Here is a 71,025-nt window from a genome sequence, read left to right on the forward strand (position 1 = left end):
GCTGTCTGCCACGACAGAGGACGCGGCTGCTGCAGTCAAGGCCGTGGCCAAATAACTGGCTCCCAGGGTGGCTGTGGTGGCAGCAGTGATCCTCCAGCCTGCAGAGGCCCCCTCCCCGAGCCTGGCCCAGCTCTGGCCCAGCCCTTGGCTGGACTCCTCCCACACAATTTATTTGACATTTTATTTTGGTTTCCCCTACACCCTCAATCTGCCGGGGAGCCCCTGCCCTTCACCCTGCTCCCTTGGCCAGGAGTGAGTGAACCACGGCCTTGGTGAAGCTGCCCCTCCTCTTCTCCCCTCGCACTACAGCCCTGGTGGGGGAGACCGGGCGGGTGCTGCTTGTGGTTTCGGTTTGTTTTGTTTTGTTTTGTTTTTTAATTCAATCTGGAATCAGAAAGCTGTGGATTCTGTGCCCTTCCCCCACTCATCCCTGGTCTGGTCCCTTATTCCCCAATAGCCCTTCTTCCCAAGCACCACCCCCACAGACTGGGGACCAGCCCCCTCCCCTGCCTATGTCTCTCCCCAAATCCCTTTAGATGGGAAGGGAAGAGGAGGAGAGGGGAGGGGATCTGCCCCCTCCTCAGGCATCTGGGAGGGCCCTGCCCCCATGGGCTTCACCCTTTCCTGTGGGCTCTCTCCCCGACACATTTGTTAAAAATCAAACCTGAATAAAACTACAAGTTTAATATGAAAAAAAAAAAAGAGAGGTCTCACTTTCTCTTCCTGTTTCCCGTCATGGCGCAGGATCAAGGGGAGAAGGAGAACCCCATGCGGGAACTTCGCATCCGCAAGCTCTGCCTCAACATCTGCGTGGGGGAGAGTGGAGACAGGCTGACCCGGGCAGCCAAGGTGCTGGAGCAGCTCACAGGCCAGACCCCTGTGTTCTCCAAAGCTAGATACACCGTCAGATCCTTCGGCATCAGAAGAAATGAAAAAATTGCTGTCCTTTGCACAGTCCGTGGGGCCAAGGCAGAAGAAATCCTGCAGAAAGGTCTGAAGGTGCGAGAGTATGAGTTAAGAAAAAATAACTTCTCAGACACTGGAAACTTTGGCTTTGGGATCCAAGAACACATCGATCTGGGGATCAAATATGACCCAAGCATTGGTATCTACGGCCTGGACTTCTGTGTGGTGCTGGGTAGGCCAGGTTTCAGCATCGTAGACAAGAAGCACAGGACAGGCTGCATTGGGGCCAAACACAGAATCAGCAAAGAGGAGGCCATGTGCTGGTTCCAGCAGAAGTATGATGGGATCATCCTTCTGGCAAATAAATTCCCGTTTCTATCCAAAAGGCTAATAAAAAGTTTTCAGTGAAATGTAAAAAAAAAAAAAAAAAAAAGTTGCAGTGGTTAAGAATCCGCCTGCCAGTGCAGGGGACACGGGTTCGAGCCCCGGCCTGGGAAGATCCCACACGCCGCAGAGCAACTAAGCCCGTGCGCCACAACTACTGAGCCTGCGTTCTAGAGCCCATGAGCCACAACTATAGAGCCCGTGTGCTGCAACTACTGAAGCCCACGTGCCTAGAACCTGTGCTCCGCAACAAAGAGAAGACACCGCAATGAGAAGCCCGCGCACCGCAGGGAAGAGTAGCCCCTGCTCACTGCAACTACAGAAAGCCCGCGCACAGCAACGAAGACCCAGTGCAGCCAAAAAAGAAAAGGCCATAAATATTATAAATAAAAAAAAAAAAAAGACACCTACACAAGCCCCCTGCAGCTCACACCCGGCCTGGTTTATTTGTAAGGCCCCTTCTCCCCTTCTGCCCTGGCAGAAGTCTGACCTGGGAGACGTGGCCTTGGTGCGCTGAGCGCCTGGGGGTGGGGGTGGGTGTGCCAGAACTGGAATCTCAAGAAGGACCCAGGCCAGGAGAAGCGCGAGGACACTGCGGTGAGGCGCCGCCCAGCCAGCGTCCCGAGCCTGGCGCCCCCAGGACGGCCCCCGAGGCAGGGACCGTGGGGGCAAGTCGGCCCCTCCCCGGGATCACCTGCACGGGGCGGGGCGGAGCCGGGGGCGGGATCCCGGACGGCCGGAGCTGGGGCTGCTGTGGTGGCGCCGGCGGGAGGCGGAGCGGGCGGCGGCCGGAGCGCAGGGCTCCCCCGAGCAGGTAGGAGGCGTGGGACGCCGGGGACGCCGGGTCTGCGGGGGGCACGGGCGGCCCGGCTCAGGCGCAGCGGCTCGCTGTCCACCTGCCGCGCTCCGCGGAGGGGTGACAGGAGAGGGAGAGTGAGGAGTTCCCAGTCCCACCCCCACCTGCGTTGGAAGGGGTGCCTGGGGTCTGCGCGCGAGGGCGGTGGGCGGTGGCCGGGGTGGAGGGAGGGATATCGGTCACCTTTTGCGGGTTTTGGAAATGGGGATGGGGCACAAGTACAGGTGCCCGGAGTGCCGAGCAAGCTCGACCCTCGCGGAGAAGTGCCCCGAGCGCCAGCCTGCGTTTGGGGGGTTGATATTACGGGCATCCAGCAGGCAGGTCGTTTCCTTGTCCCACACCTCTCACCAAGCCTCCGGCTGAGGGTCCGAGACTCCCCGGAAGAAAAGGGAGCGGACTCGGCGAGCCAGGAGGTAAAGGGATTTTGAACCACTCAGGACCTGTGTTGGCTTCATCTGTGAAATGCGCGTCTGGATGGGTGAGCCCTGTGCGGAGACCCCTCCAGGAGGAAGATCTGCGATGAAAACCCCAGCAGGGGGAGGAAACCAGTGTTCTAGCTCAGATCAGCAAACTCAGCAGCTCCGGGGTGGCTCACTGGACTAGCTGCTCCAGAGGAAAGAGGTGGGGACATGTTCTGTGGGCTGGATATCTGGCAGGAGGAGGACATGGGTGTGTCAAATACTAGAGCAGGCTTAGCAGGACCAAGGAAGCCATCTAGTCTGGGACGAGGATCTGGAGGGGTGCTTGGAGGAGGTGGGATTGAGTAGGGGTGGGGAAGAAAGCATAGTGCTGGTGCTTTAGAATCAGTCAACCTGGGCATCGGAATCCCTGCCTTGCCCCTTAGGTGCCAATAACTTAGTCTTGGGCAGGACCCTGCATTTCTCTACAGTTCCCTTTGCTCCGTAAGTGAAACAATTTCTTTGACAGAGTGTCAGGTAGTCCATATAAAGTGCTTAGTACAAGGTCTGTATATTATAGGCACTCCGTAAATATAAGCTGTTAATTTCCACTAGACTGTAGCTTCTTTTTTTTAATACGTAAATTTATTTATTCATTCATTTATTTAATTTTTGGCTGTACTGGGTCTTCGTTGCTGCATGCCGGTTTTCTCTAGTTGCTGAGAGTGGGGGCCACTCTTTGTTGCCATGGCTTCTATGTTGCGGAGCACGGGCTCTAGGTGCGTGGGCTTCAGTAGTTGTGGCACGTGGGCTCAGTAGCTGTGGTGCGTGGGCTTAGTTGCTCCGCGGCATGTGGGATCTTCCCGGACCAGGGCCTGAACCTGTGTCCCCTGCATTGGCAGGCAGATTCTTAACCACTGCGCCACCAGGGAAGCCCTAGGCTGTAGCTTCTTGGGGGCAGGGGCCATGTCTATTTGGTTCACCATTATATGGTGCCTGGCATATAGTAGGTCTCACTACATATTGGTTGAATGAATGAGTATGTAGTATAACAGTTGGCATGTGGTAAGTAGTCAATAAATAGCCGTGAATTTAGAGATGATCAGATCCTAACAGATGGGATGATGTAGGAGATGGTTGTTTAGGTGGATGGAGCAGTGTAACAGATTAAGATAAGCCCAGAGTAACAGATTTGGGGCACCCCCTGTTATGGGGGGCAGGGGAGTAATATGATAAGCTCATCCAGAGCACAGAGGTAGGGAGGGCACACAAAATCCTGGAATCCTGAGTCCCAGCAGCCACATGGGCGTAGATGAAGGAGCTGGAACTCTAGGTAGGTCAAATACCTTTCTCACATCCTCTAAGTGTCCACCTCCAAATTACAGGGGTAAGGGGCGGCAGGTGGGCAGGGCAGGGGGGAAGACACAGCAAAGGACTGTGGGTACCTGATGGGAACAGAAGATGAAAAGGGAAAGGGACTCCCATGGCCCCTTCGTGGGGGTGGGACATTCCTCACCTTGTCCTGCTGTCTCCTGGCTGGTGGTGAGGTAGCTGAAGGGGGCAGTGTGGTGCCAGGTGGGCCAACTATGTGTGTGCTGAGCCAGGCTCACAGTGAGTTGGGCTAGGGGAACGTGTTGGGTCTCTGGGGGAATCTGCTGCAGTGGATTCAAAGCTTATCCCCGTGGCCGGTTTGCACACCCGTTATCACCCCTGTGGACAGTGGCCACTGATGCCTCGGGCTGGGAGGGAGCTATGTAACTTGAGGTGGAGCCACTCTTAGCAAAGTTAGCCTGTCAGCCTGTCTGACATCCTGGCAGGCAGCCTCATTGGGTTTCCATCTCCCTGTGGTGACTAGGAGTCCGTGAGAAGCAAAGATCTGAAGTGGAGGTGAGAGATTTGGGGGGACACATCAAGAGGAGACGGGAGGCGCTATATCTCAAAAGAGCCAAGTTCAAAGCTTCTCCTTCTAGCACTTTCCATAACTGCTCATAATCAGTTAATGTCTGTGTTTCCCACCGACTGTAAACTCTATGGGAACAGGGAGCAAGCCTGCCTCCTTCCTTGCTGCATCCCCACCTACAACGGTGTCTGGCACGTGGTAGGCATTCAGTGAATGTCTGTGGAATGCACAAACCTGGGCTGAGGACTGGGACTCTTGGCGTCGAGAGAGGAGAGCACCCCCTGACAGAACTGATGTAAGCATCACAAGTTCTTTTTCCCCTGTCTGATCCCCACCTCACAGCTTGAAGGGTACGTCCCCCTGTCACAAGTTCTGTGCCTCCACCCTCTCTCCTGCCACCATCAGCGTCTTTTCTCAGGGAAGAATCCACTACTAGTAGACATTTACACCTCGGGGGGAGGCCTAGGCACTGTGCTGCTGCTCCCAGCCCTACTGCCCTTGACAGTCAGCCCCCCGGAGACCCCCGGGGCTTTGAGAGGAGGAAAGCGACATCCAGGCTGATCCCCATCCCATTGCTCCTGGGGCTCAGGGTCACAGAAGGTAGGAGCTACAGAGACCCTTAAAGGTAACAGAGGGCTCCCTCCATTTAAAGGTGAGAAGACGGGTCCAGAGAGGATGAGATACACTCGGTCAATGGAGGGTTAGGGGAGACCTCAAGTCTCCTAATCCAAGTGCTTTGTCACTAGAGTGGGCTTTGAGAGTCTCTGGGAATTGTAAATCCTGCAACATTTCTCTTTACTTTCCAATCTTCCAATAACATGGAATGGAAGGTTAAAAAAAGAATGGTAAAGTGGATTTAAGTTGCCCAATAAACCCTTTTAATTAAAAAAACAACAACAAAAAACCTCATATGATGAAAATAGACCCCAAATTATGTATGTTCACTTTACTTTTTAAAAGATGTATGTTTGATATTGGAGAAAAGTAATCTAAAATAGGAACCTCTCTAAACTAGGCTAAGTATTGCTGGCCAGCAGTGCCTGTGTTATGATGCCCCCTGCATGCTGCCATGCGAGAGCCTCTGAAGGCAGCCCAGAAGCAGCGGCGTGTTTGTTTCTCCTGGACAACCTCCAAGCGCTGAGCACACCGCCCTGTTGGGCTCCCCATCTCCATCCATCTGGCCTCCTGATGCAGTCATTGACATCTGGGCTTCTGGCATCCCACTCTTTGCTTTGGGATCTGGTAGGGTGGATCCCTCTTTGCCTTCTTTCAGAGGAATTCCTTATCAGGAGGAAAGATCCTCGGTGGGCAGGAGGGGGCAGGAAGAGGGGAAGGGGACTGTGCCAAGGCCAGAGCCTGCCAGCAGGTCTCTGGATTCCTGAGCAGGGCTGGGTGTAGGTAAGAGTTGAGGGGGTAGGGCCAGTGGCAGCTGGGCTGGAACCTATCATGTGGTTTGTTGAAACTCCTGGGGGTGCTGGCTGCAGTTTGGCCTAAGGAAGGAAAAGAGGGTGTGCCAGCCTCTAAGACAGAGAGGCCTGTTCTTCAGCCAGCTTCCAGGCCTGTTGTGAGGGGCCTCCTGCCTGGGCCAGATACTCCTGAGCTGTTGGGGCCCTCGGTGGGGCTGCCAGATCCTATGGTACGTCCCGGGCAGCTTCAGGAGGTGGAGGGGACGGTCTTAGAAGCTCCTGGCATCTCAAGGAGCCGTGCAGACCCTGGACTGCCAGCACACCTCGCTCCATCCAGGGCAGCCTCAGCCAGCAGTGAGGATGGGGCACAGAGCAGGCACATAGGCCTCTGCTTTTGAGCTGTGGGATCTTGGTCAAGCCACATCGCCTCTCTGAGCCTCAGTTTCCCAATGTATTAAAGAGGATACTATCCGTGGTCCTCCCTTAATAAACATTAGTTTCCCTTCCCCTTCAGAGAAGCTTGTGTCTTGGGACCTGTCGAGCCAACTTTTAGGGCCAACAAGCCTCAGGATTTTTCAGTTCCTCCAGAATCCTTTCACCATTCATTCACTCACTCATTCTCCAAGGCTAACACCTGCCTCGGGCCTGCACTGGGAATTCAGCTCTTTTTCCTGCTGTTTGGTTTCTGGCAGACTCCGGCACACATGGCCTGGCCTTGAAGCTTCCATCTGTTCCTCCACTGGGGATGATCTCTTTCAGTCTGTCGTACAAAATAAAAAGCAATTGTGTAACTTGTTCCCCTGCTGTTGTCCCTAATCCCCTAACCCTCCTCCAAGTTCCCTAAGGTTTTAGCCTGCAGGTCTCAGAGGGAAATAAATGGTTAACGACTGCTTGCTGAGAGCCTGTGTTTGCTGGTGCCCACACAGCGCTAAATGCTCCACATGCCTCAGTCCCTTTAACACCCACGGCAGCCCAGGAAGTGAGTAGTATTATTCTCTCGGTCCCTGCTAAGGTTCACAGACCACTTGCTGGTGGTCACAGAGCTTACCAGGGATGCAATTTTGCCTTCGTGGACCCCTTCCTCCCTAAAACATATTAACAGTTATATTAATGACTGCATTGGTGTATTAAAACATTTTCTCCAACCTAAAATTTCCTGTTTTCTTCTGATTTTGACAGAAATGAGAACATTTTTGTGAGCCCCGGAAAGTATTGTGAGCCCTGGCACTGTCTCCTGGGCCCAGGAGAGATGCAGGCCCTGAGGCTAGGTAGAAACAAGGCTGAGATTCCCGCCCACGCTGCTGTGGAAGTTCTAACCTCCTCCCTGTACTGCCCTTTAGCAATTAAAAAAAAACCAAAAACAAAAAAAAAGCAAGAAACTGTAGAAAAGGGACTAGTTATCTGAAATCTTAATGCCTGTGGTGGTATTAATAGTTGTCTCTGGAAAATGTAACGGGTTTTTTATTTACCTCCCCACCTTCTGCCTCGCTACTTCTTGTTTGTTTTTTTTTTTTTTGCGGTACGCGGGCCTCTCACTGTTGTGGCCTCTCCCGTTGCGGAGCACAGGCTCCAGACGCGCAGGCTCAGCGGCCATGGCTCACGGGCTTAGCTGCTCCGCGGCATGTGGGATCTTCCCGGACTGGGCCACGAACCCGTGTCCCCTGTATCGGCAGGCGGACTCTCAACCACTGTGCCACCAGGGAAGCCCCTCGCTACTTCTTGACCAAAACTTTTCAAAGAGCCAAGACCACTCTATCCTCTTTTGTGGAAATTCTAGACACCCCGTCTTGGCCTTCTATCCAGTCTCAGACCTAAAGGGTGGCTGGTTTGCCCAGAGGACAAAAGGGGATTCATTTATCTTATGGGAGCAGCTCCAAGTTGCTACCTAATCCCTCGAAACATTATCATTGGTCATAGTAATAATAACAACAGTAATTCATATTTTTGAGAGCTCTCAATGTGCTGGGCATTTGCTAATCACTTGGCATGAACTGTCTTATCTCCATTTTACAGATGAAGAAACTGAGACTTAGGAAGACCAAGTGAGGTGCCCAAAAGGAGGTGCCAAGATAGGGACCTTAGTAGGGAACTGAGCTGAGTCTGCTAGACCGTTGTAGTTACTGAGTCCAAGCTCTCTCTGCGCTGCATGACAGGCCAATAAATCGGAGACGTTGAGGTGAGGAATAGTGACTATTCAGAAAGCTGGCAGACCGAGAAGATGGCAGACAAATGTCTCCGAAAAACCAACTTATTGGGTTCGGATGCCATTTTCTTTTATAGAACAGAGAAGGGAAGGAGGTGAGGAAGTAAAGTAAAAAGGCCATAAGATTTGCAGATGCCCCTGGAACGGCCAGCCTCGGTGACCAGACGTGTTAATTTCTTCTTTCTTGCAGCCATCCACAGGTGGACAGCGTCCGGATGTTTCCCTGAACAAAGGCACTTTGGTTTAACATTCAGGAAGAGGGGCAGGGTTCCCCAAGGCAGGCCATTATGTATAGACAATATCCTTTTAATGAACAAAAGCAACTGAAAGCAAAGGTTAAACAGATCCAATCTGTAGTCACATTTAGCTCTTCCCTGTTTCATTGTCAGAGCATGACCTCCCCGAGGGCAGGGTCCATTTCCCACGGTCTCCCGGTCACCCACCACAACTTCCAGTGTGGAAAGACACACTTTCAGTGTGGAATGAATGAATGGTGGACTGACCTCTCCACTGTCCTGCTCTCTAGGACGCTTACCCACTTCCTGTCCCTGCTCCTTGTCTTGGGACAGTCACTACCTCCTGCCTCTGTAGTGCAGAAGTTGACAGCTACAGCCCTGGGGGGAGTCTGGGGCAGCTCAAAGCCCTGCTGGAATAAGGGACTGATCAAAGCAGGACAAGCTTCAGGCATTCACTCCTGCATCAATGCCCATCCAACCCCACCACCCACCCCAGCCTGTGGGATCCCTGCAGTCTACCTCCTGCCAAGTCTGCTTCTCCCTGGAACTCCAAGGTGAAGCCTGACAGACACACAGGCAGAGTGCCAACAGGAAGGAGGTGGCTGAAGGAGTCTGTGTGGCTCTCTGGCTCGGGGCTCATCTTTTTTCCTCTTAATGCCTTTGGCTCTCCCCCAGGGCACATTACCAGACTAAGAGCAAATACCCACAGGGGGACATGAATTCACCCACGAAAATAATCAGATGCCCTAGAAGTACAACTACTATACAAGAAAGACAATAAATCAAGCTGCATATATCATCTAAAGCAGAATGATTGAAGTAGATGGACCAAGATTTTGAAGTAAAGCACGATAATTATGCCTAAAAAGATAAGGGAAGACATTTGTAAAATAACGCAAGGACAAGAAGTCCAGGAGAGAACCAAGGCAAAAGATTAGCTCTGAAAGATATACTCTTTAAAGTAAAGGACACAATAGATGGTATAAATATCAGGTTGGATATAAGTGAACAACTAACTAGTAAAGAGGAAAATCAGATTGAGAACTGTCCCAGGATGCAGGAAAAGACAAAGAGAGAACAAATGAAAAAGAAAACCTAAGAGATGGTGGGTAGAAGTAGGTGTCGCTAAAGGAGAGAAAAAGAAAAATGGAGAACAGGGAAGAATTGAAATAATGGAGATGAAATGTTCCAGAATGAAAGGAAAATGAATGAACTCAGATTGAAAGGACTCATGGAGTAGCCAACGGTAGAAATAAAGAAAAATCCACACAAAGATATCATGGTAAAATCGAGAATATGACGGACAAAGAGGAAGGACAAAGAAATAGCATCCCTTACAAAGGGCCAAGAATCAGATTGACATTATACATCTCAGTAACAGCACTTGATCCAGGAAGTCAGAGTAATGTTATTATAAGAATTGAAAGAAAAGAACCCTTTCAATCCAGAATTTTAAAGCCAGCCAAATTGTCATTCAAACATGAGGTCATACTAAAAATATTCTTAGGCAAATAAAGCCTTAGAAGGTGGAATACACAGAGACCCACATTGAACATACTCATGAAGGAAATACCTAAATAATAAAAGAAACAAGTCCAGGACGTGCTGCAAGAGCTATGGGAAGCCGGGGTGTTTAAGTCAGGGGTCAGTGCAAGAAACAGAAGCAGAACTCGTCATTTTCGGTAGGAAGGGATTTTATGCACCTAATTCTTTCAAAATATTGGAAAGGCTGGAGGCTTCCAAAACAATACAGAACTGGCCAGACTGGAGAGCTATGGCACCTGCCGTAATCAGGAAAGTGAAGGAATCACAAGGGCTGCCCGGAGCTGTTGAATTTAAAGATACACAACCATGGCCATGTGATCCAGGAATCCGGAAGCTGGTATGCTGTAACTACCCAGATTCTGGAACTCAGAGTCTGGCTACAACACTTGCTCATCTTTTTAACAGAGGACCAGCCTTGGGCCCAGACACTTTGGGAGGTAACACTGTCCAGCTAGAGTTTAATGACATTGATCCGTTTCATCTATTTTATTTTGTTACTTTCTGTTGATGGCAAGTGACATTGGTTTTCCATTTTCAGAAATGATAGAACATTTCTGTTTAGAGCATACTTTTAAATGTTTTAAAGGAAAAGTAGGTCCAGGGATCTCACTGCAAAGCCATTGTGATTGGTGCAGACAATTATTATAAGTAGTCAGAGGTGGAAGAGGTGACCTAGGGAGGAGGGGACAGTTGGGTCTCATGACAGAGGAAGGTTTAGATTGGTGTAGTACTGGGAAGATAGCACTGGAGCGAAGGCCAGTGTGCTGATTATCTATCCCTGTGTAACCAACTACTCCAAGACTTAGTGCCTTGATGCTGTCTGTCGCGTGGTCTCGGTCAGATCTTCACATCTGAAGGCTCAGCTGGCCTGGGCGCCCCCAGTGGCTCACTCATGTGGCTGCCTAGTGACACTTGGCTGTCAGTTTTGAGCACAGCTGGGGCACATCTACCTGTGGCCTCTGCACGTGCCTTGGGCTCCTCACAGCATGTCAGCTGGGTTCCAAGAAGGAGGTTTCCAGGAGCAGGCATTCTGAGAGGCAGGAAGCAGAAGCTGCCACTGAAGGGCTATGCCTGGAACTTCCGGTGTCACTTCTACCATATTCTAGTGGTCCCAGCAGTCACAGGGCCCACCTAGATGCAAAGGAGTGGAGAAATAGATTCTACCTCTTCAGCGGTGAGCAGTGGGATGGGAAATACTGTGCAGCTAGCTTCCCAGTGCTGGGAAGCATGGGTGAGTTTAGGAGACAGGAAGTCACTCATTCCCTGCCTAGGGCCGGGGAGAAAAGAAGGAGACGGGTGCTGGTGGATAAAACTGGAAAAGTTTCATGGAATACCTTAGTTGATGAGACGAAGAATTAGGGCTTTATTCTGTAACCAGCCAGAAGCGATTGATGGTATTGGAATGAAGGAGAGACACCGTGCAGAAAGCCAAGGTCTCAGCAATTCTTTCTGCAACGAGTGGGTCCCCAGGGAAGAAGGCTGGTAGCTTCTGTTCCTTTACAGTAGAATATCCCAGCAGCATGATGGAGTGAAAAAACACATTGCCCCCAATCCACTAAGCATTTGTTAGACAGTTACCGTATGCCAGGTGCATGACCAGGCCAGGCATCGTGGAAGTAAGTCTACGATTCATAAACCACTGGACTATCCTGCGAATTCCAGTATTTCTACCTTCATTCTGTAGCTTCTAGATCTCCTCTTGGACTCCTCATGGACCCAAAATCTTTTGCTAGGACAAGTGTCCTGGGTTTGGACTAAAAAATTATGATGCAGGGCCAAGTCCAAGCCCCGTAAGCACCCAGAAGAGGGTGTGGCTTAGCCCTGGAGTCTACAGGGAGCGGAGCGAGGGCCCCTGATGGTCGGCAGCAGGGCTCAGGGAGCCAGAGCCCAGAGCGTTCAGTGTATGTTCAAAGCCAACCCATCCTAGGGCATCTGCGAAAGCCCATCTCTTCCACGCAGCCTCTCTGTGTGCGTGAATTCGCTCCCCATGAAGCTCCTAGAATAGAAGGGAAGACAGACCTGTCTACTAATTACAACACTTTCATATGATCAATGCTGTAAGCAAAGCACCTATGAGATGCTGTGACGTCTCAGAAGACATCGACCTACTTGAGATTGGCGGGGTTGCTTTGGGCAGGTCTTGGAGAAGGAAAGCAGCATTTATCAGTGCCCACTGTGCATCAGGCACTCACTTTTCTAGAGGGTTGACATGCATTGCTAAATGACTTATGCATGCAAAACCTTCACACGTTTATGCGATAAGGCTAAGTAATTGGCGCTTATTAACAATTGTTATCTCATTTGATTGTTGCAACCAGGAAAAAGACAGGAATCACCAAGCCCAGTTTACAGATGAGGAAACAGGCCCAGAGAGGTTAAGTCACAGGCCCAAAGCCACTCAGGCCGGAATTCAAGCCCATGTCTGACTCCAAACCCCACACCTCTGTCCCCCGCACCATACCACCATTTTGAGGGAAAGGGAGGACTTCCCGGGAGAGGAACAAATCCTGTTGGGGGGCGTTGGGGACTCAGTAGTCCCAAAGAGCCAGGGTTCGTAGTGTGTGGGTTCCAAGATGGGATGGGGGAGAAGGCAGGAGAGAGAGCTTTGAATGCCAGGCCAGGGTGCAGGGAGAAGGCTGGATTCTCTCCCCAGGGAGGGTCCCGCCACTCCCTAGCTCACACTATAATCTCTCCTCCCAGATCACTCGTAGCCTGAATTCCACGTCCTTCAAGTCAGGGCTAGGCCTGGAACACGGTCTCCTGAGTCCCAGCCCAGAGCTCACTCTTCACCCACCTTCCTCCTTGTCATGGCCTCCCTTTCAGGCTGCGGTGTTTGCTCAGAACCCAAGCCCGGGGCAGAGAGCAGAGAAATATTTACTTATGTCACCACCAACCCTGCCTCCTGGCGGCCCCAAGGGCTACACAGAGAACTTCACAGAGAAGTTCAGTTATATAACCCTGAGTTGACACAGCAAGAAGGAGAAGGAAATAAATTATAATTATTCTTTTTCCTCAGTCTTGGACACACTTTGGATAGCTTGATATTTGCTTCTCTGCTTCCTCATCTTATTGACCTGGGGTCTCCAGGGACCTTAGTGGTTCTCGATCAGCTGTTGGTTTTAGCCTTGATTCTGGTGAGGCTGGGGATTTGGGGAGGTCGTCCTAGAGGCTGGGGAAGGGAGAGAAATGAGATATCAAAGGGCTGCTTTATGCCAAACTCTGCCGGGGCTTTGTATGCATAAAGTCATTTTACTCAAGCAGGAGCCCAACGAAAGTGGTTCTGTTTATTACCTCCCTTTTGCAGAAAAGGAATGGAGGCACAGAGAGGTTAAGTAACTTCCCAAAGGACACTCAGCAGAGCCAGGTCAGAAGCTCTGAGGCTTCTAGTTTTCAAACATCTCACATGGAATCCATGGCATAGGGATCCTGGAGAGAGCAGAACATGCTAGCATCTCCCTGTGGAGGAAGTTCCTCCATAGCTTAATCCCAAAACATCCCTCACATCTAATCTCCTCTCTGGCCTTCCCTGGACACTCAGCTCCACGGTGCTGGGACCCTCACTGTCCCACCCCCATCACCAATCTCACACTTTCCTTCCTGAAAGTGTTCATACTCACCCCCACCTCCCAGTCTTCACACCCAATGTTCTTCCCAGCTAGAATGTCACTCCTCCCTTCTCCACCTGACAAAATCCCAGCAAAATAATAATAATAATAATGCACCTTCATAGAGCAGAAGCTGTGAAGTGGAGTGGTTAAAAGAATGAACTCTGAGTGTTTTGCATGGTTCCAACTAGTTTCATCACTTTTGCTGGCTGTGTGACCTCAGGCAAGTTAGTTAACCTTTCTGGACTTCAGTTTCTTCACCTGTAAGATGGAGATAATGATACCCAGCTTACTTAAAAGAAAGAGATAAAATTATGGGACGAAATGAGTTATAAAAATAAAAATGATATAAATAAAAACCTACTTGTAAAGTTTTTTGTTTTTTTTTTTTGCGGTACGCGGGCCTCTCACTGCCGTGGCCTCTCCCGTTGTGGAGCACAGGCTCCGGACGCACAGGCCCAGCGGCCATGGCTCACGGGCCCAGCCGCTCCGTGGCATGTGGGATCCTCCCGGACCAGGGCACAAACCCATGTCCCCTGCATCCGCAGGCGGACTCTCAACCACTGCGCCACCAGGGAAGCCCCACTTGTAAAGTTTTTAGAAAAGTGCTTGGCACCTAGTAAGAGCTCATCAAATGCTTATTCTTATCATCAAGCCTTCAAATGTGGAGCAGACTCTGAAGTCGGATTCCTAGAGTTCACATCCCATCCCAGTTGGTGACCTTAGACAAGTTAGTTAACCTCTCTGGGCCTCAGTGTCCTCTATAAAAAATTTAAACTGCAATGTGCTTTCCACTTCGGGAGGATGAGACAATCAAATAGACATAAAGCAGTCAGAGGGCTTGGCACTTAGAGACAGGTAAATATAATCTACTATTATATTACTGGGGTTCAGACCCAGATCACTGACCCCTGAGCACAAGGGTTTAATGACCACATGGTGCCACTCAAATTTTGCCTCTCCAGGCAGCACGCCCTCTTCCCCGGCCCCCTGCTCAGCACCCTCTCCCACTCCGAGCTCCATAGCACTCACGGCCTGTCTTGTCTCTTAATGTCATGTCTGCATTACCAGCGGCCCCATGTGGTGGGAAAGCACAAGACCCATGACCTGTGCTTGGTCCTTGTTCGATGAGGCAGTTCAGTCAGCTGCTATTAACCCCCCACTGCTCATTCACTTAACGGGGGTTCATTTCATTTGACAACTGTGTGTTCATACCTGCAATGTGCCAAGCAGTATTTGAGGAACTAGGGATTCAAAGGGTGAATAAAAACTGACACATTGGGCTTCCCTGGTGGCGCAGTGGTTGAGAGTCCGCCTGCCGATGCAGGGGACACGGGTTCGTGCCCCGGTCTGGGAAGATCCCACATGCCGCGGAGCGGCTGGGCCCGTGAGCCTTGGCCGCCGAGCCTGCGTGTCCAGAGCCTGTCTGTGCTCCGCGACGGGAGAGGCCACAACGGTGAGAGGCCCGCGTACCGCAAAAAAAAAAAAAAAACAAAAAAAACCTGACACATCCCCTACACTCATGGGGCTCAGAGTCTGATATGGGACACAACCATTCATCAAATGGAAGGTGATAACTACAACCAGTGGTGACAGAGGGACACAGGGCTGTGAGAGTGCACAGCATGGGAATTTGAAGTGATGCTTGGGTTAAAGTATCAGAAGTGTCAATAAATGAGAAAAGAGTGCTCTGGCATATGCAAAGACCCTGTGGCAGCGATGGGACAGAGTGACAGAGGGCAGAGCTCAGACAGGGAGGAGACTGGAGGGGTCTGAAGGATCCAGATCCTGTACAGGGGACTTGCTGACCATCATAAGTTCTAGTCTGAAGTAGTCTTGAGGTTTTTAAAGATTGCTGGAGCTGCTGTGGAGAAGGGTTGCAGTGGCCCAGAGTAGAGGCAGCCTTGACCTGTTGGGAGGCTATTGCAGCATCCAGGTGAGAGAAGACAGAAGCCTGGACCTGAACGAGGATGGGGAGGATGAGAGAGGTTAGTAAGAAAATGTGTAAGACGTGAAGGTAAATCTGAAAGGGCTTGATGATGGGGGGTGGAGGACTGGTGACAGGCGGTGACTTTAGGTTTCTGGCCTCAGAGGCTATGTGAGTGGCAGTGACATTTCCTGCAATGGGGAACACTGGAAGAGACCAGATTCTGTGAAGTGCTAGGGCATGACAAAGCCCAAGACACTGCCTGGGCCCTCAAGATGGGGAAAGCAGACATATGATAACAACGACGATGGTGATAACAGTAGCTAATTGAGTGCAGGATTTGAACCGAGCAGTCTGTCTCCAGAGCCTCTGTTGTAACACCCTCTACTCTACAGCCATCATGCCATCATCTTTATTTTCTAAGTGCCTACTAGGTGCTAAGAACTGTGCTAGGCCCTGGGATGTCAGCTCTGAACAAGAGAAACAGTAGCCCTGCCTGGCCGAGCTCCCTGCTGGCTCAAGACGCACCAGCCCACAGAGGCAAATGCTGGCACGCTGACCTCCCAGTGGCCTCCCACCCTGCTCTCACAGAGCGTAGGATCTGGGGGTTAGATGGGTCACAAACAAGACAGTTTCAGCTGGTGGTTATTCTGTGAAGAAGGTTAAAGAGGGTAAGTGAGACAATTCCTGGGGTTGGGGGGAAAGGGATAATCTTAGAGTGGTGACATTTAAACTGACATGATAGAAAAATTGCATAATCACACAGTTAATAGTTCAGAACCCCAGCAGGGAGTAGGGGTGGGAGTGAACAAACTGTATGGGGTAGATTTTTTTTTTTAATTGAAACATTTGACATAAGTGCTTGAAGTGTTTGATGGTTTGGGTTTTGAAGTATAAATAGGAGTTCACCAGGCAGACTGGGTTAGGAAGTCATTCTAGAGAGAAGCATGAATATGAGCAGAGGCAAGTAATGCTATGCGATGTGTGTGTGTAGAACACAAGCTCTTTGGTATCTCTAAAGTATAGTTCATAAGCTCCATGTGGGCTCAGGCCTATATTGTTTCCTTTTTGTCTCCAGTGTTTAGCATGTAGCTTAAGATTAATGAATTTTTACTGAATGAATAAATGCATGAAGAAATGAACAAATGAATGAGCTAGTGTTGATAGGAGAGGCAGCAAAGAGAGAAGGACATAGTATAAATCAGTGTTGTTCGATATAAATGAGCCACATGTGTAATTTTAAATGTTCTAGTAGCCACGTTAAAAAAGTAAATAGAAACATTACATTTTGATAATATATTTTACTTAACCTTGTATATCCCAATATTATCAAACATCTAATCAATATTTAAAGACTACTGAGGTATTTCACACTCTTTCATTTTGTGCTACGTCTCTGAGTTCCCGCAGGTATGTTACACATACAACACATCTCAATTCAGACCAGCCACATTTCAAGGACTCCATAGCCGCATGTGGCTACCATATTGGCGAGCACAGGTCTAAATGCTGCTGGGCGGTAAAAGGCCTGCTGAGGGGTTTGGACTTCATTCGCCTTAGCTGGTGAGAGACCACTGAAGGTCTAGGCAGAGGTCAGCACGGTCAGATTTGTTGCTAGAAAGCTCTCTGGGGTAGCTGTGCAGCCGATAGGCTTTGAGACAGAGAGTCCCTTTCCATCCTCTCCACTCTGGCATGGAAAGGTCACACTCAGGGCACACTCCACTCCCCCTGGCTGTGGTGTGACTGGTGTGGAGACGGGCACCCTGTACCCAGCTACGAATCTCCCTCCTTTGGCAAACGTCAGAGCCCGAGGTCCCTGGCCCGCGAGCAGCTACATGCTGCTCTGTGACTCTGAGCTTCTCTTTCCCGAGGCAGGCAGTGCTCCCTGAACAGCACGGCATCTGCTGTGGTTTGTAGCTAAACAGACATGGCTCTGGGCAGTTTGGAGAGAAAATGAAGTACCTATTAGCGTGTTTTGCAGTAGCCCCGACTGGCCAAGCGCCTTGCTGGCTCAAGACACACTGGCCTGTGGAGGCAAATGCTGGCACGCTGGCCCCTGCCCTTGCCCCTTCACAGCCCACCACCCCCCGGGGTACCCAGGTGCCCCTGGCACGCTCAGTCCCTGGCACACCCACTCCCTTCCCCACAATGCTCTCCTGCTCACTTTCGTATTTCCTTGGATCCTGGACTCACACTTGCCCTGCGTGTTCCGCACACCCTCAAAGCCTGCTTCATGTTCCCTCTGACTCTTCAAGGAGGCTGGGGTGGGTGATGGGAGGCCCCTGGTTGGGGAGGCAGAAGACTGGGTCCCAAGCCTGCTCTGGTAGCTCTGTGAGTGGGTGAGTTACTCGGCCTCTCTGAGCCTCAGTTTCCTTGGGTGTAAAGCGGAATGGGTGTGACGTGGGGTAAATGAGATTATGAACGTGAAGCCCCAAGCACAGTGCTAGACACAGAGGAGGTCCCAAAAGGGAGTGGTGGTGACCGTGAGTGGTAAGTGCCCATCGTCCCCCACCCCAGTTCCTTGAGAGCCAGGCCGGCTTACACACCCAGGGCCCCTGGATTCTCCCTGCCTCCACACCTGCCATGCTGCTGGGGCCCATCATCCTCGCGTGACAGGGCTCGGACTGCATTGACACTGGAAGATTTGGCAAAACTGGAGGACCGTGGGCTCAGCTCTGGGGTGGGAGGCATCAGTGATCCACGGGAGATTCTTCAGAGACGGCACTGGGGGCTCTGCCCAGGACAGGTCAGCACTGAGAAGACCCTGATCCAACATCAGGCCGACTTCTCTGCCGGGCACAGCAGACACAAGGCCCACAAGACGTTCAAGGGCCCCTGAAATGTTTTATTTTCTTTTAAAATCGGCGGGGGCGGGGAGGGGAATCCCATTTTAGGGCAGAAGAAAATGTTTCCATTTTTTTACCACATCAGAAAAAATAAACTGTTTAGAGCCCATGAAACTTTATTATGGTGAAAGCAGCCCTGTGGCCACACTGCAGCCCTGGCCAATTCTTCATTCATTCAAATGCATTTTTGGGGCAGGGTACGTCCCATCTGCTCTTTTTTGTTCCTTATGATCTTGTCTGGCTGCACACACATCTTTTTTTCCCTGAGATGAGGAAGATGAGGCTCATGGAGGGTAAATAAATTGCCTATAACTTAGAGGTGACAGAGGTGTGATTTGAACCCAGGTCCACCTGAGTCCAAACTCGTTTCTTCCCTAGGCCACGCTATTTGCAGGTTCATCATCTGATTTGATTTACAGCATAAGGACAGGATAACCAGCTTTTTTTTTTTGCCTCACTGCGCGGCTTATGGGATTTTAGTTCCCTGACCAGGGATTGAACCCATACCCTCGGCAGTGAAAGCACGGAGTCCTAACCACTGGACCACCGGGGAATTCCCAGCCCCATTTTAAAGCTGAGGAGACTGAGGCCTGGAGGAGAAGGGAGCATCTTGTTCACGAGTCCCTTCTTCCCAGTCAGTGAGGGTGGGGAACCAGCCCCTCCTTCTGAACCCTCCCTACTGCCTCTGCCCTGTCCAAAGCCCTTCCTGTGCCCCCCACACACTGTCCCCACCCTCTGCCCTCCCTGTGGCCACGCCCCGGGCGGCCACCCTGCACACGTGTCTCCCCTGCCCTTCTTTCCCACCTTCCGCCTTTTGGCCGGTTTCCCAGCCCTTAGAGGGGCTGCTCAGGTCTGCACAGCATCCACATCCCGCCTCCTAGCAAAGCTGGGGGCTGGCGCTGCCACCTGAGAGGGAGGGAGGAGAGAGAGCGCGAAGGTTTAGATGACACCGTGGGTCTCCCAGACAAACGCCCCTCTGTATCTCGGGGCCTGTTGTGACTGGCTGCGGGCCAGCTCTCCCCACGGGCAGCTTGAATGGCCGGGATTGTTCCCCCGCCTCCTGTCCTGTCTGCCGCCCAGCGCCTGCCGCCCAGCGCCTGCCAGGCCCCAGCTCGGGCAGGAAAGGGGAGGGCTGTTCCTTCTGGAATGGAAGGTGTAGGAGGCAGGCGAGCCTTGGGGAGGGTGAGGGGCCACGTCCTGAACCAAACTGGGAGGCGGGAGAGTCACACAACGGAAGGAGCGTGAGAGGGAGGTCACCGATCCCCGCCGTGCACTTTGCAAGAGAGCAAGCTGAAGTCCAGACAGAACAAGTGACTTGCCCAAGGTCACACGGCAAGCAAGTAACAGAGGTAAGACTCGAACCCTGGGCTCCTAACTTCCAGCCCAAGGTTCTTGCCGCCCCCTACATCAGACCTCCCTCTCAGGGTTTGGGTGGTGACCCTGCTGAACAGGTGATGTAATGAGCTCCATAGCCCGGGACACCGAGACTCAAAGAAAGAACATCACGTGATAAAAGCTTACACAGAACTAGGCTCCCTCGAATTCTGTAGTGAAGTGCAGGTGCTCCAGACAGAGTTTACATCCTTAACTCACTCATTACAAAGACCTTGAGGTTAACCAAGCCCTTGGAAAAGGAGGAGGGAGAGGCCGAGAATCAAAGCGAGGCCCCTGAAAGGTCAGCGTTAGGGGTAAACTCAGATGATTGGATTTTGTAGGACGGCATTTGCCTGGGTTCTTTAAAAAAAAAAATAATAAGGAGTTAGCCAGGGGCACTGGGGGTCAGGGCACCTGGTTCCGAGGAGACTTGGTCTTTTCCCTGCACTCCCACCCCCAATTTTTTTTCTTCCAGAGGTTCACAGTGGCCTGTCCATGGTGTATACAACTCAGGTACATCTCTATGTTCTTGCTTTCATAGGTGGCAACGAGAAGTAACTCAGAAACCTCAGTTGGTGTGTTTTAGAAACTTAGTGCAGTTACCAAGCAGGGTGGTTGAGGGCAAAGCTGAGGGGGAAACGCAGGGCCCGGTGGCACCTCTTCGTGCTCACGGGCCAGAGTCCCTTCGGGTTGTCTTTGGTTCTTGCTGTTGTTATTACTGATCTTGTCTTGAATGAATCAGAAAGGAGTTCTGGAAAACGTACCAAATGAACTACCAATGAACCTTCCCGTCTGTGTGCCCTGGGCATCCCCGCCGGCCCTCAGCTTCCCCGTTTGTAAGGAGAAGGTGTTGGACTCAGCAGTTTTCAGTCTGGCTTCCACCAAATCCTCTGATCACAGGAGTTGCCTCCTAGGGCCATCGCAGAGGGTGTGTGGAGTGAAAGAGAAATTGTCGGGGGAGGAGTAGAAGGGAGCAGCTTAGCTCCTTAAACCTTTTGGAGGAGCTGAATTTTCCATCATAAGTTCATCCCCCAAACTCTCCAACGGAAGCGTAGATCTCCTTTCACTCTGGACAGACACATAGAAAGTCTACCGGTTTCACTTTTTCCTGGCTGGCAGAATCCCCCTGCACCTCCCTCCTCCCCCTAGTTGGACTGGCTACCCCCAGGCTGCTGCGGGGCGCCGCCCTGGGCACTCCTCGATCCCTGGGTCCCTTGAGCTTCTCATGTTCATTCGCTCCTCCACGTTAGTGGGGCATGTCCTCCAGGAGCATCCCAGGAAAAGGTGCGTGGGGTGGGGTGGATTTTTTGTGAAGCTTCCTATGTCCCAAAATGTAGTTCTTCTACCCTTACTCTCGATATTTAGTTTGGCTTCTGTCCACTTCTAGGCTGGAGGTTATTTTCCCTCAGAACTTTGGAGAGTTATCTCAGAGCTTCCCTGCTGCTGCTATCAAATCCACTGCTGTTCTGGTTTCATCTGAGTGTTCATCCTTTTATTGGTATTTGACCTTTTTTTTTTTTATTATCTATAGATGTGTGTGGGATATTCTCTTTAGGCCCTGTGTTCTGAAAGGTCATGATGATGAGTCCCACTCATCTTTTTTATTCATTTTTCTGGGGACTCCGTGAGTCTTCTCATTCTAAAAATTCATATCCTTCATTTCCAGGAAATTTCCAGGTATTCTTTGATAATTTCCTCCCCTTGATTTTTTCTGCTTAATCACTTACTCCTGGAGTAATTTGTTTTTGCCCCTTTTCTCTCCCAATCTTTATTTGTTCCACTTTATGAGACATTTCTTCAACTATCTTCCAATAATTCTATTGAATTTTTAAATTTATTTGATCACATTTTAAATATCCTAACACTCTTTCTTGTTCTTGGAATATTCTTTTCTTATAGCATTCTGTTCTTGTTTTATTAATGTAGTATCTCATCTCTCTGAGGATGTCGAAGTTTTCTTCTGCCCTTTGAAGGGCCCTTCTGCCCTTCTGTCTCTATTTGCTTTAAACGCCTCCCTCTGTTCATTTGTTTGCTGTCTGTTCATCGTGTTTGAGGCTTGTACCCTCAGAGGTCTGTTGACCCTTAGCTATCTGTTCCTATTTAAGACTAAGCCACTAGAAACTCGTTGAATAAAAAAAGTTCAGGGGAAGCTCTGGGTGTGGGGGCCGGCTTATCAGCTAGTGGCCTCCCCATTGGCTGATTGGCAGGAACCTGGTCATTTCATTGGAGGATCGTGTAACATCAATCAGTATCTGTCAGTCTGTTCTCTTTAGCTGGTCAGTCTCCCAAGAGCCTCTAATTTCCTGCCTGGAGGTTAAGCCCAGTGGCCCAGGGGGTTAAAGGGGCTAGATGAGCCCCACAATGCAGGACTTTACCTCAACGCCATTTTTCAGCCAGAGTTTAACCACCACCTTCCTTTTCCTTAAGTCTCAAAGTCAAATGTGCCTGTGAATCACCTGGGAATCTGGCTAAATAAAAGGCACATTCCCATTCAGCAGGTCTGAATGGAGCCTGAGATTCTGCCTTCCGAGCAGGGTCGCAGGGTTGCCAGCGCTGCTGATCCAAGGACCGCACTTTGGATGGTCAGCGTCTAGAGCCCTGCCATCCAGTGGAACTTTACGCAGTGGTGGACACGTGCTAGACCCACACTGGTCAATACAGGAGCCACAAGCCCCAGCGGATGTTAGTGCTTGAAATGTGGCTAGCGCGACTGAGGCACTGAGCTTTTAATTTCATTTAATTTTCCTTAACTTCATTTAAATTTAGTTGGCCAGAGGTTTGAGCCTCGGCCTTTGCCAGGCTGCCAAGTCACACTCAGCCATCAGCTTTTCCAGCATTCGAACATTGACTGGCCTCTCTCCAATGTGGTTGTCGTCTCTCCTTTCTCTTTGGCCTTATGGATCCATACGTCTGAATTCCTTTTCTGTCATTCATGGGGGATTTCAGAAGGAAGCAGAGATGAAGACTTGTGTTCCATCTGCTCTTTTGGACCAGAATTCCCTCCTGCATTTTTAATTTTTATTTTATTTTTAAAATAAATTTATTTATTTTTGGGTGTGTTGGGTCTTCATTTCTGGGCGAGGGCTTTCTCCAGTTGCGGCGAGCGGGGGCTACTCTTCATTGCGGTGCGTGGGCCTCTCACTGTCGCGGCCTCTCTTGTTGAGGAGCACAGGCTCCAGACGCGCAGGCTCAGTAGTTGTGGCTCATGGGCCTAGTTGCTCCGCGGCATGTGGGATCTTCCCAGACCAGGGCTCAAACCCATGTCCCCTGCATTGGCAGGCAGATTCTCAACCACTGTGCCACCAGGGAAGCCCCCTCCTGCATTTTTTAAAAGACAAAGATAGATCCCACACTTTGTTTCTCCCAGGATGAAGCAAACCAGAGTTTGTCCTTCTTACCTGTCATCTTCCTCTGGGCCCAGAGAAACCATCTCTGAGTCACTGCAGAGCCTGAGAGCTGCTGGAGGAGGTAGAAGTGTCTGCCTGTCTGGGGGGAGAGCGCTGCTCACCCACTCGGTGTGGTTTCTCTATTCTCTAAAGGGAGGGGTGGGCTCATGGAGGGGCCAGGCAGGCAAAGGACATCCTTGCAAACCAGAGCTGGGCAGGGAGTGGACTTATAAAACTAAAGACATTCTAAGCCCTTGGCAGGGAGGAGATTTGTCTGTTCAGGCAGGACAGGGCAGGGGAGGCAGGAGTGGATTAAGTACAAACCTTGGGGTCTGACAGATTAGAGTCTGAATCCTATATATTAGCTCCCTCAGCAGGGAGGAGATTTGGACAGGAAAAATTGAGAATGGTCACCATTTAATTGTGCGAATAAATCCCACCGATGGGACCGAATCCTGGCAGGCAAGGGCTGGAGTAGGGTGGTCCTTCAGGACAGGATGAACTGCAGATGTATTCGTAGTTAGTTTGGAAGTAGGTGCTGAGACATGTGAAATCAGCTCGTGCAGCAGGGATGGAATCAGGCCTGCCCCGTTGCCTCCTGAGCCCACGCCCCACACCCCTACCTAGCTGGCCCAGTGTCTTCAGGACCCCTTCTCTGCTCCTCTTACAGCACCAGCACCTCTCACGTACTACCTCCTGATGTGTGCTCGTGACCACCACTCCCTGAACGTGTCTGGTCAACCTCCGCATTCCCCACAGCACCTGGCCTGTGGGATGTGTCTGTTCAGGCAGGGCAGGGGAAGCGGGTATGGTTTGAATACAAACCTTGGGGTCCAACAGATAAGAGTCTGAATTCTATATATGAGGCAGAGTAATGCCCCCTCAAAGATAGGCACATCCTAACCCCCCAAACCTGTGCCTATGTTACCTTGCGTGGCGAAAGGGACTTTGCAGATGTGGTTAAGTTAAGGATTTTGAGATGGGGGATTATCCTGGGTTACCTGGGTGGGTCCAGTGTAATCACAATGGTCCTTATAGGAGGGAGGCTGGAGAATCAGAGAGAGAGAAAGAGATGTGAGGTTGGGAGCAGAGGTCAGAGAGAGAGATAAGAAGATGCTACAATGGGGACTTCCCTGGTGGCCCAGTGGTAAAGAATCCACCTTCCAATGCAGGGGACGCAGGTTTGATCCCTGGTTGGGGAGCTAAGATCCCACACGCCGTGGGGCAACTAAGCCCGCGCGCCACAACTACTGAGCTCACGCCCCGCAACGAGAGAGCCCACGTGCCGCAAACTACAGAGCCCACATGCCCTGGAGCCCACGCGCCACAGCTAGAGAGGAGCCCATGCACCTCAACAAAGATCCTGTGTGCCACAACTAAGACCCGATGCAGCCAAAAAAATAATAAAAGAAATAATAATAATAAAGAGGGAGGTAGGGGCCACAGGCCAGGGAATGCAGGTGGCCCACAGAAGGTAGAAAAGGCAAGGAGACAGGGTCTTCTCTAGAGCCTTGAATGGAGCATGGCCCTGCCAACATTTTGAGTTTCGCCCAGTGAGTGTGATTTTAGGCTTTGGACCTCTAAACTATAAGAAAATAAATTTGTGTTATTTTAAGCTGTAATTTGTTACAGCAGCCATAGGAAATGAATGCATCCTAGCTCTGCCATACATTAGTACTGGGACCTTGGATGAGTTACTTAACTTTTCTGAGCCTCACGCCTTTTTTATCTGGAAAATAGAGAAAAGGTACGTGAGAAAATATGTATGAAGTACTTAGCATGGTAACTGACACACCGTAAGCATTTGCTAAATGGGAGCTGCTTTGTTTGTGGGCATCATAATTGCCATCATCCTTTCTGTTATTGGTTGCCTACCCACACATGTTAAGTACAGGCTGGACATTTTCCTGTTTGTCTAGACCTTTATGGAGAGAAAGGATAGGAAGCTGTTATGAGACAGGCCCATAACTCAACTCCAGTAGTTCTCAACCAGGGGCAACTTTGCCTCCAAGAAGACATTTGGAAACATCTGGAGACATTTTTGGTTGTTGTAAGTGGGGGATGCTACTGGCATCTGGTGGGTAGAGGCCAAGGACGCTGCTAAACATCCTGCAATGTACAAGATACCTCCACAACAAAGAACTATCTGGCCCAAATGTAAACAGTGCCAAACTTGAGAAACCCTTCCATTCTCTGAGGTTTTATGGTAACTCTTGGGCTCAAAATCACAACATGTAGTAAAAGTAGTGAGCAGGGTCCTGCTGCAGCAGGGCTGCTGACCCTCGGAGTGCCCCCAGGAAAATTGTTGACCTCCTGGAAGATTTGGCAGCCACCACAGTTTGGAGGTAGATCTGAATTTGAGAGTCAGCATCTCCATTCATTTGCTGTAAGACTTTGGGCAAGTCAGTTAACCTCTCTGAGCCTCCATTTCTTTTCTTTTTTTTTTTTTTTTTTTTTTTTTTTTTTGCGATACGCGGTCCTCTCACTGTTGTGGCCTCTCCCGTTGCAGAGCACAGGCTCCGGATGTGCAGGCTCAGTGGCCATGGCTTATGGGCCTAGCCGCTCCGCAGCATGTGGGATCTTCCCCGACCGGGGCACGAACCCGTGTCCCCTGCATCGGCAGGCGGACTCTCAACCACTGCGCCACCAGGGAAGCGCTGAGCCTCCCTCCACCCAGCAAAGGAGATAAAAGACCCGCCTTGTCGTATTGGTTAAATGAGAAAACATATGAATGCACAGCGCCTGAGTCTTCATTAGCGTCCCCTTAAATGTTAGTTTCTTTCCTTCCTGATCAGAATGTCGGGGTGGAATTATTTTCCTCTGACATATTCACTTAGGGGCAGAAACTCTTTAATCTTGTGCCTATTTCCCTTGGGGACAGTGGGACACCTGAAGATTTATGTAGGAACTCAGGTGTAGTTTGAGGACTGCGTGGCTGGGCCCTTGGCTTGAGCCCAAAGACTGAGGGGCAAATGGAAGGCATGGGTCACGTTCCAGCTCTCGGTCAGTCTCAACCAGGATACCCACTGGTCTCTTCCTCCCACTGACTCCTGGCACGGCCTGTGCCACCCTATTGGCACTAGGTATAAATCTGCCTTGTGACAAGTTTCATCTGGTATTTCTATTTATAACTCTTCGTCCGTGAAACTTATCAGACTTTCAGGTCTTGGGCTGGAAGCTCCTTGAGACACCTTTCTTTACAATGTGGGCCACAAAAATAAGAATCAAAGGATGTTCACGCCAGAAATTGACAGATGGGTATATAAGACTTAGTAGATGTGGTGGGCCTGGAACCCCAGCTTCCAGAGCCACGGGCCACTGCCTTTTCCATAGGGCTTCAATCTGATGTTGATCAGCCACCTCTCTGATCAGGCTGGACCAGGCGTGAGGGGGGATGAGCCCCACTAAATACTGATGGAAGGAAAGATTCTTTTTAATTTTTTTTTTTTAATTTTTGACTGCGTTGGGTCTTGGTTGCTGCACGTGGGCTTTCTCTATTTGTGGTGAGCGGGGGCTACTCTTCGTCGCGGTGCACGGGCTTCTCATTGCGGTGGCTTCTCTTGTTGCGGAGCACGAGCTCTAGGCGCGTGAGCTTCAGTAGTTGTGGCATGCGAGCTCAGTAGTTGTGGCTTGCGGGCTCTAGAGCACAGGCTCAGTAGTGGTGCACAGGCTCAGCTGCTCCGCGGCATGTGGGATTTTCCCCGGACCAGGCTCGAACCTGCATCCCTTGCATTGGCAGGCGGATTCCCAACCACTGCACCACCAGGGAAGTCTCAGCAAAGATTCTTAAAGGAAATAATTCCGTTTCTCATCCTCTTTGTCTGAGCTCTAGGTACATGATCCCCATGGCCCGTCTTTGAATCGTCTCAGAGCTGTGTACATGGTGGGCGCTGGTTGAATGAATGACAGGGAAAATGAACAGAACAAGTGGGAGGATGAATACGTGCACAGTGGGTGGGTGGGTGCATGAGTGGATGGGAGGATGGAAAAGTAGATGGATGAAGGGAACAAGAAATGGTCTTACTAATTTCTGGGAACCAACCACGAGGAACATGTATTCAGTACGTAATCGTGTCTGGCCCCAAGTTCAAGATGACATTATGCCAACTCAGACCCCACCTTTGGAAGCTGGGACACACAATGGGACAGAGCGAAGCACACGCAGGGTAGATGGAGTGGGGGGAGATGATGTGGAACCCAACAGGAATGGAGGGTGTAGGAGGGGCCAGTTAAGATTCAGGCAGACTGGGGTTACTATGTAGTCAACAGAGCATTTGGAGGTTCCTAGGGGTCCCGTGTGCAATGCTGCTGCCATGTCAAAACCCCTCTGTGGAGTTCTTCTCGGCCTGTTCTAGTCTCACCTGCCTTCCAGCCTGAACTGTACACACGTCTCCCAATATCCCCCAAGCAGGTAGCTACAAAGAAAGATGAGATCTTGGGAGACACTGGTTCTTGAGGTAAGCTATGAATGGCTGGTCCACGCAATAGAACCACAAGTTGGAAAGGCCCTTAGAGATCATCTCCAAACTGGGCCATTTTACAGGTGGGAAAACCAAGGTCCAGGGAGGGGAGATGACTTTCCAAAGTTGTATGGCAAAGAGTAACCAAGGGGACCCAGGTGTCCTGATTCTCACCCCAAGTTATGAGTTCACTATTGCTCTTTTGCCGCACCCAGCAGCCCCTGTGCCCTACCAGGCCCATTAGGATTTTTGCCTCCCTGGGGGTGGTTTCACTATTTCCTCTGTCCCTACCCTCAGCAGAAATGAGGGAGAAGGTCAAACCTCTGGAAGTTCTGAGGTATCCCTCCTCAGATCCCCTCCTTGGGACATCAGCCTTCATGGCCTGGCTCCTTGACCTCCCTGTTCATACTTGAGCTTGAGCAAATGCAGCAAACACTTGGCCAGGTGGAGAACTGGGGTCTCCACGAAGAGGAGGGAGAACACAGACTGGGGACAGGAAGGAAAGGAGAAGAGAGGCTGGGATGGACATTCACCCGTCACCCACCATCCAGCAGGCACTGTGCTGGACAGTTATAACATCTCATTTATTCCCGTAACCCAGCAAGATAGGGAGTGTCATTCCTGCTTTATAAATGAGAACACTGAAGCCTAGAGAAGTGGCTTGGCTTGGAGAGCCGGTCAGCAGGGAGCCCAAGAATAAAACCCAGGGCTACCTGACCCCGAAGCCCTTGCTGGGTCCTGAGTTCCCAGACAACATGCTCTGTCACAGACCGTCAAGAGTTCTCAGGAGCCACCCAGCAGGAGCTGGAGTTTCTCTCCTGAGGGCCCAATCAACAAGGTAACGGCTAACAGGGATCAATGCAAAGTCCTGCCCTTAAGTTCAAAAAGACAGCTGCGGACGAGTGTAATGGAGTCCTGGTTACTGGACCGCAGCTCATCATAATACCGTCACCGTGCGTAATGCGGCCGTTATTGCCTTCTAGTTCCATAGCACTTTGAGTGTAGGAAGCCCTTGTACTTACCGATCTTAGGGCTTTGACCGTAAACAAGCACAAGAATAAGTCAGAAAGAGGCTTGCGGGGGTCCCAGCAGGGTCTGGGTGGAGCAGGGTCTGTGGCTGCCTGTAAAGCTAATGGGCTATTTGTCTGCATTAATCCATTGCAATATCAATAGGTTTTGTGTGCAGCCACTGTGCTGAATATATCACGTTTTATCTCATTTAATTCTCACACAACCCTATGAAGTTTGTAATTCCTGTTTTACAGATCAGAAAACTAAGAAGTGAAGAAAGCTGACGGAGGTCACACGGCTAGTAAATAGTAGAATTCAGGCTCAGGTCTGATAATTGTCAAGAAAAATGTCATTCTGGAGAGTTCAGGCCCCCTCTGGAGTCATGTATCCAGTTTGGGGTGTTATATTTAAGGAAGACATTGACATACAGAGAAACAAGGAACCCATCCATGAGGGAGACTATCACCCTAAAGATTGTTTGAAGGAGCTGAGAATATTTATCCCGGAGAAGAAAATCATCAGAGAACATACAGTTGCTGTTTTCAAGGGCAGAAAGCTCCTCCACTTAGAAACAGGTTGGGTTCACGGGACATTTGCCAACGATTTGTTGGTTAAGTCCGAAAGGACATACTATAGCCAACTGCTATTGCCACCTACTGGTGGGAGGTAAAATTGATGTGCTGATTTCAGCTACCGTAACTGTACCATTCATAGAACTTAACTTTTCATACATAGAAGGGCTTTTAAGCATGATCATTGTCATGTGTAAGAAGTAGCAGATTACCTTTGTGGGAAGAGAATTAGGACGAATGGGTTAAAATCACAAGGGGAGAGCTTTTGGTTCCAAAATGAAAGCTAATTTTCTGATAATGAACACATAATTATCAAGGGACTGCTTGGGAGTAGTGAGCTTCTTGTCTGTGGGAGAAACCAAGTCATGCTGAATCTCCCATCTCTCAGGTGAATGGGAGAAATCGATCCCAATGTTTTGGTGGGTCCCAGGCATTCATGGCTTACCTATTCTGAGCTATAGTTGGACGTTTGGGTAGGGGTCTGCCAGGGTTGATAGCATCCGGGCTGTCTTATCCAGGGAGGAACTTTTAGGCTAGGCCAGAGGGAAGGAGGGTACCGCAGGGGCAGAGCAGAAGGGGGAAATATTTTGGACAGGTGGGGTCTCGCAACATTTATCCTCCAGTTATGGCCCTTACACGTAACCGAGGAACAGTCAGAGAGGGGTGGTTCAGTGAGGTTCATGATCCTCCATCACTTCCCAAACTGACCTTCCACACGGGGCCATTTGTAAACAACCCAAGGAAAAGTTTCTTATAGATTCTGCAAATGAGATTAAGGCTCGGCTGGAGACAGAGGTTCAGAGTATAGGCAAGGTCAGGGACCAGTCAGGTAGGACCAGTCTGGGTCAGGGTTAGATCAAGGGCTCTGGCTCTCTGTGCCACAGCCTGTGAGGTTTTTCTCATCAAAGCCCTACACTGATTTGGTCCCCAGCTTCACTGGGAGGCAGTCCAGTGAGAGTTTATGGAGAAGGGGCTGTGAAATCAGACAGACCCTAGCTTGAATCCTAGCATGGCTACATATTAGCCTTGTGAGCTTAGATTGATTTCTTCTCTGATCTGAGTCTCAGTTTCCTCATCTGTAGAGTGGGCACAGTGACTGCACCCTCCTAACCAGAAAGGTATGAGGATTAAATGAGACCTCCCACATAAATCACTGAATGCAGTGCCTGGGGCACATAGTATATTATTATTATTATTATTAATTATTAAATTAACCTCTGTCAGTAAAAACTAGCTTCGCCCTCCCTGTATGCTCCCCCATTTTCTGTGGCCATGGATCCCAGTCATGGGCACATTTGATACTGAAATCCCCTGCTGGATCTCACTTGGTTAACAAGAATTGCAGAGGCCCCACACATGAAAACACCCACATCCTTGGCCATCAACGCTCCACCACCCTCCCTCCCACCTTCTCTGATGTGGCAGGAACAGAGACGTAATTAAAGCCCTCGGTCCTTAGATGGGGCACGATATGCTCTGGGATTACTCACTGTTCTCTGAGAAAGAAGAGTAGCCGGGCCCATCTGAAAAGGAGTCACACCTGGAACTTGGCACCCAGGAGGTCACCCTGAAGGACCTGCAGAGGAGCCTGTGTCCTGGTGGCCTTAGGCGGCTCCATTACTGGTCGGTATGTGTCTGTGAGTGCATGTGTGCAGGTTCCTGTAGTGACTGTTCATTCCCCAACTCCCCACCGAGGTGTACCAGGGGCAGGTGGTGTAGAGGGAAGGATATAGTCTTTGAAGTTTGCAGAACCAAGTTCATATGCCAAGCCTGCAGCCTCCAGGCTGTATGAGCATGGAAAGTCTCAGGGTCCTCATTTGAAACGAGGGGAGCGGAAAACCTACTTTACATGGCATTTGCTAATTAAATCAGAGGATGGATAAAAATATCTGGCACAAGGTCTTGGTATGTGGCAGACACTCGGATGGTGGCTTCCGTCATCTTTGTGCATGTTGGTTTAACGGGGGATGTGTCCATGGTAGGGTTTAGTTTATCTAGTGATTATGCCATGTCTCTCTCCTTAAATGACCTTTGACCAATGGCCACCTATTTGCCTCTTCTTTCTGTTTTTATTTTTGTTTTTCTCTCTTTTTTGTGTTTAAAAGGAATTGTGAGAAAGCGTTACTGGTGAGTGTCCTCAGCTTGATGTTGGTGGGGATAGAAGCAGAGCGTCTGGGCAAATGCTGAGATGGGGAGTGTGTATATGTGTGTGTTGAGGGAGGGGTTCAGCCACCTCTCCTTAGGAGCAGGAGTCGGGGTCGGGGGCTGGGGAAGAATTTTATTCCATGTTCGCAAATTGGTCCATACCTATTTTTTTTTTAAATAAATTTATTTATTTATTTTTGGCCGCATTGGGTCTTCATTGCTGCATGCGGGCTTTTCTCTAGTTGTGGCAAGCGGGGGCTACTCTTTGTTGCGGTGCACAGGCTTCTCATTGAGGTGTCTTCTCTTGTTGCAGAGCGCGGGCTCTAGGCGCATGGGCTTCAGTAGTTGTGGCGTGTGGACTCAGTAGTTGTGGTACACGGGCTTAGTTGCTCCACGGCATGTGGAATCTTCCCAGACCAGGGCTCGAACCCATGTCCCCTGCATTGGCAGGTGGATTCTTAACCACTGAGCCACCAGGGAAGCCTGGTCCATACCTATTTTTATAGAAAGAATTTTTTTTCTGTTTTGAGCTCCTGTCTCTAATTAGTTCAGCAAGTATTCACTGATACCCACTAAAATCCTGAGGGCTATCTACCATTTACTGAGCACTTAAAAGCACTTTCCATACTTAACCTTGATCCCTCATTTCCCTTGGGAAAAGCTACCTCATTTTACAAACAGCAACCCCAGCTGGGAGAGGTTCAGCCACTCACTCAAGTCCTTCCACTGGCAAAGGTGAGGAGAGCCAGACAGGAGTGAAAAGAACCAGAAACAGTCTCTACCTCAAGGACCTGACAATGAACGTGGAAAGTTGACTGCCAGACACAGCAACTGAGACACAAGCTGTGGTGGTGCTTCTTTGCAGGGCACTGCTATGGGAGGATGGAGGGTAGCATCGCTAATTCTATCTGGCGGGAAGTCTTCCTGAAGGTGACTGGGCTGAGTCTGGAAGGTTCTGTTCCTTTTGGAGGGGGAGCGGGCAATGGAGCATGGCCAGCAACCCAGTTCTGTTTAAGGTAGTCAGGAGACAGGAAGCCCAGCCAGGCTGAAAGGTTGAAAGGTTGGCCGGCATGGGGACATCAGAGTCACAGACACGTCCTTCAGGAAGCCTGAGTTGTGAAAGTCCTGAGGATTGGGTTTTTGGGAGGAGGGGACAGACATAGCTGGGGGTGGAGCAGTAGTTTAGGCAGGATCTCAAGACTTAAAGGAGGGCAGAGAAAGTAAAGGCAGAGCCTATCCTGTGGATCAACAGGGCCTGGCCACACAGGGTCATTCTGAGGCTGAGGCCCTTGTTGGGAGGGTTGGCAGGGGAACAGGTCATAGCCACCAGAGCCCCCAGCCTGGCTGCAGATGACCTGACCCCGCTTGGAGGGGTGCTGACCCCTGTTTCCATCATACGCTGGCAGAGTTGGGGGGCCTGGGAGGCCAAAGCCTGGGGCCGCAGCCCAGAGACAGCAAAGACCAGGAACGACGGGGGAGGATGGAGTGGCCCGTTGTCCCAGCAATTGGACAGAGGTTGGTAGGAGGAACCAGGAGGCTGAAATGGAGGGTGGAAACAGCCAGTGAAGGGCTTTCACTGCCAGATATAGAAGTGTGGGTACCGGGGAGATGATTGTTTTTTGAGCCCGAGAATGCTATGGTCAAACCTCCTGTCTCTCTCACTCTCACCAGAATGTGAGCTTCCGGAGGCAAGGAGTTTGCCTTTGGGCCAAGCTCCACGTCTTCGTAGCTGTGTGACTTTGGTCGATTCACTCAACCACTCTGAGCCTCATTTTCTCAGCAGCAAAATGTGATGATTGAGAGCATTAAGTGAGCTGACAGATGGCATTTGTGAAGACAGCCTTGTGCATGGGAGATGCTCTCTTCCCACTGAGGGCTTTGCGTAACCACACCTGTGTTCTCTCTCCTCCACCCCCATCCCCAGACCACACTCATCCTTCAAGACCCATTCAAATTGATCTCCTTCTTGAAACCCGATGGCTCATGTCACTGACTGCTTAATAATCAAGTAACCATAATTTTTTTCATTTGCTTTTATTCTTTCCTCCTTAGATTGTAAAGCTTTTGAAAGCAGGAACACAATTTCAAGCACGGTTGTGGGGTGGCCAAAGCCCCACTAGCGTGGGAAGTAGACGCTCAGCGTTCAGTTCTTCTAGGTAAACTTGGGGCTCCACATGGCACTGGGGGCTTCAGTTTCATCAGTCAAATGGCAACGATAACCTCCCTCACAGTTTCCAGAAGATCAATTTAGACATTCTGTGTGAAACATAGTTAGGAGGAGTTGAATAAATAGAAACTGCTCTGAAAAATGAAGTTCTTTACAAATGTCAGACCTTATTTTTAATTCCCCATAGTGTATAGTAAAAGGCCTTATCTTTAATTGCTGCTAAGAGAAACTGCATGCTTAAATATTTTCTCCCGTCACCCAGATGAAGACCAAAAGAGGCGTCATACCGGGGTTACAAAGATTACTCTGGTTTTAAATGATATCTCATCTTCCTTCTCAGCAGGTCGAGATGACCACAGCTACCCCTTTGGGGAGTACCACCTTCTTCTCATTGAACATGACCACCAGAGGAGAAGACTTTCTGTACAAGAGTAAGGTCAACTTAGCTTGGCGGCCAGGGGAGCGAGGGCGGGACAGGTGTTGTGGTCAGCTCCTGGTGTCGAGGTCAAGAGCGTGGGCCCTGGAGACACACTGCCTGGGTCTCAGTCTCCGTGATATACCACTTGCCAACTACGTGACCCTGAGCACATGACTTCACTGCTCTGGGCCTGATTTCCTCATCTATAAGATGGGAATATTAACAATGCTGCCACATAGGTAGGTGTGAAAGCTAGAAGGGATAATCCATGTAAAAAACATAGAATAGCCTCTGTGCGTATGAAACATACTAAGTACCTAATGAGTATTATTATTATTATTACTATTATTTTCATTAGGGAGTTTTGGGGCTTAGAAGGCGATGGAAATTTGTATCTCTTGTAAGATGGCCCTACACGAGTCACCTTAAAATGCAGCTACTTTCGTCCTAGTTTTGCAAAGCAAAAACATCCCATCAATTTACCAAGGAGTAAATGAATGTAGGTAGGAAGAGTTAGTCCTGGGGAGACATTTGCCAAGAACAAGGGGTCCCTAGAAGGAAAAATTTGAGGACCATTCTTCAGAAAACCAACTGGCTGTATTAGGTGAAATTTGGGTCCATTTCAGTCATCTCAGGTGACTTGGTTCATGCCTCCATGAACGGAACAGGCCTCCCGACACACATGGAGCAGTGATGAGCAGTGTTAAACAGCTACAGGCTGGGGTACTCGCAAGAAGCTGGGTTAATGGCAGGATGTGGCTCTTCTATGGAGACCCAGAGAGGGTCGCTCTTGGGACAGGGGCCCACATGTTAGCCTGCTCTTGCTGGGTGGGGAGACCTACAGAGGCCTGCTGAGATATGTCTCAAAACAGTTCTGAAGTGAAATGCAGGGTAGATAGAATCACTGTCAGCAAGATGGGAATAATACGTTTTTGTTTAACTAAAAGTCATGGCTCTCAACTAGGCAGTTTTGCCCCCTAAATAAGGTTGCCAGATTTAGCAAATAAAAGTACAGGATACCAATTAAATTTGAATTTAAGATAAACAATTTGGCTTCCCTGGTGGCGCAGTGGTTGGGAGTCCGCCTGCCGATGCAGGGGACACGGGTTCGTGCCCCAGTCCCGGAAGATCCCACATGCCGCGGAGCGGCTGGGCCCGTGAGCCATGGCCGCTGAGCCTGCGCGTCCGGAGCCTGTGCTCCACAATGGGAGAGGCCACAACAGTGAGAGGCTGCGTACCGCAAAAAAAAAAAAAAAAAGATAAACAATTAATAGATTTTTAGTATAAGGATATACCATGCAATATTTTGAAATTATTCATTGTTTATCAGGTATTCTAATTTAATGGGTATCCTGTATTTTATCTGGCAACCCTACCACCAGGAGACACTTGGCAATGTCTGAAGACATTTTTGCTTGTCACAACTGGGAGTGTGGGAGGAGAAGTGCTACTGGTATCTAGTGAGTACAGGCCAGGGATCCTGGTAAATACCCTGCAAGGCACAGGACAGTCCCCACAACAGAGAACTATCCAGCCGAGGTTGAAAAACCCACTGGACTCCCCAGGAAGGAAAGAAAAACAAGTAACTCCATGATGGATTCCCCACCCCCTCCCTTTTTCCCTCTGTCCTTCTTCCTATGAATAAATGCACAGTCGTTGTTGTTTTTTAAGTAAACTTTTTATAAAAGCATTACATATGTTCGAAAAAGTGCCCAAATGATAAGTGCACAGCTGGACGAATTTTCACAAAGTGCACACAGCTGTGTAGCCAGCCCCCCAGATGAAGAATCAGGCCACCATCAGTGTTTCAGAAGTTCTGGTGCCCTTTGCAATCACTATCCCCCACCCACTCAAGGGAACCCACTGTTCTGACTTCTACCACCATAGATTAATTCTACCTTGGTTTTGAACTTTGTATTCGTGGAATCATACCACGAATGATTTGTTCAATGTTATGTCTGTATGCACATATTTAATGGTTGCAGCATAATGTATATGTATGTATATGTGGATGTGTATATAATGTCATATTCTATATTCCACACTTTTCTATCATCGAAAGTGTACCATAGTCTTCATAATTATTATTTTAATTACAGTATATTTCATGGATAAGTGTGCTATACCTTATTAAACCCTTCCCATATTTAGAATATCAATAATGTAATAAACATTTTCATTCATATAGCTTTTTCTGTATTTGGGATTATTCCCTATGATCAATTCCCCAGAATCAAATAGATCGGTTTAAAGTATGAAGCTTTTTTATGATTCTTGATGTTTTCTATATCAATTCTGGCAAGGCTGTTGATCTTGAACCTAATATTAGAATTTGACTTTGGGACTGGGAGCTGATACTGAAATTAGAATCTGAGATATTAAGCTACAAGGACATTCATCATAGCCATGTTTTTAATAGTGTAAAATTGAATGCAACATAAATATCCTCAATAAAGAATTGGTAAACAAATTATGGCACAGGCAAACAGTGGAGTACTATACAGCCTTCAAGAGTCATGAAGAAAACTGTGTACTTACATAGCAAAAGGATCAGGGTATTTTGTTGTAAAACGGTCTATGGAATATGGTTCCATTTTTATCGAGTGCATATTTTTCCATATTTATGAATATTTTCTTAAGATGGATTTTCAGATATAGGATTAATAAATTATTCTAAAAGATGATAGATAAATATGCATGTATGCAAAAACGTGATCACATTGGTGAATGTATACGTATGTAGACTATCAGTGGCTCTTGGGGTAATGAGGTCTTCATCTTCCCCTCCTCTTTGGCTTGTATGTATATTTTCAAAATTATCTACACAGGGCACAGGGCTATTGTTGTTGCCCATGTGTGTCCTGTAGGAAAAAAAAAAATTATCTACAAAAACCACATATTACTTTTATATCATCTGAAAGAAGGAAGGATGTTTTATTTCACAAAAGAAGTTCAAAGCTATCTTGGGGATGATAAGAGCAGGACTTAGCCTAAGGCAGGATTTTGGCAGGGCAGGTGCTGAGGATATGGCCCTCCAAGTCCCATCGGAGGTAGAGGTACACTGCCACTCTAGATGTGACTCTGTCCTGGGGTCAGCAGTGAGTATGCCAGGATTTCACGTTCTCTCCTCTCCTTGACCCAGTGAGGGTGCCAGGTGTTGTGTCTTCCTCCCAGCCTCCGAATCCTTCCTTGCATTTCAGTTTGCACGTTAGCCATCTCCACTCCTCTCTTCCTCGTAGGTTCTGGAGCCATCGTTGCTGCCATTGTGGTGGTTGTCATCATCATCTTCACCGTGGTTCTGATCTTGCTGAAGATGTACAACAGGTATGGGATGCCCTGGGCTTTGGAACTGTCTGGTCCCTTCAGTGATGCCAGAATGAATGGGAACTAATGTTTGTGGGTGCCTATTATGTGCACAGCAGTATCTATGAGTCCATCATCAAATGCTCTAACCCTTTGTGGGTCCTTTTTTGCTGTCTGTTCTACTGGAATAACTTCACAGTGACCATATATTTTTTTATTTGGAGAAATATTTTAAAAATATAATAATATAATGACAATGATAATAACCTTGAGCTGTGTAGTAAACTCTTGTATGTAATTTGCAGATAAGAGAGGAGTGTTTCAATCCTCTTCTCCTGGAGAGCCCTTGCTAGGTTGTATCGTGTGGACCACATGAGTATTTGAGGTGACAAATACTGAAATGCACATACCTGCGACTTTACTTTCTGGGACTAAATAAGAGGAAATAAAATCATATAAATTGATTGTAAGAAGAGTAACTGCTGTGTTATCACCTTATGTGTTATCACCTGTAGTCACAGCTTTGCTAGAAGATTATTCTTTTCGGTGAATAAATCAAAATTAAAAGACTAAATTCAATTACATCATACAAGACCTGGAAGCCATTAAAAATATTGTAGAAATGTATAAATTGATGAGGAAAGTTGTTTACAACATATTGTCAAATTTTACAAAGCAGTATGTATGTCATTTTTTAAAAATTTATTTATTTTTTGGCTACGTCAGGTCTTAGTTGTGGCAGATGGGATCTTTCGTTGCGGCTAGTGGCTCTTCATTGCGGTGCACGGCTTCTCTCTAGTTGTGGCGCACAGGCTCAAGGGTGCATAGGCTCAGTAGTTGTGGTGCGTGGGCTTAAGTACCCTGCAGCATATGGGATCTTAGTTCCCCTACAAGGGATCGAACCTGCGTCCCCTGCATTGGAAGGTGGATTCTTAACCACTGGACCACCAGGGAAGTCCCTAAAGCAGTACGTACATTATGATCATACACATGGGTTACGCACATGCACCCAGGAAAAGTTCAAATGATATACCACAAGGTGTTAACAACCAGTATGTCTGCATGATGGGATTGCTAGTAGGTTAGTTGGTTGGTTGGTGTTTGCAAGGTCAAGGGGTGTGCTTCTTTATTTCTGCATTGTTTTTATAATAATATTAATGATTTTATAAGGGTAGCTAACATGTATTGATCTCTTACTATGTGCTGGGCACGGTTCTAAGCTCTTTACATGTATTAACTCATTAGGTCTTTGTAACAGCACCACAGAGTGGGTGCTTCTATATCCCCAATTTTATAGGTGTGAAACAGGCACAGGGAGATTAAGTAACATGCCTGAATTTACTCAGCCCTAATTGGCAGAGCGCGGATTCAGACCCAGTTCATCTCGTTTCAGAGAGAATACTCCCACCAGTACACGTGTAATAGCAATAATAACATTTCATGTGTTATTTTAAAAAATCTTTGGGCTGTTACAGTTTGGGTCTATTTCAAACCAGGAAGTGGCATCAGACCCCAAGTTCTACCCGCCATTCCTCTCCATCATTGCTGGAGCTCTAAACCCCTTGTCTAGGTTGAAATTTGGATGGAGACTCTACTCACCCCATCCTGTTTACAATGATACGTGGGCTGGGAATTGAGAAACCTGGGTTCAGTCTTTGGTCTGTCAAAAGCAGGCAAGTTATTTAGCCTCCCTGTGCTTTGATTTTATCATCTTTAAAATGGAAGTGTCTCTAAATAGACATTTCTCCAAAGAAGACACACAGGTGGTCAATAGACACATGAAAAGATGCTCAACATTGCTAAATATTAGAGAAATGCAAATCAAAACTACAATGAGGTATGTCCTCACACTGGTCAGAATGGCCGTAATTAAAAAGTCTACTGGACTTCCTTGGTGGTCCAGTGGTTAAGAATCCACCTGCCAATGCAAGGGACACGGGTTCGATCCCTGGTCCGGGAAGATCCCACATGCTGCGGAGTGGCTGGGCCCGTGAGCCATGGCCGTTGAGCCTGTGCGTCCAGAGCCTGTGCTCCGCAACGGGAGAGGCCACAACAGTGAGAGGCCCGCGTACCGCAAAAAAAAAAAAAAAAGTAAAAAAAATAAGTCTACAAATAATAAGTGCCGGAGAGAGTGTGGAGAACAGGGAACTCTCCTCCACTGTTGGTGGGAATGTAAGTTGGTACAGCCACTATGGAAAAGAGTGTGGAGGTTCCTTAAAAAACTTAAAATAGAGTTACCATGTGATCTAGCAATTCCATTCCTGGGCATATATGGAGAAAACTATAATTCAAAAGGATACTTGCACCCCAATGTTCATAGCAACACTATTTACAATAGCTGAGACATGGAAGCGACCTAAATGTCCATTGACAGATGAACGGATAAAGAAGATGTGGTATGTATACACAATGGAATACTGCTCAGCCATAAGAAAGAATGAAATAATGCCATTTGCAGCAACATGGATGGACCTAGAGATTATCATACTAAGTGAAGTAAGTCAGACAGAGAAAGACAAATATCATGATATCACTTATGTATGGAATCTAAAATGTGACACAAATGAACTTATTTACAAAACAGACTCACAGACATAGAAAACAAATTTATGGTTACCAAAGGGAAAAGGCAGGGGTTGGGGGAGAGGGATAAATTAGGAGTTTGGGATTAGCAGATACAAACAAAATAGATAAACAACAAGGTCCTACTGTATAGCATAGGGAACTATATTCAATATCTTATAATAACCTATAATGGAAAAGAATATGAAAAAAAATATATATATGTAACTGAATCACTTTGCTGTACGTGAGAAATTAACACAACATTGTAAATCAACTATATTTCAATAAAAGAAAAGGATAGGGGGACTTCTCTGGTGGCGCAGCGGTTAAGAATCCGCCTGCCGGTGCAGGGGACACGGGTTCAAGCCCTGGTCCAGGAAGATCCCACATGCTGCGGGGCAACTAAGCCCGTGCGCCACAACTACTGAAGCCCGTGCACCTAGAGCCCGTGCTCTGCAACAAGAGAAGCCACCGCAATGAGAAGCCCACGCACCACAATGAAAAGTAGCCCCCACTCGCCGCAACCAGAGAAAGCCCGCGCGCCACAACGAAGACCCAACGCAGCCAAAAAGAAAAGAAAAGAATAGGCAGAAATTTTAATTCAACAACAACAAAAATGGAAGGTTCTTAAAGTGTGATAATTGTGTTATGGTTACATTGAGGAATGCCCTTGTCCTTAGGAGTATTTAGTGTTGAAGTGGCATGATGTCTGCAACTAACTCACAAATGGTTCATGAGTTTTTAAAAAACTGTGTGTGTGTCTGTGTCTGTGTCTGTGTGTAAATGGGGCAAGTAAAAGAAAGAAAGCAAATGTGGCAAATTGTTAATTTGTCAATTGTTTAGAGAAGGGTATTCAGGTATTAGTTGTACTATTTGTGTAACTTCTCTGAGGATTTGAAATTTTGAAAAAAGAAGCACGATAGGTCAACAAGATGAAATTTCATGTAGACATTAGAATGAATGATTGTTGTTAGTTATTGAATTTTATGGCGTATGAGATGAAAGCCAGGATATATGTTTTAAGTCCATTCTCTTCTCAACTGTGTTCTTCACTATTCTAGTTCTTCAATATTTCTAGCAATAAACTTAGCAAGCATAACGAGGCTTCACATTACAACTCTGAACAGAAAAAAAACGTAATATCTTCATTTTGCCTTCAAAATAGCCACCTATCTGCTGCTTTACTCATTCATTAATAGGAAAAAAAATAAAATTAAGTATCCAACCTAGGTTAAACAAAGAAACTGAAGGGTCAGACTACCTGATGTCTGAGATCCCTTCCAGTTGTAAGCTTCTGTGATTGGCAATTAAGCAACATGATTTAACGATGATCTATATTAATTTCATCACTGGAGCTGTAGTCACAGAGCTCGTTCCCCAAGGCATATGAGGGGGAAGGCTCAGCCATGCGTGTGTATCTCATTACAGGAAAATGAGGACAAGACGGGAGCTGGAGCCCAAGGTCCCCAAGCCAGCCTCCCCTTCTGCCCTGGGCCCAAACAGCAACAGCAGCCAACACCCTGCAACTGTGACCTTCAGCCCTGTTGACGTCCACGTGGAGACTCGGTGACCCCCCATCCTGGGTGCTGTCTTGGCCACTGTCCAAAGAGCCTTCAGTCAAGACCAAGAAGCACATTTCTCCTCTGGCAGCTTCACTATGAGTTTGTTCCGGTCAAGTCAACAGGGTCATCTCTTATGCAATCCCTGATGCTTCAGGCAACCCCCAACCCCATCCTGCCGGGTCCCACCCCAGGTATGTCCATATCCTTGCTGCCACCCTTCCAAAAAGCTGTGCTATTTTGGGAATCCACTGCTGTGGGTTTAGCTGTCTCCCCCCAAACACAATAGCTAGACAGACAGACAGGCAGATAGCTCAGGAGTCTTCTGGTCAGGAGTCAGGGGTCAGGGCATGCTCCTTAGAGGGTCTGCCCTGAGGTCATAGCAGAGGAAGGGCCATATCCACAGCTTTGTAGAGCAAAATAGTCAATCCCATAATCAGGCACAGGGGGACTAACTTGGACTAACTCACCAACAACCCAGCTTGTTAATTTATAGCTTGTTCCAGTGCTAAACGACCGCTAGCTAGCTCACGGTCATCGATCAGCACATTCCTCCCTCTAAGAAAGGTTTTGGGGAAAACTGGATTCTTCTCCAAAGGTGTCTACTTCTTTAGTAAAGAGTCAAAGTCGAAGACATAGGATGACCTTGAGGAAGAATGGCATCTAGGATGAAAGCTTGTTGTAGTGTCCATGGGCCTGGAATAAGCCTGGTGTCTGGTCAGGGCCCCTCCCCCCACACCCCCCCACGGGGGCTGGATTAACCTTGACTCAGTCTCATTTCTTGGCTTCCCTCTATTTGGATTCTGAGCAATCCTCACTCTCCAGTTACCATCTTACCTCCAAGGTCCAGTATTTGGAGACTGATTAGATTACAACTCTATTTATGTTACCTCTGCCCTTCCTGGTCACCTTGCAAAGATTCAGGATATATTCAAAGTACCACATTCACAAACCATTCCTCTGGACAGAACTCATCTCTTTGACACTTCAGCCTGGAGAACAATCTACTGAAAGAGGAAAGCATTTTGGAATTAAGAAGACCTGCCTTCCAAGCCCTATTTCCTGGTTCTGTGGCCTTGGGAAAGTGACTTGACCCCTCCGTATTCTGTTTCCTAACGTGAAATGGGAATAACGTCTGCCTTACTGGGTGACTATAACAAGCCAAGGACTTAGTAAAACAGCTTGGGTAGTTCCTGGCACCCAGCAGCTGCTTTATAAATGGGAGCCAGCATTATTATTATGAATTTCTTCCATTGTAAGACATACACTTGTTCCCATTTTAATGATTCCGAAATCAGAATATGTCTTAAAATTGATGGGTCCACTAATGAGGTTGCATTTTTTTTCTCTCTCTCTCTCTCAAAAAGCTGTTTTTTAGCCAGTTGTGCATTTTACAGTTGAAGGCATCTTGGAAACAAGGTAATAAATCTGTATTCTGTTACAGACAGTGACACACTCTGACATTTAACCTTAAACTCTAGGAGTCTCTCCTTCTGAGGGAAATCTCTTTTGAGGGAAAACTGAGGGTCAGGAGGTAAGAAGACTGACACAGGGTCACACAGTTCATGTCATCCCACTATAAAAATGCTCACTTGAATATATCTGGAGAAATACAGGCAATTTCTTTCTCCCCAGACATCTCTTCTCCCTCCTGTGTTTAAATATCCACCAGACACTTTGCAAGGTGCTTTTACATAAGTTATGTCATGGGATTTATTTTTCCCAGTAACCCTGGGAGGTATTATTTTTCCCATTTGCCAATGAGAATTTCAAACTCAAGAAGAAAAAATACTTGCTCAAAGTCTCACAGCTTGTGAGACAGTAAGTTGCAAAGACAAGACTCAAACCGTGGTCTCTTTGACTCCAAAGTCCATCTTTTTGTTGTATCACACTCTTCCCTAACATCCCGGCTCAAAGAACATGGATTCTTTTGTGAGCTGAACAAGAGGAGGACAGGCTTACCCATGTGTCCGAGTGGAGGTCGGGGGTCAGCTTCCACACCAAAAGTGGGGCAAAGCCACTTTGGTAGCCTCCTCTGGGCTTCCATGATTGTAGCCAAAGGGGCCGTTTCCAAATCCATCCAAGCTCTAAGGATTTCTGCTTCATTCCCCCACCACTTAGGCCCAAGGAGCAAGGCATGAGATGGCCTCGAACCAGGGCAAAGCCATTTAAGGACTCAAGCCCACATAGATATGTTTCCCAGATGTATTCTGCTTTAAAAAAAAAAAGATTAGGGCTTCCCTGGTGGCGCAGTGGTTGAGAGTCCACCTGCCAATGCAGGGGACGCGGGTTCGTGCCCCGGTCTGGGAAGATCCCACATGCCGTGGAGTGGCTGGGCCCGTGAGCCACGGCCGCTGAGCCTGCGCGTCCGGAGCCTGTGCTCCGCAACGGGAGAGGCCACAACAGTGAGAGGCCCGCGTACCGCAAAAAAAAAAAAAAAATGTTTGGAGTGTTCTAGCCCTGAAGCCAAACTCTTCTGTCCACAGTGGAATCTTCCTGGAAGAAAGAAGAACATATCCCTCTAGTATAAATGAAAGCTTGGAAATGGAAGGGGGAGGTAGAGAGGTGAGGGGGAGGCAAAGCGTTGTGTTTTGTTTTTAACTGATGACGATTACCTCAGTAAACATCCTTTAAGGGCTCCTGTATGCCAGTTGAGGCGCTACTAAACACAGTGAGCACGGTCCCTGCTTTCAGGGAGTCGCAGCTGGCCTCCTGAGACAGGGGTCTTGAAGCACAGTTGAGTTTCTTTTCTGACAGGTGCCTTTCCTAACAGAGCAGATGCTGCCTTATTTGGCCACTGAATCAATAAATGCTATTAAACGCTTAAAGAAAAATGTCTAAAAATAAAAAAGTTTAAATCAAACATTTGTTGAGTTGATTTCAATTCAGTTTAGAGATAACAAATACCTTTTTTAGAAACTTCCTTCCCCTGACAATGTAGACAGTTCCCTGAGGGAAAGCCGGAGCTGCTTCAAACATTGCGTTCTCACTTCTATAGGATGGTGGGAAAGATGGGCTGCTCTGTGAGGTAGAAAATGTGTTAACTTGATGAAATATTATGCAGAGAATCCCATTTCACAGCAGGCTGAGAAGCCAAGGTTTGGGGACCCCGGGCAGTGCAGGAGACATTAGAATGGAGCCCAAATCACCAATAATGATGTTTACCATTAACTAAGCTCCTGCTGTGAGCCAGGCATAGGATGGGTCCTTCCCACCCACCAGCTCCTTTCACCATTACAGCTCCCCTGCATAGAGCGATCATTATATCTGTTTTTTGGATGAGGAAACAGGTGCAGGGAGGTAGCTTGTCTGTGGGTGATGTCATGGACATGTGTCCTTCTTTTGGTGATGTTGAGTTCATTTGACTGGTCTAATTATTAAATATACATAAGACAGGGCTTCCCTGGTGGCGCAGTGGTTGAGAGTCCGCCTGCCGATGCAGGGGACACGGGTTCGTGCCCCGGTCTGGGAAGAACCCACGTGCCATGGAGCGGCTGGGCCCGTGAGCCATGGCCGCTGAGCCTGCGCGTCCGGAGCCTGTGCTCCGCAGCGGGAGAGGCCACAACAGTGAGAGGCCCGCGTACCGCAAAAAAAAAAAAAAAAAAAAAAAAAAAATATATATATATATATATATATATATACATACATAAAACAGATTAACAGGAGAAAAAAATAAATTTATATTCATGGAGGTCTCATAGAAATGGGACCCCTGAAGTGACCAAAGAAGGCTGTTTATGCAACATAATTTTTAGACAAAGAAGCAATTATTTGCGAAGATTCAATGGAACAAAGGGGCTCGTGCTTGGTGTAGCAGATGAATGAAGAAGTAACAATGTTTCTTTATACAGATTTCTTAGCCTTGAATTCCCTAACTCTGGTGATAAGGATGCTTTCTATCCTCCTGGTATAAGGAGGATACCTTCACATGGGAGATTTATTTCCCACTATCAGGGAGAAACAGGGGGGTCAGAGAGGTTTTCTTTAATATCATTTTTTTTTTCTACTAGCTGTTTCTCAAGTAACTTTAATTCAAAATAATCAATATGCCATCATGGCGTATCTTGGGCAGGCTACTCTGAGCCCCAGCAGTGACCATTCCTGTGTTTGGGAAGTCCTCTACTTTAAAAGACAGGACCACCTCCTGCTATAAAAACTGGAAAGGCCAGACACTCATTTTCTCGGAGTCTCTTGCAGCTAGGGGGAGGTCACATGACCTAGGCTCTGCCAATCAGACACCTGTGCTGCAGACTTGGAATCCAGAAGTTGGCAACCTCAAGGGTTAGGAACTGCAGGATCTGCTCTGGTGGCAGGTGTGTTGGCACCCTCCACTTCAAGAGGCAGCCACATCAGGGATTCTAGCAGCAGTGGCAGGGGCATTCTTGAGTCCAGACCCAGTGCCCATTGGAGTTGACTACGTGAGTTGTGCCCGGCAACATCAGCCATGGTATCTGTACCAAACTGGTTCTGTAGTAGGATTTTAAGCATCACACCTGGCACCATATCTCTGAGCCTGGTTCTAGCCTTCCAGGAATTCTAGCAACTACCTGATTCCCTTTTCTGTTGAAATCAAGGGTCACTTCCTGTTGCTTGTAGCTAAGTACTATATGGCTGTGGGGGACTTGCTCGTGGCCACCCACATGGGAAGTGGCTGGCACTAGAACCCAGGTCCCCAAAGCTCTTGCTCTTTCCATGCACATGCTTCCAGGCAAGTGATCACAGGATCCCAAAGTGCTGTGAAATCAAAGAAGAAGTAAAGTCGCCACCAATTACCCTTATCCCAGAGACTTTGTGACTTTGTGAATGTTAATGAGGGAGTATTTAAAAAGGACCTGGAAGAATGGGTAGGATTTTTTTTTTTTTTTTTGCGGTACGCGGGCCTCTCACTGTTGTGGCCTCTCCCGTTGCGGAGCACAGGCTCTGGATGCGCAGGCTCAGCGGCCATGGCTCACGGGCCCAGCCACTCCTCGGCATGTGGGATCTTCCCAGACCGGGGCACAAACCAGCGTCCCCTGCATCGGCAGGCAGACTCTCAACCACTGCGCCACTAGGGAAGTCCTCCCCATCTTTTATTAACCACCTGCCTCCCATCTTTTACTAACACTAGAATATGTTCAGAATCTTCCATTTCACTCATTCTGATGTGTGTGCAGTGGGTGCTCATTATGGTTTTAATTTGTATTCCCTGATGATTAATGGAACTGATTGCTTTTTCGTATGTTCATTGGCCATTTCAATTTCATTAGGTTTCATCTTTTATGAAGTTATCTTTCCATTTGTCCATTTTTTGTATTTGCTTCTTTCCTTTTTCATTACTGACTGGTCAGAGTTTTATATGTATTCTGGATATAAGTCCTCTGTCAGCTTGCGGCTTGCCTTTTTAAAAACTGACAGCTTTGGGCTTCCCTGGTGGCGCAGTGGTTGAGAGTCCGCCTGCCAATGCAGGGGACACGGGTTAGATCCCTGGTCCGGGAAGACCCCACATGCCACGGAGTAACGAAGCCAGTGTGCCACAACTACTGAGCCTGTGCTCTATAGCCTGCGAGCCACAGCTGCTGAGCCCGTGCACCTAGAGCCAATGGTCCGCAACAAGAGAAGCCACCGCAGTGAGAAGCCTGTGCATCGCAACGAAGAGTAGCCCCCACTCGCCACAACTAGAGAAGGCCCACGTACAGCAACAAAGACCCAACGCGGCCATATAAATAAATAAATAAAGGGCAATGGGGAGCCACAGAAGGTGCTGGATTGTGGAAGTGACCAGATCAGATCTGTGCTTTAAGGAGATGAATCTTGCTATAATGTGCAGAATGGATTGGTGTGGGAGAGACTGGAGGCTGGGAGAACAGTTTCAAGTCTATTGCAAAAAGTAACAGGAGCATCTGTGTGTCTGTTAATTTTTAAATGCCTTTTGTAAATAGCCCTCTAATTGTGAAGTTTTGTTCTTTTCCTTTTTTAAAGTAGCTATTTGTGGGTGTGCAGTAACCCAACAAAAATGTCTCCAGGAATCCTCTCCGGCCCACTGGATGGGAACACACAGGGAGCCATTGTATCAGCTCTGTAGCCCTTTGTCCCAGGACACCCATTCCCCATACAGAAAATTTCCTGGCAAAGAGGCAAACTACTGTGGTTCAGCAGATACTACTGTCCTGGACTCTTGACGGTCTGCCCACGTTTGGGAGAAGCAGGTAAAAACAAGAATGACCTTCAGGTCTCTAGTGACATGAAACCCTCTACCTGATCACAGCCCAGATAGCAGCAGAGAGGGTCCCTTCCTGCCTCAACTCAATCGCTTGAATGAATGTTACCTGAGCCCCCAGATGTTCTTAAAGGTGCTGCAGTGCCTTAATTGATCTCAGAGAAATACAACAACCAATTTAGGCATTCTTTCTAGCTTTCCAGTTTGTCTTCGGAGGCATATGGAGTAAAAAAGATACAAAACTTTTATGTCTCAGTGTTCACAACCTTGACTGGAAGAATCTGTGAATTGGGCAGTTTGCTCTGCATTATAAAGGAGGGGAGAAGAGGGTGGTGTTTGTTTTGTTTTGTTCTGTGTGTTTGCTTCTCCTCCCTGCCTGGCCCCTCCACCATTCTCTCCAAGTTCATGGCGCCGTCATCTCTGACCAAATGAGCCCCTTCTTATTTTACGTTTTCCACTTCACCCTGAATCGCCACTCCTACTTTTTATCTCCACCATAGACACTCCCTTTCATTTATTTAATTTATCTCATTAAAAATAACAAGCAAAAACTTTCCATTGACCACTCGGGCCCCTTCAGGCACTGGGCCGCCTCTCTGCTTTCCCTGATAGCAAAATTCTTCAAAAGTGCTGTCTTCGGAATACTCTTAGGAAGAGTCTTGGGAACAATGAGGGTGGGGACAGAACAGAATGGAGGAGTGACCATAGAAGTGGACAGAGGGCATGAGTGGAATAAAGCTCACCCCACACAGGTATAGAGCTGAAGGTCAAGTGGAGTCACTGTCTCTGTCCCTCTGGTAAGCTCGGTGGCCTGAGGCCCAGGGACCCGCACTGGGTGGCTGTGGGACTGCTGATCTGGGTGGCCTTGGGGCTTCTGGTGACCAGACACGAGGGTCATGGAGGCCTGCATGAGAACTTCTGTGGTCACAGCCGCAGGCACCCAGGTGTGGATTTCTACCAAGGACAGTCATGCCTGTGCCCATGGCCACACTCACAAGAGCATCTGGTGTGGGCACATCCCCGGTCACGAGCATGGAGGATTTGCCCCATGGCCATAGCCATGGCCACTGCTATGACAGCCTCTCCCACAGAGGACATGGACATGACCATGAGCACAGCCTGTGCACTGGGGCCACAGTGCTGATCTCTGCAGCTCCATTTTTCTTCCACTTCCTTATGCCCGAGGAGTCCAGGTCCCCTGACACTGCTTTCCACTCCAGATTTGACTCAGTTTTGCTTGGGGTGGGCTCCTGGGAGATGTCTTCCTCAACCTCATGCCCCCTGCCCTGGAAGCTCATTCTTACCACTGTCTGGAGCACAATGGGAGGGCCCTATCCTGTGTGCGAGATGGTGGGTCCTCGGTGGAGCTATCGCCTCTCTTTGTGAGACAAGGCGGGAGGATAAGCACATGCTCTGGGTCACACATGGAAGTCACTGATGCGGAAGACAGGAGCATCCTCTGAAGGAGAAGCAGGGCTCATAGGAAGAAGAAAAGGAAGTTGGGGGGAGGGGTCTCAGAGGAGGAGAGGAGGGAGCACGGGGTGCAAAGATGGGCCCAGGAGACCTCAGAATACTGAAGGGGAAAAATCAGGTTCACACCTGCATGTATTGGGGTAGCTGAATCTGGCTGCCGACTGGCACCAACCTCACGGGTGGTCTGGCCATGGTGCTTCATTTCGGGGGGTCGGGGGCTGGAGATCCTGACCACAGTGACTGTCCCACTGCAGGAAGTGCCCCAAGAAGGCGGGGACTATGCCTTGTTGGCCCAGTCTGGCAATAGGGGCGCTGGTGTGTGCAGCCTTATGCTCCTAACTCAAAGAGGGGCGTGGGCAGTAAAGTGCAGGCGGCGCGGGTCCTGGCTGGGCTCTGCCGCTCACTGCTTTATCTACAGAGCAGCTACATCCCATGTCCGCGTGGCCCGAGCTGTTGAGGGAGGTGTCACCACTGCAGTCCCTTCCTGGAGATGCTGGGGCAGGTTGTCATAATGGTGATGATGGTCCGCTCGAGTGACAGGTGGGATAAACTGCCCCCACCCCTGCCCCAAACTTCTAGCCTCTAACTCCTCCAGGTCAGGGGTCTGTGGAGGTTGGACGCCCTGGCCAGAGAGCTCTGCTAAGGGAAAGAGCTGTATCTGAGGGAAGTGGAGTCTTTGGCACGAGGACCATCAGGGTTTGGCAGTCTCACGGGGGCTGTAGAGGCGAAATTGAGAGGCCAGAGGGACGGTGCCATCAGGCATGGGCTGGCCACGTTGTTGGGTTGGAGGGCTACCTGGGGCCACGAAGAAGGCTGGAAGAGAGAGAGGGGATGGCAGCCCACCCCGTGTCCCCACCCCACCTGTTCTCGGAGGACCAAGCTGCCACACACAGGCTTCTCCAAGGTCTGCCTCCCTTCTCCCACCTGGTGGTGGAAGCTCCAGCGAAGACCAGAGCCCTGGACAGAGGGGGAAGCAGGGGGAGGTGAGGATAAACATCAGTTAAACTTCAATCACGTAACCGGATCCAGGAGTGACAGGGAGAAGGGGATTAGCTGCTAATCTCATGGCCTGATTTGTGTGTGTGTGTCTCTATTCTTTTTATATTACTGGGGTTTTTTGTGTTTTTTGTTTTTTGTTTTTTTTGCGGTACACGGGCCTCTCACTGTCGTGGCCTCTCCCATTGCGGAGCACAGGCTCTGGACGCGCAGGCTCAGCGGCCATGGCTCACGGACCCAGCCGCTCCGCGGCGTGTGGGATCTTCCCGGACCGGGGCACGAACCTGTGTCCCCTGCATCGGCAGGCGGACTCTCAACCACTGCGCCACCAGGGAAGCCCTATATTACTGTTTGAATGGAGAGTAGGGGTGATGAAATAAAGTCCTTGTATCTTCAGCCCCACCAAAAAAAAAAAAAAAAAGTGCTGTCTCTGCTTGCTTTACCCACTTCTTTTCCCGGTCTCTCTAAAGCTGTCTCTAGTAGTGACGCTTTCAACCCCATCACTGGATTAAATTATCTTTGCCAAAACTATTCAGTCCTCCTCGCTCGTTTTATCAGCTTATCAGCAGAATCGGGCACAGCCTATTGCTCCTTCCTTCTGGAAATGGTTCCCCATTTGGCCTCCAGAACCCCATGCTCTCTTGATTCTCTTCCAACCTCAGCAGCCATTCCTTTTCGGCCTCTTTGCTGGCTCTGCACCACCTTCCCTCCTGCTAAATAATGGAGTGTCTCGGGGCTTGGACTCAGGCTCTCTTGCTGTAATGGTCTCTACATGACTTCATCTAGCCCCATGATTTAAATACCTTCTATCTACTGTAACTCCCAAAAGTGTATCCTCAGACCTTTCCCCTGAATTCTATTCTAGATAAATGGCCGACAGACTCCTCAATACCTCCACTTGGATGTCTAATGGGCATCCCAAACATAGACTAAACCAAACTCCTGTTTTTTCCACCTAAACTTACTCTTCCCCAGTCTTTCCCTCCCCGTGAACCCTCAGCAACATCTCAGGTTCCTCCTGTTCCCTCACACCCATTTATTAATAAATTGTCCACTCTTTTTAAAACTCTCTCTGTTCTCCCAGTTTGCAACTTGTCTTTCTACTCTTGGTGGTATCTTTTTTTTTGCAGTACGCGGGCCTCTCACCGTTGCGGCCTCTCCCGTTGCGGAGCACAGGCTCCGGACGCGCAGGCTCAGCGGCCGTGGCTCACGGGCCCAGCCGCTCCACGGCATGTGGGATCTTCCCCGACCGGGGCACGAACCCGCGTCCCCTGCATTGGCAGGCGGACTCTCAACCACTGGGCCACCAGGGAAACCCTGGTGGTATCTTTTGAGGAACAAATGTAATTTGTTTCTTTTATGGTTAACACTTCTGAAAATACCTTGTTTGAAATATTTCCCATCCCTAGTTCTTGAAGATACTCTCTGGCAGCTTTTCTTTTTTCTCTAAAGATTTGCCTTTCACATCTCTCCTACCACCCTATTCTAAATTAGCAGCACCGTGTCCTGGATCACTGTAATCCCTCCTCACTGTTCTCCCAGCCTCTAGTCTTGCCTCTGCACAATAACCATGGTGATCCTGTAAAAATAAGCCAGATGTTTTCACTCCTCTGCTAAAAAGCATCTAATGGATTCTCATTTTGTTCCAAGCAAAACCCTCAGCACTTACCACAGCCTGCGAGGCCCTGTGTGACCTCGCCCACCACATCTCTCACTTCCTGTAACTCCCTCTCTCACTCTACTCGGGCCATGCACTGACCTCCTTAATGTCCTAAAACATGCCAAACATTCTCCCACCTCAGGACCTTTGCACATACTGTTCTCTTTGCCCGGAGTTCTCTTCCCTCACATAACCAGTCTTGTTCCTCTTAAAACAGGCTTCTGCCCCCAGGTCTCCTTATCAGAGAGGACTTCCACAGCCGCCCTGTATAAAGTAGCACATCTCCTCCAGCCGCGATCTCCATCCTGTGTTCCTCATTTATTTGTCCTTGTCATCTCTCTTCTTCTAGCAGAATATAAGTTCTATAAAAAACACAATTTTGCTTAGTGTGCTGCTATAGTCCCAACGTCAAGAGTGGTGCCTGGCAGACAACCAGTATGAAAAAAAATACTATTGAATACATGATGGGATGAATGAAAGTGTCTTGAAAAATATACAGTGTTCATTTAAGAATAAATGTTTTGAATGTACATAAATTTACATAAATATCAAGTAGATATTCTGCTTCTTACTTTCTCACTAAGCATATTTAAGATCGAACCGTACTGCTGAATGTAAATCCAGTTCGTTATTTCTGACCACTGCATAGTGTGCCATCAAATGCCACATTTTCTCATCCGTCTCCTTAACGGTGGACACACGGTTTGCCTGCAGCTCCAGCTATATACACAGCATGAAATAAACTTTCTGCAACTTACACCTTATGAATCTGTGTGAAAGACCTTTTTGATATTTTGGGGGTGGGGAGTGGAGGGAGTGGGATGGTATGTATACTCAGGAGTAGAGTTGGTGAGTCACAGGACAAACATAGATATGCTTAATTCAACTACGTACAGCCAAAAGGCCTGCCAGGGAGAAAGCACACATAATTTATGCCTACCTCCATCAACAATTTGTGGAAAATCCTGTTTCCTCCATATCCTTCCTGGCCCTTTGAAGTACCTTGCGTTTCTAATGTTTGGCATTATTACAGATATAAAATATTATCGAATTGTTCTTTTCATTTGCATTTCTCTGATTACCAGGTAAGAGCACATAGAGTTTAGTTCTGACGTTTGCAACCTTTGGGTTCTTTTGTTGTTGTTGTTTGTTTTTTTGTTTTTCTTGAGGGGGGAGAGGGAGGGAAGGGGAGAAGTCACTATTTAGACACTAATAAAGTTTATTAATTCATTATTCTCCTTTATTCCCCATATCTCATTGCTTTCTCCTGGATTCAGTTCTCTTCTTGCTTTACGCTTACTTTAGGAGGGATTTCAAAGAAGGTCTTTACATGGCAACATTCCTGAGACCTTGAATAAATATTTATTTTCCTCAAGTATTTAAATGACAGTATAGGACTTCCCTGGTGGCACAGTGGTTAAGAATCCACCTGCCAATGCGGGGGACATGGATTCGAGCCCTGGTCTGGGAAGATCTCCCATGCCGCGGAACAACTAAGCCCATGTGCCACAATTACTGAGCCTGCACTCTAGAGCCCGCGAGCCACAACAGCTGAGCCCACGTGCCACAACTACTGAAGCCCGCGCGCCTAGAGCCCCTGCTCCACAACGAGAGAAGCCACCACGATGAGAAGCCCGCACACTGCAATGAAGAGTAGCCCCGCTCACCGCAACTAGAGAAAGCCCGTGTGCAGCAACGAAGAACCAACACAGCCGAAAATAAATAAATAAAATAAATAAATTTATTTTAAAAATAAAAATAAATAAATAAACGACAGTAGGGCTTCCCTGGTGGCGCAGTGGTTGAGAGTCCGCCTGCCGATGCAGGGGACACGGGTTCGTGTCCCGGTCCGGGAAGATCCCACATGCCGCGGAGCGGCTGGGCCCGTGGGCCATGGCCGCTGAGCCTGTGCGTCCGGAGCCTGTGCGTCCGGAGCCTGTGCTCCGCAATGGGAGAGGCCACAACAGTGAGAGGCCCTCGTACCGCAAAAAAAAAAAAAAAAAAAAAAAACGACAGTAAAACCAGAGATAAAATTCTAGTGTCAATTTGAAAATACGAGTCCATTGTCTTTTGCATGCCAGCTATCGAGTTCAACGATCTAACCATATTGCCGGGAGTTTTTCTCCCCCACATTGTGTTGTATTTGTAAAATACCAAACAAAATATGTAACATTTAAAAAAAATGGCTCTGAACCACTCTAACTCAACTCGAGTTGGAGCATTACCAGTGCTGTTTAATAATCTACCTCTGTGTTCTTTCCCTATCATAGTCTCTATTCTCACCCACCCCGCACCAGGGAACCATTTTCCTGAATGTTCCTCATTTTAAAAACAAATTTGTCATAAATGCGTGCTTAGCTTTGCTAGTTTTTTTCCGCTTTTAATAAATGAGCTGTGCATAGTCTTCTGCAACTTCTTTTTTTTTTCACTCAACTTTATATTTCTGTTTCATCTATTTTGTTGCATGTAGCTGTACCTAATTCTGTTTCTTTCTGCATAATATTCCACTTTGGAAACATGTTACAATCTACCCATTATCCTGATGACGGACATTTAGGTTTACCTCCAAGTTTTTGCCAGTAGAAAGGATATTGCTATGAATATTTTATACATATCTCTTGGTCATGCATACAATTGTTTGGAATAGAAATGCTGGGTCATAAGGTTTGCACACCTTTAATTTTATTCAATAATGCCAACTTATTTTCTAAAGTGTTTGTAAAATTTCCTCTTCCACCAGCAGTACATGAGAGTTCTGTTAAATCCACATCTTCAACACTTTGTATCACTAGACTTCATAATTTTGAGTAGTCTAGCAGATGTAAACTGGTACCTTGTGATCTTAATTTGCATTTCCTAGATTTCTAGAGAGGTTGAGCATCTTGTCATATGTTGATAAGTTCTGTGAAATGTTGGCTCAAGTCTTTGCCCGTCTTTGCATTGGGTTGTGTGTCTTTTTCGTTTATGGTAGTTTGTAACAGTATCTATTCTAGATGTTAATCTTGTCTCGGTTTCAATAATTTTGTTGCAAATATCTTCTCCCATTTTGCCAGTTTACAACTTGTCTTTCGACTCCCTTCGTGATATCTTTTTTTTTTTTTTTTTAGGCCACACCATGTGGCATGTGGGATCTTAGTTCCCTGACCAAGGATCAGACCCATGCCCCCTGTATTGGGAGTATGGAGTCTTAACCACTGGACTGCCAGGGAAGTCCCATCTTTGTGGTATCTTTTGATGAACAAACACTTTTTACTTAATGTAGTCAAATTTATTCATATTTTTATCTTATAGTTAGCAGGTTTTTTGTATCTTGTTTAAGGAAATCTTTCTTGTCCCTAGGCCTTAAAGATATGCTCTCGAAGCTTTTTTTTTTTTTAAGTTTTGCCTTTCACATGAAAGTTTTTAATCATTAGGAATGAACTTTTATGTGTAGGGTGAAGTATGAATCCGATTTCATTTTTTCTATATGCATAACCAGTTGCCTCGGTGTCACTCATCCTTTCTCTAATATCTACAAAGCTGCCTCTGTCTTATGTCAAATTTTCATATACATGTGGGGCTTTTTCTATGCTATTGTTTTCTTTGGTGAGTTTGTCAGTATGTTTGCTTTTTTGTTGTTGGTTTTTTTGTTGTTTTTTCTAAATTTCTTTTATTGAAGCATAGTTGATTTACAATGTGTTAATTTCTGCTGTACAGAAAAGTGATTCAGTTATACATATACATACATTCTTTTTTACATTCTTTTCCATTATGGATTATTACAGTATATTGAATATAGTTCCCTGTGCTATACAGTAGGTCCTCGTTGTTTATCCATCCTGTATATAATAGTTTGCATTTGCTAATCCCAAACTCCCAATCCATCCCTCTCCCATGCCCCTTCCCCCTTGGCAACCACACGTCTGTTCTCTATGTCTGTGAGTCTGTTTCTGTTTCATAGATTCGTTCATTTGTGTCATATTTTAGTTTCCACATATAAGTGATATCATATGGTATTTGTCTTTCTCTTCCTGACTTACTTCACTTAAGATACTGCATTTTCTTAACTAATACAGGAGGTCAAGGTCTCCCACCTTAAACTGCTCTTTAGCAGTGGCTATTTTTGGACATTTGTCTTCATAAAAATAATAGAATCAGCTTGCAAGTTCCTCAAAACTTCTGTGTGGATTTTTATTGGATAATGGACAATAAAAATAAATCTGTTTGGAGAAAACTGACATCTTTACAATGGTATAATTCCACTTACACCCCCTACTGTCCTTTGTGTCGTTGCCACATATTTTATGTCTACGCCACATATTTTATGTCTACATGTGTTAAAAAAAAATCCCAACTTACACTGTTATTAGTTTTGCCTTAAAGTCAATTGACATTTAAGAAATTTAAGAAAAGAACAAAAAGTTGTATTTTTAAATATTCATCTACTTATTTACCATTCCCATTGTTCTTCCTTCCTTCCTCTCTCTTTTTTTTTTACAGGAAAACAATACATTTATTAGGAGGCATGAAAATGCATAAACTCATTTATAAATAAATGTAGCATAATTTACCGAGTGAAAAAATAGCTAAAATCCATGAGTAAACTGGATTTTATCTTTGAAATGATTACATATTTGATCTCTAATAATTTCGCCCTCCATCATGATCTCTTAGTAGCAGCAATTTTACACTGACTATAGAAAAGCTGTTACCAGTGATTATCATATGGGGGGGAAATTTTTCAAGAATTTTCTTTAGAAATGAACCAGTGCAAACAAATTCAGATTGTGAGGGATACAGTAAGATCTGGGGCTTATCTTCTGAAAAGTAGAAAATAAAAATCCCAAACATTCATTAAGAAATGAAAAAGCAAATTACATTTTGATCATTGAAAAATAACACATATGGACATTATAAAACATTCTTAACCAGTGATTGCAATAATGACATTTAAAAATGTTCACTCAAGTACTGGTGATCAATAAACATTCAAAGTCTCACTAAAAGTAACACTAGGCATAGATACATGTGAACAATGCTTCTTTTGATTTAACAACAACAAAAATCATGTCAACAGGAGACAAGTTACCCTTAAAATACTGTATTTTTTTTTTTTGGTCTGTAAATGATTTTCCACGGTCTGTATATTTTATTTATTTTATGGCTAATTAAGCAGTCCTTTCTATAAAATGAATCTCGATATTATAGAGATAAACATTCTAAAACACAAATTCAGCTTTAAAATAACAGTGCAGAATCAGTTTTCTTTGGTAAGAAATTGTTAATTCCTTACCAGTGTTGGCTTGCTGTTGCGCAGACTCTATCAGAACACTTCTTCAATATTTACCAAAGAGCTATTTAATGAGCTGAAAAGACTTCATAAACTCTGGTACCACAATAGCAATGTAGAGCTTAAGCCAAAATTGCGCTGAAATCAACATCATTTCCTTCATTACTGTTGTTAATGAAACTCCCTTCAAAAAGCTCCCTCCTAATTTTGGCCTGAGTCTCAGGCTTTAATAAAAGTTCCTTTATCTGTTTCACTTTGGACTGCAGAGCCATCCTCTCTCGCACAAAGCTTCATTAATTAAGTCCTGGATTCCAATAGGTTTCTGGCCTATGGGAAAAAAATTATATGATACATTTTATGTGCAAATGCCAATGAAAAACATTCAATATGGCACACCAACTTATCAAAAGAGGGTTAAAAAGAAACTTTTAAATGCTGCCCACATTTATAGAAAAGTTTGCATTTCACCAAAAATATATCATTTACATGAAACAAGAACAGCCCACATAGGACAAACATGAAACATTATGGACTAACTATATGGATAATCATTTCAACAGTGATCATTTTAATCGTAGCACTCGTTAGCTCTGTGTATGTTTTGGCCTCAGATAAAGTAGTCAAATGCCCTGCTAGGCAATATAAATGGCAGTATTCCATTTACAGCAAGGCCCCTTCCATGGCCTTTAATTTGAGTCCACGAGGCATAACACAAACTCCTCTCTCCCACAGCCTTGGCTGTGGGCAACTGAAAGCAGTGCCATTCTTCCTTCATAAATTAATTTCCTCTGATAGTCCCAGCACTCCATTCCTCTTCTGTTGTGTTTCAGGAATGCAAACACATCAATCATGAAAGCATTAGGCAATCTCCACAGATTGGACAAGAGACACACAAACAGCACAATGCAGATTAGCCCATTGACTGGGCAGAGGGAGCAGGGATGCTTCTCACGGATGCTTCTCACGGATGCTTCTCACGGCGGGGACCTGCCTGCCTTCAGGTCTCATTTCTTGTTATTGCCACTGTCAGTGCCATTCTTATCAGCCTCTTCAGTTTTCACAGAGCTTCCATCCCCTGGCTTGTTTTTGTTCTGTGTTTCTTCCAGATACTGCTGGACAGCCTTGAGCGCCTCCTTCTCCACCAGCCTCTTACTGAGCCTTACCAGTTCAGCATCATCGGGCTCACCTCCATTCTTATCACCTGCTAGTGTTGGAGGGTCTCCTGCAGAGGCAGGGGTCAGCTGTGGCTCACTGCAGGGACAAGGACACTGGCAGCAGAAGTTCTGGGAAGCACTCCCTGGCCTGAGCCCTCCTGGAGTCCACCACCAGCCCCACCAAGGACCCTGTGGGTTCCAGTGCTGAGTCACCCCAGGCCAAACAACCAACAGGGAGGGAACTCAGCCCCCCTTCCTTCCTTTCTATAGATCTAAATTTCCAATTGTTATCACTCCTTTCCAACCTACTTAATTTCCTTTAGAATTTCTTGTGGTGAGCATCTGCTGGTGAAAAATCGGTTCAGCTTTGATTTATCAGAAAATATCTTGATTTCACCCTCAGTTTTGAAAAATATTTTTACTAGATACAGAATTCTAGGTTGACTTTTCTTTTTTCTCCAGCCCTTTAAAGACGTAGTTCCATCATCTGCTAGCTTCCAATCCAATAAGAAATCAGTTGTCATTCTTATCATTGCTCCCCTATTTGCAATGCAACTATTTTCTCTTGCTGCTTTAAATATTTTCTCTTTATTTTTGATTTGCAACAATTTGATAATGATGTACCTAGGTGTGGTTTTCTTTGACTTTATCCTCCTTAAGTTTTGTTGTGCTACCTGGATCTTTGGGTACTGTTTTTTAAACCAAATTTTTAGCTAGTATTTCTTCAAAAACTTATTTTTGCCCTATTATTTCTCTCCTTTCTTTGTGAGACCCCAATTCCTGAAATGTACCTGCCTAACAAAGCATGGTCAAAGTGATCTGTCAGTAATTTAACTGCCTGCTAGAGAATAAAACAACATTCTTCAGAGGAAGATAACAGAATACAGTTTCTATGACATATCGTCCACAATGTCAAATATATAATAAAATTATTAGACGTTCAACAAAACGGGAAACTGTGACCTGTAATAAAGAGAAAGATCAGTCAATATAAAGATACCCACAAATGACCCAGACATTGGAGCTAGCAGACAAAGAATTTGAGATAAAATTGATAAGTTGGTTAGAGTCTACAGGAGAAGATCTACATAATGACTGAAGACATAGGAAATTTCAGGAGAGATTTGGAAACTATAAAAAAAAAAAAAGAAAAAGAAAGAATGGAAATCCCCAAACTGAAAATACAGTACCTACAATCAAAAACGCTTTGGATGTGATCAACATTAGGTTGGATACAACCAAGGAAATGATCAGTGAACTTAGAAACAGATCAATGGATGGGAGTTCCACGGTGGCCTAGTGGTTAGGATTCCGGGCTTTCACAGCTGTGGCCTGGGTTCATTCCCTGGTCGGGGAACTGAACTCCTGCACACTGTGTGGTGTGGCCAGGGGGAAAAAACAAAACAAAAAATACAGATCAATGGATATCATCTCAACAGAGAGAATGAAAGACTGAAAATCAGGGAAAAAAAGGAAAACAAATTAATGCCCAAAGGGCAATAAAACCATAATCTTTGTGGCTATCTTTTCTGGTAAAATTTTTTTGCATTGCCATTGGACAAAACGCATTTGCATTGCTCTCAGTCTTCTACAAATTAACATCCAGGCTTTCAGAGTTTTTACATGTTTTAATCAATAGTAAATAATAAATGAAATGAAAGTACACTCCTCTAAAGAACTGGATAATCACTGATGGGACCTGCTAGGCAATACCCCAGAATATTAAAAAGAAATGCAATAATTCCTTTTAGCCTATTTCCAAATTTTGAAGTTTTTCTTAACAAGAGTTAAGCGCTAAGGCTTAAAAAGAGAGATATGTAGCTTCTAATAACTTTCTCTTTCTTCTTTTCTTCTCTCTTTCTCTTCCTCTTCTCGCTCTCAAAGACTTCTAAAGTTTTGTATATACCAAGGACTATGCTAAACATTTTAGAAATATAAACTTATTTAATCATAGTAAAAGATAAATTGTCCCAAACTTGATCTAGGGAAAAATGCGTCTGTGGGATCTAATTCACAGCTTTACTCTAGGAAAAACAAAAGCAAAATTTCTGATAAAATGTTTAAAACAAGTTTCTGATGAATTTTAATGGGATTAAGACTTATTCTGGAAACTAGCTGCTCGCCTACCCAACTGACTTCTATCTGAGAGTCTGAGCGTCTTCTACCAAGAGCCTAGAAATCCTTTTTTCTTTACCTGATCAAACAATGATTGTCTATCCATTTTCTTTTTTCCATAATGGAGCGATTTTTTTTTAATCTTTTGGCCATGTAGGATCTTACTCCTCAACCAGTGATGGAACTTCACCCCCTGCATTGGAACCACAGAATCTTAACCACTGGGAAGTCCCTGGAGCCAATTTTTTTATTTGGCCCACTATAAGGCCTTTTCCCCTGGAACATATGCTGTTAACTAAATTATCTATAAAACCCAACTTTCTTTAGCAACCTTCATAACAACCCAAGAGATCTAAATAGGACTCAACCCTTCTTTCCCACCCAATTTTTGTGAATCAAAGCTTCAAACACTTCCCTTTCCCAGGAAGATGGCATCATCGCAAGTCAGAAGTTTATGGCAGACACAATACACATGTTTGGATTCACAAATGTCCATGGGGGGGCAGGGGGGGAAGTGATCTGCCTTCAGTTCACACCAGAGTGATCACAGAGGACCATCTATCAATGTGGTAGAATATTTCTAGAGATTCAGATATCCTGGAGAAATGACCCTGGACTTCAAGGCAACCTTTGTAAGCAGATTAGGTTAGGGGGTCCCTGGGGAAAGAGAACCAGGAATGGCTTTCTCAACATAAGAGAACCCATTTTGGCCTTAGCCATTTTGTCATCTAAGCCTGGCTGCAATGCGCTGCAATGCTTGCCCTCGAACAGGTCTCAGTAATTAATGATCTTAAGGGAGGGAATGCAGAAACAAGGGAAGAGCAGTCAAGAAACAATAGTACTGCCTTGGGGCAGGGTCCTGGTTCCTCAAGAGATATATATAATAATATATCTTTGAGTTCTGCAGGAAGTAAGGTCCGCAGCCACAAGGAGGATGGATGTTGATCCTCCTGACTTTTATCAACTAAAACTTGGACTCTGTTAACCTTTGCCCCAATTCTATGCTGAGGTCTCCTCTACTCAAGCCCCCTCATACCCTTAGCTTAAAACTTCCCCAGTTTTGAAGGTAACGGTTCTAACTTCATAAGGTTGGTGTAAGGATTAAATAAATTCATGTAAAATACTTAGAACAGCTCTGACATATGCTAAAAACTCAATAAATGTGAGCTGTTACCACCATCATCGTTATTCTTGGTATTATTATCATTGTTACAAACTTGTCCTAGACGATCTTAAAAGATGTGCATAAGTGCTTGCGGAAAGAGTAGCTTTCACCCTAACTTGGGTTTATATTCTGTCCGTAGTGTTAAAGAATTTCAGATGAACCCCTAGACATTTGTTATATGGCATCTGTACTATACAACTGATAACATTTTTTAACTATATGGATATTTTCTTTATGTGATCAAACATGCAAATATCTGGTTCACCTATTAAAAAACAAACAAACAAAAAACTTCCCCAATTTTGCTGTTTCGGGAGCCACTGCTTCGGGAAAGATCCCCGGTGTTCTCCTTACTTGCTGCAAGTAATAATAAATCCCTCCTTCTCCCAATCTTTGGCTTGGTTGTGTCTATTGGCTTGACACCCACCAAGAGGCAAACCCAGTTTGGGGGTAATATTCCCAGAAACAAGACTGTCAAATGGAGCTCAGACTTGAGACACCAGTTCTTAGAGAGCTGATAGTTGTAAGGTCGGATCTTAACAAACGGGACCGCGAAACAGAGGAAAGCTTCAAGTGAGCTTTATTAGGGAGCGCTCCCGGGCGAGGTTCACTGGTCTGAGAGAAAGGGGCCAGAGAAGTCGCACTCGGGCGAGGGTTGGGCAAGACTTTATAGGGGAAGAAGGGAAAGGGGTGTGGTGAATCTGGGAGGGCGCAGGGTATTCCTTATTTGGTGGTCTTTTCGGGTATCCTGGGGGACCGTTAGTCCCGCCCCTCGAAAGGCGGGAAGGCTGGGCTGGGTTCAAAGTCCCCAGGTCAGTTCCTGGAACTGGGTGGTCCGGAATGTCTCCAGGGAAGTTTCTGGAACTGGGTGGTCCGGAGAATTTCGGTCTGATGCAACCTGTGAATCTGATTGTGTTCCCCTGCCTCGGGCCAGTTGGCCTTACAATAGTGATGCCCAAAACTTTAGTAGAAGACCAGACCCTGATAAACTAGGTCCTGAAGAATAGCAGGTAACCCCTCCTTATCAGGAAAATCCAGAGGCAGCTTGGGCTTGTGGCGGGTCAAATTGGGGACTACTTTATTCCTACAGTTCCTCATCTCTTGCATTTCCCACGGCTAGCAATGGTCCCTGTCAGGGACCAACAGCAGATTGCCCCAAACTTTGAGGGGCTTTGGTTATGTTAAGGAGATAGGGTAGGGAGTCCCTGGATAAACAGGACGAAGCATGGCTTTCTTGACATAAGAGAAGACTTTTTTTTTTTTTTTCGCGGTACGCGGGCCTCTCACTGTTGTGGCCTCTCCCGTTGCGGAGCACAGGCTCTGGACGCGCAGGCTCAGTGGCCATGGCTCTCGGGCCCAGCCGCTCCGCGGCATGTAGGATCTTCCCGGACCGGGGCACGAACCCGTGTCCCCTGCATCGGCAGGCGGACTCTCAACCACCGTGCCACCAGGGAAGGCCAAGAAAAGCCATTTTTGGCCTAAACCATTTGTGATCTAATCCTGGCTACAATGCTTGCCCTTGAACAGGTCTCAGTAATTAATGATTTTAAGGGAACAAAAGAATGCAGAAACATTACCTGCTATCAGACAAGAGAAGTAACAATAGCAAAGCTAACATATCAGTTGTGAAGACTCCCAGTTATCTTTCAGTGGTAAAGGTTAGCCTGAAGCACTCAACCACCAGATCAACCGGAACCTAAGGGACGATGATGTTGACCTTTTCTGACCCTAGTGACTTCAATCAACTAAAGTTTGGACTCTGTCAACTGTCCAAGCCCCTTCATAAATATGCATATACCCTCAGCTTAAAACTTCCCCAACTTTACTGTTCTGGGAGATGCTGCTTTAGGAAAGATCCCCAGTGTGTTCTCCTTACTTGCTGCAAGTAATAAATCCTTTCTTCCGATCTTTGGCTTGTTGTGTCATTTGGCTCTATACTCACCAAGAGGTGGACCCAGTCTTCCAGTCACAACTGAAGGGGGTATTTGGCAGTGGTCTGCAACTGTGAGGGGTCCATTATCTGGGTCAGAGGGCCCCAGTCTTCTCTGAGGTTTGAGACAGGGGGCTTTGATGGCTCTGCCAGTCCCTCCAGAGCCACCCTGGAGAAATTATGTTTACTCCACAAGAAGAGAAAGCTGTGGGAGGGTGAGGGTTGGACTATATGTAGAAGGAGCCTCTGGAGGACATAATAAGCACTGGCCTTTCCTTGTGGAGCTCTGCAAAGATTTACCAGGGGAAAACTGGTAATGGGACATAAATTACCCTGAGAGTCTAAAGCAGAGGATTCTGGCTTTAAGAATCAGCTCTCAGGGTCTTCTTAGTGAAAAATCAAAACGGTGTTTCCCAAAGTAAGATTCCCTATCAGAATTTCCTGGGGATGTTTATTCAAAATGCAGATTCCTGCCTTCCACAGAGATTGCAACTCTGGGGGTGAGGCCCAAGAATCTACATTTTTTTAATCAGGCTGCCCAGATTCACCATCTTGAGGAGCTTGGGGTGAAGCAGGAAGAACAGTCCAGGTGTGTCTCTTAAATGTTCAGGAAATAAAAATTAAGCCTCTAGGAAAGAACAACTCTAGGGTGTCAAACCACAGAGTGTCTGTGCAGTGAATTGTTTTGTATTCACTTAGTTGGCTTTATATAAGAAATAGAAACAAACCAGAGGTAGCCTTTTAAAAATTTTATATTTTTTATTATAGGATTATTTAATATAACAAAAGACTTTCCAATATAAAATGTCTAATCTACCTATTCTAGACTAACATTTCTATTAATTTACTTTACATTTACACATACTTCTTTGGCGTGAGGTTGAAGCCCATAGCATCTCAACCTATATTGGGTGCCTGTGGTGGTCCATGAGTTGCCTTGCAGGTGTGGAAGCTCCTCAGCCTTTTTCCAGCTGCTGCCTGGACCTTAGGAGAGTGGAGGATTGACAGGCAGTCCTACCATGGGAGTAGGTGTCTAGATATGATTAGTGCACATGCTGGCTCTACCACCCCCACTCATCGGGTTGTAGGTTCGTTTAAGTTAGACAATCCTGATTTGTTGATGACATGGTGACCCTCCTTGGGATGTAAGCAATGGGTCAAGTCATAATTCATACACTCTACACCTGGCCTAAATGTCTTTATCCATTGCCCATGGGTCACTGGACCACAACCCCTCAGGCATTCCTGAAGGCTGAAAGGGAAGGTGTGTGATCCAAATTTATATTTGCTGACTTCTCTGTGTCTGTTTTCTACCCAGCCCTACATTTACAAGACAATGTGATAAGGACCCTGCCCAGCTAGGGAATTTGGGTATGGGCGATAAAGAGAAAAAGAAAGATCTCTTAGAATGACAGGAGTTGTGGCTCATTTTAAATGAAGTCAAGAATGATTTGCATCACTGACCACTTATGGCCACCACTGCCAGAAGAGTTCTGAGCCCAAAGGTGAAGAAAGTTGAGCCAGGCCTCTCTGGCTTTCCCTTCCTCTCACCTGGTGAGACTGGGAGGCATTCACTGACCAGACTGAGGAGGCTTGTTTGCTTACTGACTGACCGGTAGGATAAGGTCTGTCTACATTCCCTCCCTCAGTGTCAAGTCGCTTGTAATGTTGTGATCTCAGCCCTCAGCAGATAAACCAAACCCTGAACTTGAGTTCTGTTATATGCTGGCTGTGTGATTTTCGACAACTAACTTCTCCTTCCTCGGTCTCACTTTACTCATCTCTAGAATGGAGATAATACCTCTGCATTAGCTTGTGAGGGCTGCTCCAACAAAGTAACACAGGCTGGTTGATTTAAACAACAGACATTTTTTTTCTTGAATTCTGGAGGCTAGAAGTCTGAGATCAAGGTGTTGGCAGGGTTGGTTTCTTCTGAAACCTCTCTCCTTAGCTTGCAGATGGCCACATGTTCTTCTTTCTTATGTGTCTGTGTCCTAATTTCCTCTCATAAGGGCACCAATGGTATTGGATTAAGGCCCACCTAATGACCTCATTTTAACTTAATTATCTCTTTAAAGACCCTATCTCCAAGTACAATCACATTATGAGGTACCCGGGGTTAGGACTCTAACATTGAATTTTGGGAGGACAAAATTCAGCCCATAACAACCTACTAGGTATTATTGCGAGCATTGAGTTATCTAAGGCGTTTAAAGCATTAACATGAAGCCTGACATAGTATGCCCCACAAAAGGGTTAATGCTATTATTTCGAGGCCCTACATAAAAGAAAGATACTGTCATCGAAACACAAGAAAACATAGATGGGAAAGAGAATTCTCCTAATTATGGCTCCTATTTCCCATCTGATGGACACTTCTGTTGTTCTTCAAGCCCTTCTTTTAAAAATGTGCCGACATAATGTCTGAACATAGTATCTGTGGGGGACCTTCTAAGGGCTAGAAAGCAGACAGCTACAGTTTTCTTCTTTGCCTGTTGCTGTTATCTTTCTGGCTATAAGCTCTCTGAGGACTGTCTTAAACTTCCTTTGTATCTCTTACTATATCTAAGAATACCATGCTGAGCACAGAGTAAGGGCTCAGTAAAAAACAATAAATCAAACCATATGTCTTTGTGATAGTTTACTTATTTCTAGAAACAAGTCCCTGCCAAAGAGGTATGTTATCCTGAAAGGGTAGATCGCCATCTAGTGAGCCTTACTATTAGACTAGGAAAGTGTGAGGTTCAGAAAACCCCAGGTTGCTATTTCTACGTCTTTTACATTAGATATTTATATATGCAAACACAAACAGAAATCTTCTTATAGTTTGACAGCTTGATCTATTATTGATAAATTCAACTAAGCTTTTATTTTCCTTTATTCCCAAAACATTTCTTCATCAATCTCAAAATGAAACAAATTTACCAAACAAGCTATAGACTAAAATAATCTCATAACTGAGATAAAAATGACTGATGGATAAAAGCTGATACATTTTACTCTGGAAAGTGTCTTTGAGCACAGCGGTGAATGTATTTTCAGTAGGAGTGAGTCTAGAGGACAGGGACAATAGGCAACAAATGAAACCCCTATACCATTAACAGCAATCAACAAGCAATGAGGAAAAGCGGTAGAGGAAATGGAGCCTATACCTAGAGGATCAGCAGCAAGGCTGGATGCCTATTAGCTTTTTGAAGTTCAGTTTGAGGACTTAAAGACCAGGTATAGCAAAGAGCCACCCTGGGGATGGCTTCTTGGCTTTAAGGCCCATTTTGATCTGCACAGAATCAGAGTTTACAGGAGATGGTGTCTGCAAATACCTTCACTGCCAAGTACTGTAGTTCTCCACTGCACCTGTAGGGAGGAGCCTTCTCTGCCTCAGCAGATTTTTCAATGTGAACTTTTCCTTATAGAATCAATGGTTATATTTCAAAGACCAGACTCACTCATTGGTAGAAATGCTTTTGGTGATTGAGCCTTAGACTCTCACTCATACATTCATTCAACAAATATTTATGGACCTCCAAGAATGTGCTAGATACTGTTCAGACACTAAGGCTTTAATGGTGAACAAGATGGCCAAGATTTTTGCCCTCACAGAGCTTTTTTTTTTTTTTTTTAAGAGGGCAAAGACAGTAAGCATGTAAACAAAATAGATAACAATGTCAGGTACTATGAAGAAAAAATAAAGCAAGGTAGGATGGGTGGTGGCAAGGGTTCTGCTGTTTTCTGGAAGGCTGCTCAGGAAAGGCTCACCTGAGGAGATGACATTTGAGTCACTTCTTAGTCTCTTTTGGCTTACCAACGTACAGACAAAAAACTGACTTTTGAAACCTCACCTGTTCATCATCAGACTAGTGTCTGTAGTTCAGTGTGGCTGCAGTTTAGAAGTGAGACATGCTGTGGGGGTGGGGATGGTGGTGTGATGAATTGGGCGATTGGGATTGACATGTATATACTGATGTGTATAAAATTGATGACTAATAAGAACCTGCTGTATAAAAAAAAAAGCAACCCACATCTATGTTGATAAAAGAAAACAAATGTCAAAATAAAGAAGGGCAGGCTTCCCTGGTGGCGCAGTGGTTGAGAGTCCGCCTGCTGCGGGGACACGGGTTCGTGCGCCGGTCCGGGAAGATCCCACATGCCGCGGAGGGCCTGGGGGCCCATGAGCCATGGCCGCTGAGCCTGCGCGTCTGGAGCCTGCGCTCCGCAATGGGAGAGGCCACAACAGTGAGAGGCCCGCATACGGCAAAAAAAAAAAGAAGGGCAATCTGACTTTTCCATAAACCTATTACTAACTGTACCATGTGAGATGTACAAAACAAATTGCTCCTGATACCATGTTTCTTCTCCTTTTGGCCTCTTAGTGTTGTGACAATACCAGGGAGATAGAGACTAGTTTGACTTTCAGGATCCTATGCAATTTTATTGGCCTCATGTTATTTATATAGATGTTGCTATCACAGAAATAGGTGATATTTAATAAAAGCTTAAAGCAAAAAAAAAAAAAAAGTGAGACACGGGGAGAGGGAGCAGATTAACTCAGATGAGTCTGGAGAAGGGAGCAGTAGACAAATCATAAAGGACTTTGTAAGTCACAGTAACTAGTTTGGGCTTTATCTGGAGGACAACTGAGAAGCCACCGGTGAGTTTTAAACAAGGGAGTGAAAGAATCAAGATTATCATCTTGGAAAATCACTCTGGATATAGGATGGAGACATCAACCCTGAAGGCAGGGGAAATGGTTAATAGGTCAGTGCAATGATCCAGACAATAATCCAAATTGCCTGAATTCAAGAGGCAATGGGGCCAGAAAGAAGTTGACTGAGGTGAAAAGGCAAGATGTGATGGTTATAGAGTGTGAAGAGAAGAACGATGATAAGGAGAAATGTGTGCTCACTCATTGAGAATGGGAAAAGAGGGTGAGACGGGTAGATGAATTCAGTTTGAGGTGCCTACAGACATCCAAGCGAATGTCAGCAGGAAGTTGAAAATATAGGTCTGGGGCAGACCTGTGCCTGATATATACAGGTTTGAGAGACAAAAAGGTAATTGAAACCAAGAGAGGACAGATAGGTCACCTTTTTTGAGGGAAATGACAAAAGAGTCAATGACAGAACCAGAAAGAAAACCAGCATTTACAAGATTGGCAGCAAAAGAACAGAAACAGTGAAGGAAGGATAAAACAGAATGACTAATCAGAATCATCTAGAATAGTAATAACATGTGCATTGTGATTTCATAGTCCCATCTGGTTAACTGGCTTGTTATGTGGAAACCAGTTACTTCCCCATCTTTGACCCTCTGGCAAAGCTTTTGTTCATTCAGCAAAATTTATTTGAGCTTGTACTATGTGCCAGACACCGTTCTAGGTGCTAGGGCTATATCAGTGTACAAAAAAGACAGATGCCCTGACTTTATGGAGCTTACATTCTAGTGTGGGGAACAGATAATAAACACATTAAAAATAGGTAAACAAATACTAGAAGGTGATAAATGCTATGGGGAAATACAGTAGATTAAGCGACATCAGTGGGGGACTTCCTTGGTGGTCCAATGGTTTAGAATCTGCATTCCAATGCAGGGGACGCGGGTTCAATCCCTGGTCAGAGAACTAAGATCCCACGTGCCATGGGGCAACTAAGCCCATGTGCGGCAACTACAGAGCCCACGCGCTCTGGAGCCTACTCAACGCAACGAGAGAGAAGCCCACGCACCGCAAGGAAGAGCCCCCGAGCCACAACAAAAAGATGGTGTGTGCCACAACTAAGACCCAACGCAGCCAAAAAAAAAGAGAGAGAGAGAGAGACATCAGGGATGTAGAGAGAGTATGTGAGCAATTTCCAATGGGGCAGTCAGGGTAGCCTCATTGAGTAGGTGATACTTGAGTAAAATCTTGAAATTTGCAAGAGCAAACGTTGGGGGGAAGAGCAAAAGGTACCACTACAGAGGTCTTGAGGCAGGAGCTAGCTTAAGAAGTTCAAGCAGTGACCAGTGTTAGGGTACTAGATGTGATCAAAGAAGAAATAGGGGAGCATCAGGTCGGATTCCACTTTTGCTCTGAGAAAAATAAGGGACTATTAATAGGGAGGTTTTGAGCTTAAGAATGATACGCCTAAGGTTTTCTAACGGGATCACCCTGCTGCATTTAGAATAGATGCTGAGTGGCAAGGGCAGAAGCAGGGAGACCAGTTAGGAGCTCAGGGCAGAAGTTCAGGCCAAAGATGACAGTGCTTTTAAGCAGGATGATAGCAGAGCGGGTTCTTGACAGTTTGGAAGTGGGATATAAGAGGAAGAGGAGTCAAGAACGAAACCAAGGCTTGTGTCTTAAAGAAAAGGAAAGATACTGCCATCAACCGAGGCAGGAAAGACTTTGGGAGGAGCGGGTCGGTTTTTGGCGGCGGGGAGGGTGTTCGGGAGACAGGAGGAGGAACCAGGAGCCGTCTATCCAAGTGGAAACGTCCAGGAGGACGCTGCCGATACATGTTTGAAGCTCGGGAGGGAGATCTGAGCTGGAAATCTATGACGTTGTTAGGAGGCAGTTGGTATTCCACAAGTGTAAACACATAGTTTCAAGATGAGCGCTATGAACAAAAAGCAGGAAAGGGAGGCTAGAGTGTTTGCGTGTGCGTGTGCGTGTGCGTGTGCGTGTGTGGTGGGGGGTATTTTACAAAAGATGGTCAGAGAACGGTCACATGCTCCCTCTCAGAGAAAAAGAGAGCGCTTAGGGCAAGTCTGGCAGAAGGCATCCGATGCCGGAGCCCTCGCAGCCGGAGCAGGGCTCTGGGGAGGCAGACTGGGCCACCGAGGCGGAGGCCGAGGGCTCCGAGGGCCCCGAGGCCTGGAGGCAGGCCGCTTCTCCGTCAGGCTCTGTCCGGGGTCCACGTTTCTCCTCAGCTTCCTGCCCGCTAGCGTGGGGACCCGGCAGCCGAAACCGAAATTCATCTAAACCACAGTTCCAGCTTCTCCCCAAAGCTAAGGAGTTGTGCGGAGACGGGACGGAAAGCCGAGAGCAGGGCCAGAATGCAGATTTCACTCATACTGCAGAGCTCGACTACTTCAGGGCCGATCTCCGTAACTGGTAAACTCGTAAAAACAACACAGTCACAACTTTCATAACGACACGGGCGGCCCCACTAGCGTCACTCTGAGGTAACAGCTTTTCTCTTCAATCGCTCCATGGGCCCCCCAAGGCGGGAGGCCTCCGCCACTACGGGTGGAAGGATGGGTCAATTCACGCTCCGGGAACAAGGCCGATTGAGCTCCACAAAAGGATTCGCAGGGCGGGGCGACCCGACGACACTCTCTCTCTCTCTCTCTCTCTGTCTCTTTCTCTGTCTCTCTCGCTCTCTCTCTGTCTCTTTCTCTGTCTCTCTCGCTCTCTCTCTGTCCTCTCTCTGTCTCTGTCTCTCCCTCCCGCCCCCCCGCCCCCCCCCCCTCATTGGTTGCGATCGCGAGGCTTTCCTCCCGGACTGGCCACTGGGGAGGCTCTGAGCCTGGTAGCAGCCCGCCTACTTGAACGCGCGTGCGCACGCGTGCCGGGCGCTCGCCACACTGAGCAGGCGCGGCCTCGTGTCGGCTGGTGGGTCGGGTGGAGCGGCGCGCTCTGCGTCCCGGCGCTCGGCTTTCCCTGCCGGTCCCGCCCTCCGTCGCGGCGGCGCGGTGCATCTTGGGATAGGGAGCGATCTCCGAGCGAGGCAGCAAGATGGACGCGGGATTCTTCCGCGTAAGTGGGAACGCGGGGATCTGGGGTGAGGTGAGGGGCTTATCGGTAAGGCCCGGCAGGAGGCCTGAGCTCGGGACGGGGTAGCCAGCGAGCGGAAGCTTCGAAGATCCTAAGGATCCTTGGTGCCAACGGACGCTCCCCTCTGCCCTGCGGCGGGGACCGGTGC

The 71,025-nt window shown here is 47.0% G+C and overlaps 3 protein-coding genes and 1 pseudogene across 5 annotated transcripts in view; all 4 read left to right on the plus strand.

The window, feature by feature from the left end:
- The first annotated feature begins 735 nt into the window (after window positions 1–735).
- On the plus strand, window positions 736–1,314 carry LOC136121705 (large ribosomal subunit protein uL5-like). The gene has a single exon (XM_065875694.1). The coding sequence runs from the start codon at window positions 736–738 to the stop codon at window positions 1,312–1,314; it is 579 nt and encodes a 192-aa protein (XP_065731766.1).
- A 29,215-nt stretch (window positions 1,315–30,529) lies between these two features.
- NCMAP (non-compact myelin associated protein) lies at window positions 30,530–41,580 on the plus strand. Its single transcript, XM_065896976.1, has 4 exons — window positions 30,530–30,638; window positions 33,668–33,758; window positions 36,985–37,069; window positions 41,042–41,580. Exons 2-4 carry the CDS (start codon window positions 33,677–33,679, stop codon window positions 41,181–41,183), a joined length of 309 nt encoding a protein of 102 aa, XP_065753048.1. The 5' UTR covers window positions 30,530–30,638; window positions 33,668–33,676; the 3' UTR covers window positions 41,184–41,580.
- Window positions 41,581–48,036: 6,456 nt separating this feature from the next.
- On the plus strand, window positions 48,037–49,427 carry LOC136121843 (zinc transporter SLC39A7 pseudogene; annotated as a pseudogene).
- Window positions 49,428–70,782: 21,355 nt separating this feature from the next.
- The window catches only part of SRRM1 (serine and arginine repetitive matrix 1), a 29,449-nt gene continuing 29,206 nt past the window's right edge, over window positions 70,783–71,025 (plus strand). Inside the window, exon 1 of one of the 3 annotated variants that reach the window (XM_065897554.1) lies at window positions 70,783–70,859. In XM_065897554.1, the coding sequence (XP_065753626.1) occupies window positions 70,839–70,859 (21 nt within the window). In that variant the 5' untranslated portion in view covers window positions 70,783–70,838. The remainder of the gene's footprint in view (window positions 70,860–71,025) is intronic. The other 2 variants (XM_065897529.1, XM_065897537.1) reach the window with 2 other exon arrangements.

Source organism: Phocoena phocoena, chromosome 1, assembly GCF_963924675.1.
Source record: "Phocoena phocoena chromosome 1, mPhoPho1.1, whole genome shotgun sequence".
Taxonomy (NCBI): Eukaryota; Metazoa; Chordata; class Mammalia; order Artiodactyla; family Phocoenidae; genus Phocoena; species Phocoena phocoena.

Coding starts and splice junctions, on each gene's coding strand:
- LOC136121705 (XM_065875694.1), top strand. CDS start 736: ATGGCGCAGGATCAAGGGGAGAAGGAGAACCCCATGCGGGAACTTCGC.
- NCMAP (XM_065896976.1), top strand. CDS start 33,677: ATGACCACAGCTACCCCTTTGGGGAGTACCACCTTCTTCTCATTGAAC. Junction 33,759..36,984: donor AGAAGACTTTCTGTACAAGA/GTAAGGTCAACT, acceptor TCTTCCTCGTAG/GTTCTGGAGCCATCGTTGCT. Junction 37,070..41,041: donor TTGCTGAAGATGTACAACAG/GTATGGGATGCC, acceptor ATCTCATTACAG/GAAAATGAGGACAAGACGGG.